Below are 72089 nucleotides of genomic sequence, written 5' to 3' on the forward strand. Positions count from 1 at the left end.
TGCCCGCTCTCCCATGCTCTCACATGCCTCCCATGCCCATGGATTAGGCTTCCCTGCTCTGAAGGGTTTATTAGTTCTGTTTTCAGTATGTTTCTCGTTTCCGGCAAGCCACTTTCTGGCATTTAATGGCTATCACAGATATGCCTGAATTAACAGCGTGATTAGCACTTAAAGCACGTGCTCGCGTTAGCGGGGAATTTCTTAAGAGGAAGGGGTGACCACATGCAGCGACGGCGACAAGCGACGTGGAAAAAAACGTGTTGTAGCTCAAAAGGTACAACAACGGAGTGTACTGGGGGACAGCCACGAGAAAAAAAAAAAACACTGCCGCCAATATTCCCTGTCGTCGTCGTCTCTCGTCGCTTCAGTTCACTGTATCGTCGCTGCCCCTCGCTTGGTGGCTGCTTCTGGCCGGCAAAAAGCGAGCGAGGGCCCAGAGGGCCTGTGTTTAAATTAATACCGCTTGCCACTGTCGGCCACACTATAGCCACTGAATTAGCTGCGCTAGCCCACATACCGTTTTCTGTACCAATTCAGTTACAGTTTTCGCTAAGCTCGTCGCCGTCGATGCGTGTACTTACACCTTGAAGCATGCACTGCCTTGGACAGGCCCATTGAAGCAACATACATAGTGACTCGACAAGCCAGTATTTATTTGCTATTTAAAGCATTCATGCAATTATAATGCTTTGCGCGCGTTCTTGAAGACTTACTTGGGGTAATAGGCTTTGCCTCTAGGTTTATTTTTGTCTGATTGAACAAAACAAATAAATAAAACGCGATTACATCGTTCTTGCATCTCTATGTTGCATCTGCTTCGCCTGCCAAAGTGCGTAGCATACCATGATATTACTGCATTGATAGGAAGCAAGAACACAGCTTAAGACAATATAAATAATTTTTTCCAGCTAAATATTACAGAAAATCAAAGAAAACCTCACCCAGTTTGGGGTATGTAATAACTGAAAAATATATCCGGGGCGGCCCGTTGTATCTGGCGGCGTGAGCCAAAGGCAGGGCGTCCCCTTTTTTCTCTCTTAGTAGGCCCCGAATTTGTTTTGCAACATATAAGCCCTCTAACACAGTATCTTAAAAAAGTAAAGTTTCTAAACGGTGGCACTTTTGGCAGAATTTTTTTTTAACTAAACGTCAATTTCCATAGCCACAAAGTCGTTGCCGGCCATGCCGCGCCGAACTTGCAGCCCAACCATATACACAGTATGCCGGCACCCATGGAGGAGTAGAGCGCTTTCGCCGAATAAAGTTGACGCTAGCGCCAGATCCCACTCTAGGTGAGCTATTGAGAAACTATGCCGTGCATATGCCGGATTCGCGACGCCGGCCTGTGACACACACCTGGCGCTTATACATACCGAATGTACCCCGCTAAGATCGGGTCAGAAACATTTACACTCTCGTCACTACACCACATCTGCAAACACAATGACTGCTCCACATAAGTATGTATTTCCAACGCATACAAACGGTAATCCTCAGTCGTGAACCTGCCGCAAAAGCAGCGGCGACATTGGGTAGGGGGCCGGGGACTTCCGCGGCTGCTTTCGAAGCGGGCCTCTAGGGGTATTTGAGTGGCGCCCCTACAGGCAGAGCTCGAGGCGTATAGGATACAGAGAATCTTCTAGAAAATGCCTGAACCGGTGAAAACATTCCGCTTTTGTTCGCCAATCATTTGTTAGGGCAGCGCGTTATGCCCGGGGTTCCTAGTACGGCGCAAAGTGGCTCTAAGGGATATTTCGCTCCAGGTCATCTTCCCCGATGACGCCGGCTTTTCAGCGACCCGGGGCCTGAGCGCTACGTGTTAAAAATTATTATAGTTCTTCTATGCTGTTGAACATAAAAAAATTAGGGCCGACATAGTATTTACCACCTGAGGAGTTCTGCTTGTGAGAAAGGATGGTATGACTACCCTGGCCTCGACAGATGCTTTTGCTTCGAGAACAAAATATCCAAGCAAACAGGCGTGGCGCCGGAGTTTCAAATCGGCCGAATAAGCAGGTGGCTCTGAATATGCTTTAGCCTCGTACAAGTGCATTCCTTAGTAACTGTTTTCTTTTTTGTCCGGTAATTTGGGTATGTATACTTTTAAGAGGAGATACTTTTCTTGCCTGAATAAACCCCCGATCAAATTTTCGTCACTGCGTGAATGCTTGCGCCCATGGACACTTAGATTCCACTTGAAGCGAAAATGACCTTCTCAGTTCCATAAATTAAAATCGAACACACGATGGAACTCGCCACAGTGGCTGAGTGGACCAAAAGTTGTGCTTCTGTGTCCAATGACATGGCTTTCATGCGTTCCCGCTGCGGCTGCTTCTAATCCAGGAAAGCCAGTGTGTACATATTTCGGCCCAGAGTAAACGTAGTCGAAAATATTTCTGGAGACCTCAACTACGTTGCAGCTCATATTTCCAGTGTACATTGAACTGCTGGAATACACAAATGAAATTTAAACCTTGTAAGCCTCCCTGGTGGCGTTCGATTGTTATGATTGATTGACTGTAGGGTTTAACACGCCGACGCAACGCAGGCGATGAGGGGCGCCGTAGTGGAGGGCTCCGGATTAATTTTGACCACCTGGGGATCTTTAACGTGCGCCGAAATCTCGGGCACACGGGCGTTTTTGCTTTTCGCCTCCATCGGAAAAGCGGCCGCCGCGGTCGGGAATCGAAACCGCGACCTCGTGATCAGCAGCGCAACGCCTCAGCCACTGAGCCACCGCGGCGGGTTGGTGGCGTTCGATGTCATGCCAAACACACTACGAAAATCGAACTTTCAGGTGCTTCGCGCAAAGCTACGAAGGATAAGCGAAGGCACCTCATGCGCCTCACAAACGAAACGCTTGCTATTTAAGCCCTCGTACATGGGAACGTCCCGTTATGAAGCCGAAGTCGTTCAGAATGCGCTATGGTCGAAGAAGATTGTATATTGGTGTTTGACTTTCACTCAGACTGAAAGGGAAAAAGCTACCCGTTTTAACCATTCTTCTCTTACAGAGAGGTTCTGATTTTAACAGGTCTGCTGTTTTAGCTGCTGTTGAGCCGGCAAACGTGCGGAGAAAAATCTCGCCGAGCAACGATATATTTGTGCGTGCCGCACCATTCGACCTTCGAGAATACTCTGCCCAGCGTTTGTGGTGTGATCTCTCGCCTGCTCTTCTTCTCGCTTGTTCCCTCCCGTGCGTTCGGGCCTCAAGTTGAAAGCACAGGATAGTTTGCGCTACAGACGTCGACTTAGTACACGTGCAAACGCACCTGCACTTTGGGAAAGCTGTGAAACCCTGCGGACAAAACAACGCGAGCCTGCCCGTCATTGAGAATCTTCCGTGGCAAGTTTGGATGATCGATGTGAAGTGCAGCAGCCTCGCCTCCGATGAGGGGAGGGATACGGCGACAGAAGACGAGGAAGGGTGGTGCGAAAACTGGCGCCCGCTTCACGAAATAAGATGCGACGACTTCAGTCCATTCGCGAATATCGCACCGGTGGAGTGGGAACGAAACGTCAGTGACGTGCAGAAGAACCGGAGTTACTGGCTCGTGGACATTGTGCATACTTTAATGAACGACTATTCATTGCTCTTCGGTGGGCTAACGACAGCAGCACGAAGAAAGGTTGGCCTAGTCTCGAGGCATAAACACGCAGAAACCTTTCCCGAGTCTCCAAGCATAACCACGCAAAAACAGCCAAACCAAAAACAAGGTGGATGGGACCACCAGCTTCGCTGTTAGGCCAGTCTTCGCACCACTAGTACAAACCTGCCCTGTTTTTAAAAATTAAAAAAGCCGTTTTTTTTGCAGGAATACAACAACTAGGAAAACCTGGAAGTTTCCCAAAACATTGGGGTTTACGACAATTAAGTGCAGACCACTTTAGGCGCTCACCTTGTCCTAGATCGCTCGCTCGACCTAAGTATATAGAACACCAAGGCGGCGTCCCGGGGTAACGCTGTTGTTCGCGGTGTACCCCAGAGGCTCCGGAAGCCAGATGGTTTATATAGTCATAAGCGTTCGAAACTAGGGAAAAGCTGGCGCTGGTCATACATCTTTCCGTTGTTTAGCGCAAAGAAACGTATAGGTACATTTGAAGAAAAATAAACGGAATTAACCGTCAGCGCCCGCGTTCCTTTAGTAAAGGACGCCCGTTGGGTTGGTTTTTACGATAGTACACGCAAAATGTGGCAGTGCAATGCGGGAAGAAAAGCACAAAGAGAACAGTACTCCCGCTGGCGCAGTTTCAGGCAGGGGGCACGCGAGCACTGCGAAGGCGGGAAATTTGAATTGCACGGGGTGGTATCAGTAAGCGGATAACGGCGGTACAGCCTATTATGACGAATTACTGCTCTGCACTTCCGACAGCTTTCAAATTGAGTGGAACAGCTTTACGCGTTTTTGACGCCCTTACTTGCCCTTTTTTTCTCCTCTGCGCATAGCTTTGGAAGAATAAATCGCCGTTTAGTTAGGCAACCTGTACATCACGTGCGCACACTTTTCTTACCTTGCCATAATTGTTGGGGTAATTGTATTGCGATCGTTTCAGTAACTGTTCATGCGACAGTTTGATCCACTCTTCCTCTCGATCCTTACTCCACTTCAAACTGAACAAAATATGCGCACCCTGGGTAGCATTCTATAGAAACATCCGAATGGAGATGGTGGTGGTCACACGCAATTGTTTTATTTCCAAAAGAGACCAAGACGTCATTAGACGTTTCAGCCATTTTTATGCTTAGTGAAGAAGGGGTAGATTATGGGGATTCTTAAAAATATTGAGATGAGTAGTGAAAGGGAAATGTTTTCCTTCTCTAGAAGACACCACAAGGCCATTGGATACTTTTCAACCCAACATAAAATGCACGAAAGCCCCTGCGTAATCGGCCGCGGCCCAGATTCAACTCTATGTCAGCGGAAACTATTTCCTCTCGCAATTCTCTCCAAAGACAGAAATAGCGACGCCACTTTTCGGATGGTACTTGTGTACGCTGCTGTCACCAACAAACGACATCGTTAGGGATCCTTATTCACTCCGTTAGCGCGACGCATCTTTGCAGTCATATAAAACCGGCCGAAATGCAACGCGCAATATTTTTAAGTGTGTGTTATTTTCCGCAGGTGCCGATCCGGAGACTACGAGCAGCCGAAATGTGCATGTGCGAGACAAAGAAGGAACTGTACATTCTGTCCGCTTGCTGCCTAGTAAGGGAACTCCATGTTTCTGCGTTTTTTAACAGCGAAGCTGTTGAACAAATGGTTTGTGTATGGTGTCTGCTGTTTAAAATTCAAAGAAAATGCCGCGCACTCGTGCACGCGTCCCTCGACCGCGTGTTCATCAAGCTAAGCATACCCACTCAAGAATATGGGTCAACAGTGGCAACAAAAGAAAACTCCAGCGTTCGCCAAGTCGTGGCTGGACTTGCTGGGAACGAGAAAGACACGTCACAGCGTACGCCCCTTGTTCCTTCGTCCTGGTGTAGTCATGCGCATGCGCTCTGTACCGTAGAAAAGCCGCTACTTGAATGTCGAAGCTGCTGTTTGTGACCATTGACTCCACATGGCCCGGCCGTGGATAGTTCACCCGGACGAGAAAGGGGCCACTCTTCGAGAAGCTCGGCATGAAAATCATCCGCTAGAAACGAAAAGTTGCGCTTGCAGATTGGCGTATGAAAATGTCGATCAGAACGACGAGCTCAACCTGGCCTTGCTCAATGTGCGGTTATCGGAACGCCATCGACGGGAACCACGACGCTACAACGATACTAAAACTCAACACAGTGTCCGTTAATAATCACCTACAACAGCTTCGCGATTCAAGTCTTCTTGAATGAGAGCAAGCTTCGCTGAATTTTTACGCCAAAATATTGCCATGATGTAACCTTTCGAACGCACGTAGCAATAGTCACCACTGCCGACGGAAATACCTTCACAAATATGTACCACTGGAGCACGTGTAAACCACGTTAGCTATTCATTCTTGTTACTTTCCAAACGACACTCTTGGATTATTCCAAACAAAATATTTCCTATTTCATGCTTGGTAAGAACGTTACCCTATTACTGTTGTTAGGAAACTTGCGGTACAACTCGCAATGTATTGATGTCGACGAAAATTAAGTAACGTTGGCCCCTTTCACCGGGGTTTTAAAAAGTAAAATAAAAAATCTAATGCCAAGTGGCATTTATGTTCAATTATTGAAAAAAGTAAACCCAGAAACAATAAAAACGCAAAATATGTCAACTCCCTCTGCATGTCATAATTCAAAAGCACAAAAGTCTTTATTTCGAGGTCCAATATGTTGTCACGCAGCCAAGGACGACGCACGTTTCCTCAGGGAACAAAACTTTGTTGGAGCGAACTTGTGCTCCGCTATGAGCTAAGAACTCAAAGGGCTGCACAGTGGCGATGAAGCAGTCAACAACGTGACGTACATAGGCGAGTGTCGGCGAATCAAATGCCGCGGCGTCTGCTCGGCGAGCATTTACCTTTCGGCGAAATTGTTTCTCAAACCGTCGAATTACATCGAGTACACTGGAGATCACAGAAGGTTATTCTAGTCGAATAACGACTGGGCAAAGCACTCTCCGTATCAATTGAGATAACCCGTGCGGCATAAAAAATAAAAGGACGGAACACGCGCTTCACGTGGAACTAAGACAACACAGCCGGGCGCAGCCGAGAGGTAAAACTAAGCAAAAAAGTAAATAAACTGAATGCATGGCTCGCGGCAATATGCTAGGCGAACCCTGCAATAATACAAAACAAATATTAAACGCCAGATGTTACAAGCACTTATATATCTTGACCTGTGTAGAGAAGGGAGAATTCTTAAGATAAACCCTTACTAAAGAAGGCGGCAGAAAAATCTCGTCCCAGTGTATTGTGTATTTTTCTAATACTTAAGATGCTTGTGACAGGTACGCTTCTTGCTTTGCTCACTTACCCGCCCGTTAACTCATCTATTTATTTATTTATTTATTTGTTTATTTGTTTATTTATTTATTTAGAAGTACTTCTGTCATGGGGCCGGAGATTGCAGGAGTTGGCACAAAAATAAAACGAAAGTAAAAAAGAACAAACCATTACACAATTTTCTGACCAGCACATAAAAATCCCCAGATCTCCAGCGTTTAATCCACTCTGTCCACCATCAAGTTCGTTCTGCAGTTTTAACGTGCATGGAAAAAAAAATTGAAGCAATGGAGCCGGGTCCTGAAGAGCACAATGTTTATAACTTCTGTTCTACACGTTTTACGCACTGGTATGTCAGCGAAAGATGCCACTTACTTCAATATATGATATTGCAATTACAACTCCGATTATCAGAACTATTTTCTGGTATTATTGGCAATTACCGTCAGGCTTCAGAGCAGCCTAGGGGTGTTCATTTGGTTTGTCTTCGTATTTGAACTCTTATAAACAGCTAATTTAACTAGAAACCCTTTAATAAAATCTTGCCGGCACTGTTTATTACCATTACAACGCCGAAGCTTTATCATTTTTGTTTAGTTTACAGAGGCCGATAAGGCTTGTCACAAACAAGTTGTGCCTAAGTAAAGAGTGATTATTTGTTAGATCATATTGCTTACGTAAACTATTTGTCTAAATTTGTAACGTTTAACATTGGGCAGCCAAGACTAGTAAAAATCTAATCCGTCATACCACTGCGTTCAGCTCTGGTACAACTGTGGTTAATAATTTTTATTGAAGACGTCACTGAAATTTCTGGTTTTTCACCTGTTGAAGGGAAGTTAAAAGCATATGACAGCGCTTTGTATTCCAATGTTAGAACTCTCTAGTATGGGGGATATCTGAATGACGTTCCATCTCATATTTTCACTGGTGAAGTACCCCTCAGGTATCAAATAATTTTAGTGAAATCGAAGCGTTGATTTTCACCAGCATAAGACAGCTTTCTTGTTTTGCATACGAATGCGCACAGAGGAGTAATACGTTTTTTGAAATATATTCAATTTCTATTATTGTAATTATCTTGGCAATCCCTCACTCCTATCCACAATTGCCCAAATGCTTTGACGAAATCTTTACTGAAAACCTCCGCACGCTTGCCTACTTAAAACTCTGAAAATAAGAACTTTGTTTTGCTAATCAACGAGTGCTTGGGCCTTCAACCGGAGTGGTCCCCCGCATGGTCGCATCGAACATTTTGTTCTCTTCTTTCAGGCTGGTCTTCCCCAAAAATAAACCTCAAAGCATTTAAGTCACTGTTATCTTGTGCTATTTCCATGCCCATATGCGTTGCTTCTAAGAACCGCTTTTGTCGTGTTCATGCGAAAGCGCTTGCTTTAGCGATGACATTAAGGAGAACCGAGGCCCAAACCACAAGGTATTAGCTATTGGCTGTCATTTACAATGAAACCGTGCATTTAGACGTGCGCGACAACAGCTTGCAGATATATATTATGGAAGTTAAAGAAGACCAGTTACCAATTGATTTCAAATAAAATGATGCAACATCTCGACTAACCGTACTTAAGGAACACGTAATATTGTTGAGAGCTTTCAAACTATCCGTCCAATCAGTCTCGTAACAGCTACAGTGCAAAACAAAGGTACTGCTCTCCGCTCACGGCTAGATGACTTCGAGGACCACTCCCGTTAGGAAAACCAAGTACCAAACGCCATCAACCCATAACCGGAGCATTACGTGCAATCAGTATTGACGATTTTCCGCGTAGGTAGGCTAAAACGTTAAGGTAAACTAGAGGTCATGCTCAATATAGGCCTAGCAACATGCCCACGGTAATGGTTCATTAAGTCCCATCAACATGCCCACATGGGTGATTAGGCCAGTGATGATAACAGCAGCTGTGCGAAGCTAACTGCGAGTCACCAACCCCGCCTTTGCTTGCATTTTGTCTATTGTGCTTTTTTCTGTATGTCCGCATTAGAACAGTAGGACGAAAACGTGCCTTCGTGCAATCAAGGTGTAGAGATGCTCGAACGTCCGACATGATCTCCCGACTTTAGACCAGTGTGGAATGTCTTTTGTGGAGGGGGGCATGAAACTTGCAGTGTAAACGGAGATGTTCGTTCTGGAATTTGGTATTACTACTATTAGCCGAGGCTTTCTCGTACATCCTATATACTACATTTTATTATTGAATAATTGCGATGAATAGGCAAGCCTGATTCGTATAGTTGATTTGCCGTGCCATATGGCGGCGGTAATTTAACCTTTCTGTATGTTGCCACTGTTTTTATTTTATTGATTTTGATCTTCTACTCTGTATTTTGTGGTTATTTTGCAGGTGTACCATATCGCGGCATGGTCCACCATCAGCTTTGCATTCGATATTCTTAATGCTCGCTGTGAGTATTTCGGACCTACTATATATATATATATATATATATATATATATATATATATATATATATATATATATATATATATATATATATATATATATATATATATATATTTATGTGTATATATACATACTTACATGACAAGGTAGTTTTTTTCTGTGCTTGGGGGTGATAGCCAGCGCAACTCTGACTGCTCGGGGTGGAGGGGACCTTCTTCTTAACACCCGGGACGTGACTCGAGTGTCTATGACATGTCCAGGGTGGTCGACCAGCGTTGAACCCTCTTAAGCCCCCTACGGCCCCAATACTGCCGGCACCGGTGAAAACGTTAGAATAAATATTGTTGTTTTTCAATGTGACTTGTCTATCGTACAGTTAACCTTGCAGCGAGGAACCTTTTCTCTCATATATATATATATATATATATATATATATATATATATATATATATATATATATATATATATATATATATATATATATATATATATATATACATACATACATACATACCGAAAAAAATGCCGGCAGTCTACAAAACCAAAGAAGACATACAGGACCGGTTAGGCAATTTTTAACGTTAGTTACGTTACGTTTTTTTATTATTATTGATTACGTGAGAAAGAAAGAAGGAAAAACACGCACACAGAGTGGGGACCGAACCCACGCCTTTCGATTAGATCTCTAATGCCTTACCAATTCGGCTATCTGGGCGACTGTGTTCTCCTTCACTTTCTGGGGTATTTATATTTACTACAACTGTATCTGACGCCTGAGGGTGGGAGCCAGCGCCACTCAGACTACACGGGGAGAAGGGGACCTTCTTTTCAACCCCCAGGGCGTGACGCGAACGTCTACAGCCTGTCAGAAGGGTAACTGGCGGGAAACCGTCTTATGCTACCTTGACATCAAGGCTGCCAGAACGGAGGCCCTCGCTAAGATTTCGCATGATAATAGGGTTTGGAAATGAGGGGCTCGTTAGGAACTACAGAAAGAAATGCCGGCAGTCTACAATGCCAAAGAAGGCATAGGGGAACGGTTAGGCTATTTTTTACCGTTAGTGAGTGTTATATCGCGGCGGAAGCCGCAGAAGAACGACGAAGCGACCACTGTCGTCCACGATCACCAACCAAAAACTGAACTTTTATTCTGAGGTATGCATATATATACAGAAGTCACCTGGTGGTAAGTAAAGACAACATAAACCGAATCGAAACCGAAACTGAAACACTACATATTCCCCTCCTTAAAAGAACAATGCTAGTAATTGTTAGTGGATTAGTATTATACGAAAATACATAATATTTACAAATATTTACAACCACACATGGCATGTGCGCTACACAATAATGTCTGATGTACAACTATGCAGCATACATTCGACGAGGGCTACATAACAAACCAATTCAGGAACAAAAAAAACACACTTGCAGAACCACTGAAACGTCTCCACCAAGTCCACATAGCACTCAGTTGTGTCACTGCACCAGTATACACACAAACACATCAGGTACACACGGTCCCCGTATTGATCCGGAGGTCTTCTGTTCCTCGGTGGCTGGACCCGACGTTGAGGTACTGGGTGCTTCGACGCAGCTGGCGCTGAAGCTTGTAGCGTGGACGTAGCTGGTGAAGCTTCTGACTGCGCTATTGAGGAGCGATCCTCGGGTCGCTCAGGCGCCAAAGGTGGGGTTGCAGGTTCTGAGGCAGCGTTATGATGCGGATTCCACGCGGCTGATGGCGCAGGTAGCTGAGATAACTTCGAAGCGTTCCAAGTTCGTCCATCGTCAAGCCGGAACGTTGATGGGCCTTGTTGGTGGACAACCTTCTGTGGGTGGCTAAACGCAAGGTCGCCCTTAGCAGATATTCCATTTGTCTTAATTCGCACAAAATCACCAACTGACACTGTTGTCTTCTTCGCGGCCCTGCGGCGGTCTGTGTACTGTTTGCTGTACCCTTGTTTGCTCTTCACGCGTTGGCGTAGACGACAGAGTTCGGAAGCAGGATCGCTGAAGAAGATTGGTGATGGGTGGCCCACAACGTCAAGACGTGTTCTAGGTAGCCACTCGTGTAGGAGAACGGATGGTGCAACACCCGTAGTGGCATGTGGCGTGCAGCGATATATAGCCAAATAGTCTGTTACCGCTTGACGAAGCCAAGGAGGTTGTAAGAACGTTTTATACAACCTCCTTGGACGAAGCGGACGCTGCTCTAACATTGGAACCTGCACGAAATCCTTGAGGACATGGTTGAAACGCTCTACAAGTCCGTTCGCTTGAGGGTAGTAAATGGAAGAGTGCACGAGACGGATGGCGCGATGATTGAGGAACTTTGTGAACTCCGCAGAGGAGAACTGGGGCCCATTATCGCATACTATCACGTCCAGGTAACCCTCACGGGAGAACACCGAAAGCAAAAAGTTTATGACGCTGCGGGAGGACACTTCACTGCAGAATTGAACTTCTGGCAATTTCGAAAAGTAGTCGATGAGTGTAATGGCGTATCTGCAGTCGTGCGGTGCTCTCTGCAGAGGACCGACGATGTTAACGGCCAGTTTCTCCCATGGGCGTTCCGGCAAGGGTACTGGCTGCAAAGGAGTAGCAGCAGTCTTCGCACTTTTGTCAGCCATCTGACATATTCTGCAGTTCTGGATGGAAAGTTCCACCGGTCTATCCATGCCTGGCCACCAGAACCTTTCTCTTAGTCGAGCTTTTGTCCGTACTATACCCGGGTGAGCTTCGTGGACAGCAGCGATTACTTGCGGCGTGAGGGACAAAGGAACGACGATTCGTTCTCCGCACAGGAGCAAGTTGTCAACGACCGAGAATTCTCCACGCACCAAGAAGAAAGGCTGAAGTTCATTTGAGAGCGTCTTATGTGCAGGCCAAGATGTGGCGACATAAGTCGCGACTTGCTCCAACATGCAGTCTTCACGAAGGGCCTGTTGAAACTGCTCCTTGGTGAGGCAAGGTAATTCAACAAAGGACACAACCTCCTCGAATGACGCATCTTCCTGCGGAGACGGAACTGGAAGGCGAGAAAGGGCATCCGCCACCTGGTTTTTGGACCCTTTCCGATACTCTACAGTGTAGTTGTAGCGAAGCAGCCGTTCCGACCAGCGTGCGATGCGAAGGGGGCGGCGGCCAGTGCCTTGCGAAGAGAGGAGAGAGACCAAGGCTTGGTGGTCTGTGCGCAACGGGAAATGCCGTTCCCACAAGTACGTATGCCAGTGCTCGCACCACATAACACACGCAAGCGCTTCACGCTCTCCCACTCCGTATTTCCTCTTCGCAGGTGAAAGCGTTCGCGAAGCAAAGGAAACAGTTCGCAACAGTTCGTGGCCATCGACCTGCTGGAGAACAGCACCCAGTCCGCAGTCGGACGCATCAGTGGACACTACGACCGGAAGGGACGCATCGAACATCTGCAGAACTTGGCTGGACGAGAGCAGAAACTTTATTTTGGCGAAACTGGCATCTACTGCATCAGTCCAAATGAATGCTTGGTTCTTTCGGAGAAGAGCTCGCATAGGTTCTACCACATCAGCAAGACTGGGAACAAACTTGGTGTAATACTCGACCAGACGAAGAAAAGAACGGAGACTAGTAGCATTAGTTGGCGCAGGAGTATTTATAATGGAAGAAGTTTTTCCGGCAGTGGAGAAATGCCTTGCGCTGTGATCTTGTGTCCCAAGAAGGAAAGTTCCTGTACGCGAAATACGCACTTGTCGTTTAACTTTAGCCCGGCTTCCTTAATGCGCCGTAGTACTGCGATAAGGTTGGTCAAGTGTTCCTTTTCATTTTTCCCAAACACAATGATGTCATCGATATAGAAGGGAACACCAGAGCATCCTTGAAGGATTTTGGACATCATTCGTTGAAATGCAGCGGGGGCGGACGCCAACCCGAAGCAGACGCGTTTAAAGTGAAAGAGACCATTGTGAGTAATGAAAGCGGTCAAATCACGGCTTTTAGGATCGAGCAAAACCTGGTGGTAGGCTGATGCGAGGTCAAGCTTCGAAAAATGAGTTGCCCCAACTAGACTGTGGAGGAGTTCTTCGGTGTGTGGAAGAGGAAAGCTATCCATCACTACGGCCTTATTAGGCTCCCGTAAGTCGACACAAACGCGAATGCCTCCATCCTTCTTTTGAACAGCAACAATCGGAGATACCCATTCTGACGCATTAATGCGCTCTATCACATCCAACTGCTCGAGCCGACGAAGTTATTGCGATACCGGAGTTCGGAGAGAAAGGGAAAGGCGGCGAAGTTTTGCTACAGTAGACCGAACTGAGAGCCGAACTTTGACACGATGCACAAAACCCTTGGCTAGGCCGAGGCTGGAGTCGAAAAGGCACGCAAACACATTGCACAACTCTGCTGGAAGGCATGCAGTTGAAACTGTTTCCTGGCCTGGAGCTTGTACGTTGGTAGCACTGGTAGTTGACGCGGTAGTCTTGACGCGTCGCCATTGTTATATCGCGGCGGAAGCCGCAGAAGAACAACGAAGCGACCACTGTCGTCCACGATCACCAACCAAAAATTGAACTTTTATTCAGAGGTATGCATATATGTACAGAAGTCATCTGGTGGCAAGTAAAGACATTATAAACCGAATCGAAACCGAAATTGAAACACTACAGTGAGGTTACATTTTTTATTATTATTGATTACGTGAGAAAGAAAGAAAAACACGCGCACAGAGTGGGGACCGAACCCACGCCTTTCGATTAGATCTCGAATGCCTTACCAATTCGGCTATCTGGGCGACTGTGTTCTCCTTCACTTTCTGGGGTATTTATATTTACTACAACTGTATCTGACACCTGAGGGTGGTAGCCAGCGCCACTCAGACTACACGGGGAGCAGGGGAACTTCTTTGCGACCCCCGGGGCGTGACGCGAACGTCTGCAGCCTGTCATAAGCGGGTAACTTGCGGGGAACCCTCTTATGCTACCTTGCCATCAAGGCTGCCAGAACCGAAGCCCTCTGTAAGCTTTCGCAAGATAATAGGGTTTCGAAATGAGGGGCTCGTTAGTAAATACCGAAAGAAATGCCGGCAGTCTACAACGCCGTCGTTCTCAGACCAGTAATTTTTAAATATAAATAAATGACTGGCCTCCCCTCGTAATATCTTGCGCGCAATACTGAGAAATGTATAACCCTAATACACTTCAATGAATAACGCACCGCTTTAAAATGACCTAAATGCTATCTGCGATTGGTGCAACACGTGGAAAATGTATCTCAACTTAAACAGATGCCAAAAAAAAATTTCCTTCAGCCAAAAACGCGTTAACTTTAACTTTTCGCATTTCCTGAAACATAATGTAATTACTCATGTTTTAAAAGATAAATACCCAGGCGTGCTCTTAACGGTAAGCCTTTTATGATCCACCCACATTAAAGTCATATCCGCCAAAGCTTCACGATAATTGGGTTACTTACGTCGTAATCTGCATGCTGCTCCGTCTAACATTCGTCAACTAGCCTATAAAGCTTCTGTATTACCACAGTACAGTTTACTTCTTCCGTTTGTGCCCCCCACCAAAATGATTTCACAAATTCGCAGGTCGAAATCACGCTTCCCGGCTTATATCGCAGTGGTATGATTTCGGGTCCAGAATTACAACAATAAAACACGCTTTGCTAGAGACATCGAATCTGCGCCGGAAAATCGCTCTCCTATGCCTTTCTCGCAAATAAATCCATAGCACCAGACATTCCCCATTACTCCGTTTCCACATCACGCAGAATATCCAACCAACCTTGCTTCGCACGCATCTACTGTACTACGAACGCATTTATTTCATGTAATTCATTTGCTCTGCCACGTGCTATTCGCATGTGTAACAATCCTTCTGATACCATCCCGTCGCTTACTAATCCGGAAATATTACGTCGTCACTTGCAGATCCATTTTTTTATGTAAACAGGAATGGTAACGTTCGCTTCTGTGTGCACGTTTTTTTTTAAATACTGACATGATGCCCCCACTTTTTCTCTGAGTTTTCGCATTGTTTTACTTGCTGTTCTTGTTTTTTCTATAAATTCTCTTCATTTCGCGATTACATTGTGGTGATTTTATTCTTTCCGAGCTCTGACTTGATTTTGTTGACGTAGTACTAACATATCACTAGTTATTGCATAACTTCTGTCCGTTATTTCGTTAGAATGTTCACTACAAGCCCCCCTTCGCAATGGCCGGCTGGGCCTGTAAGGGACTTTGAAATAATAAATAAATAAAAATAAATAAATAAATTTGGGGTTTGGGGGCAGCGTACACTTACTCAGACTGCAGAACACCTGCAAAACATGCTTCAGGAGTTACAATCCATAGGCATGGCTGTGGGGCTAAAAATAAATATAATAAATCTACAGTAATGAGAAATTAGCACGCGAAAAAAACCTGTTCAGCTTATAAAAAACTCTAGAAAAACAAGCGAATACAGCTACTTCGGACATGGTGCTCACACCAATCGCTAGATGGCATGCCCTGAATAGGTATGGCATGGGGAGTACTCTTGAAACACTCCCAAATAATGAAAAGCAAGCTTCCTCTATCGCTCAAAAGAAAGATATAGAAGCTGTGTATACTGCCGGCGATGACATGTGGAGCTCAGACTCGGCGCCTTACTAAACAACTGGAAAGCAAACTTCGGTCGGATCAACTGGCCATGCGACGAATAAAGATAGAAGTAACACTTAGGGATTGTAAACGCCCTTCCTGGCTCGGAGAACACACTCGAGTAGACGGTATCATAGCTCAAGAAAAAGGGGAAAAATTGGCCGCGTATCTGCTCCTTTCGTTGCAAATGTCGACAAAAGACGATAGTCTTTATCGTCTTTTGCCAAGTAAATGCCTCCCTTCGCTTTCCCGCTCACCTGTCATGTTGTTCCTCTTTCGTCGCGCTCCTCCCAAAACTAAAGACGCCAAAGGTTTGCTTAATCATTTTAAATTTACCGTGTTCCGCTGCTCCAAACCGGGTGTCTTGATGCCAGCGCTGCCGCACGGCGAAGACGCGCGTGAATCGAGGCGCCGTACTTCAACGTTTATAGAACCGCGTTTCCCTACTCCACGTGCGTTGCAAGCAGAACGTGGAACCTGTCTAGTGGAACCTTTCGTAACTGTTGCCAATTGATTTTAGATGCGACGCATCTCTAACTCACCTTGTCCCGCGTCGTTGTCGCGGCGTAGGCCGCATCCCTCCTCCATTCTCCTCGCCGCGGCAGCTGCGCGCCCCGCCGCTTTCACCGCAGCGCCATCTGTGCGTCAGCGCGCAGCTTGCGCTCGACTGCGCTCGCTCCCGTCGCCGTGCCAGCTGTGCGTTAGCACGCAGCTTGCGCTTGGTTAAAAATTTACACCATCTTCCCGCGAGGGGAACCATGGGGTAGATGTGACGCATCGGGGGTGAACATGCTGCGTAAATAGGATACACAACAACAGCAATCCACACGCTGACATCACTAACATAACGGAAACGCAACGGCAACCCCCGATTCGTTGCATCTACCCCATGGTTCCCCTCGCGGGAAGATGGTGTAAATTTTTTTAAAACGGCGCCAGAAGCTATAGTGGCGCGGGTGACAGCAGGCGACGGCGGAGTGATTTTTTTTCTGCAGTCGATGAAGTATTTATTTCGCAAAAATCAAGCATGTATGATTTTTTATGAAGGAACACTGCAAATATCACTTCTGTATTTATTTGTTGTCATATTTGCGTAATGTCTTGTTCTTGTTCAACAATGTTGACAAGTATGAACATTACACCGGTCTTAGACGGGCAGATTTAGCTGTGACTATATAAGACTATTGCGCAGGCATTGTTGTACTTTGGCCAGGTGGCTGAAACGAGTCACAGACAGACATGCAGACCAAAATTTCTGGGTTTAAGTAGCCCAAGAAAGACTATCGTCTTTAAAAAAATGGGCTTGGGCAGGCCATGCAGTGAGATGAACCGCCAACCGGTTGACAATTAGTGCCGCATAGCCTATACAAAGAGTTGGGAATAAAACAAAGGGAGGCCAATATCTTGATAAAACGATGAAATAGGAAAATTTGGGGCAAAAAATCCCGCCATCTCTACGAAGTGAATGATGATGAGAGGGGCGAAGCTAAAATGCTTATCGGTAAAACCATGAAACATTCGCCCACACATCATATAAAGACTCGACACGTCAAGCTTTCCACCGCTCCGTTGACAAGCCCGTCGACGACGTCGATGTTTGTGGTGATTATGTAGGGCTTGTTTGGGACGTTCAGAATCTCCATGGGTAAGTTGGCGAATTCCGTATGTGACATTTTAGCCACCTTGGCCGTCGCCTTCGGCAGAGCATCTTGTGTCGCGTACCCCCGGTACATGCCTTCAGCTCGCAGGCGACGAACGACAACCTCTTCTTCCTCTCCTCCTTGTTGGGTAGCAACGAACGCGTTGAACGTTTTGAGCTCTTCGGCCAATCTTTGGTTGGCCAATCCCTTGGGGGATCCTGCCACAATCATCATCAATGTGCCATGTACAATGTGCCGTGTACGGCCGGGACGGGCCCGAGCAAAAGCAGCTTCACTCCTAAAACAGTGACCCGCACAGCGCAGGACCAGAGTGGTTGGAGGTCATTGCGAGAGGTCTTTAGTGCACTTGTTCATGAATTGAAGTTTGTGAAATGTGGTTGTAGATTTGCTTTCCTCGTGTAGTTTTTCAAAGATGTAGCAGCAATTCTCTTGTGATCGTCATTAAATGTAGTAGTAAAAGATTGATTGCAATTTGGAAAGACAAAGAGATATCTACGCACACTTTTTACCTACCTATTACGACTGATTGTTTCTTTCATGTTTCAAAAAGTGATTCATTTTCTTATTTCCTTGATATCTGGTCAGCATTTATAGATAAATTAAGTGTGCATTGGTTTTCTTTTGTGTATAAATTTATCAGTTTTATTTTGCCGTCACACTAAAGAAACTGTCGCCCACAAATGGAAAAATAATTTTGTGGCATTTTTATGCAGACGAACTACCGGAATCTTACAAATGGGTGAATCACATGTTTGACATCTACTTTACGGTCTCCGCTATTAACTCGGTTGTGATGGCGATACTCCTGTACCAAGTATGTATGGCCTATTGCTCTTAACGTTTATTTTTTTCATTGTTTAACTAATAATTCATGTACAACAGCTCTCTGAAACACAGCGAAAATCGGAAAGATACAGTAGAACAAAATTATAAGCTCCTCCTACCAGCCAGAAGACACCCCATGAAGAATGCAATAGAAAGATGTGTACCAAGCGCCATGGTACTGAGCACTTTTTTCAGATTGTGAATGCGAAAGCGCGAAGCTCCAGTTGAACCCAGCAGACGCTCTGCATCACCAAGCGTTGCCAAAGGGCTTGGTAATCTAGAGCTTGATAGGTTTTGCGTTACAGGACGCCTGAACGCCTCCGATTGGCTTCTAAGAGTATATTTTGCGTTAAGACGCTGCTTTTCTCTGCTGTCGTGCAATGACGGGGCTGATGACATTGATGCAACTTGTTGCGTGTGTCGTCGCTCATATGGAATCATTTTCTGCTGCCTTTCTCTGCGCAGTATTGGCGAAGGCGGCCACCTATTGCTAAGTGGGCTCCTAAGTGGGCTCCATTAGCATGTGCTAGAACAAGCGGCTACCGGCTTCGCGAACTTGGCGTATGTAGCGCGAGCTGTTTGGTGGTGCACACTTCAAGCGAGGAGGCATGTGAACTGGCGAGGGGAGGAGCACGCGAGATATTAGACTACGAACACTCGGCATAGTGTTCCCCAATGTTAAGATGGGGGACGCCCGCCTCTTATAAAGAAGCGCGCGCTCACGTGCGCTCGGTATTTTAACAAGAAATGTTTCATTGTTTCATACCCGGGTACACCAACATATCAGTGACGTCATAACCGTCAAGGAAGTGACGTCACCAGAAAAAGTGCCATTGACGTGCAGGCGCCCGGAATGGAGCCCAGGAACTCTCTCTCCACAACGGGAGATACGGGGCGCTATGCCCACTGCGCTATGAACAGAGACGTGAGCAGCTCTACCAAAGTACCTTATGTCCTTCCCTGTGACTCGCCCAGACAATGCTGCCGTCTAGGAGGGACGAAGTGAAGTAGCGCATCATGACGCTAATTAGTGCCGACAGTTGGCACCTCGATGCCAGCGCCTTCGTGTACGGGGGACGCGCGTGACTTGAGGCACCCTCCGCTGTCGCTCTGTTCCCGTGACCATTATTTATTTAAAGCTGCTGTTTCTGTGCATGTCATTTTTTATTTTGTTTTCCCGGAATAAACAGGTTATTTTTTTGCGTGTCGGCGTCACTAGGACTGGCGGGGTCAGGCTCGCGAACCCTTCGCACACGAAGGAGGTTCATTTAACATTCAACTACATCTGTGAAGGGCCCTTTCACTTTCGTGTTTTACTGATTCCTATGAAAGAGAAATCAACCACAATTTTTCTACTTTTTTTCCGAACGGCACAGGAACAAGCTCAAGCTTCAACAGCTCTGCTGTTAAAAACGAAGTCAATTTTAGTGAAGACCTGGGACAGGGGCTGTATAAACACAGGCCGCTGCCTCGGCGCCGTCGATCCATGGTGGCTGATCACGCACAATAGTGCGGTTGCACGCCTGTGCTCCAGCTGCGATTGTTCGGTTAGAGATTCGAACGTAGGAGTTACGTAGAAAACGCCATACAAAGCAGGTTAGGCTTGGATCGTCTCCGAAGAGGTGCCACACTGGGGCTCGGTGATGGAGAAACAGAAGCGCGCACATGATAACTGTATCAAAAAATGTTTGAAATGGGCGCCACGGTGCGGAATTGTGTCCTTATAGCTAGGAATGTTGGAAATGCCCTTCAGCAGAGCTAGGCGTCTTCCCCGCACGGCACACCTGGTGTAATTTATGTAACGTACTGGTGGCCCCACGGACCCCGAGCCACCATACTCACGCTGTAACCTACCATGGTAATTAATTTTGAGGTGAAGAAGCCTTTAAAGGTGGCCGTTGGGAGTCCTGGCTAAGCTTCGGCCGAACGAATCCCTGTTGTGTGCAGCTCTCCGAGACCTCCCCAGCTATTAGGGTAAGACTGGAAGACACGAAACTCCGTCGCCTGCTTTATACAACAGCTGTTTGTATTCTCTAACCCAGCACCTCCCACCACCACCAAATAATTGGGCCCTTAAAAGGGCACGCACCGTAGTAACTTTACTGAACATTGACTTCAGAAGCAATGACAGCGTTCCTCGCTTCCTCATTGTACAATCTGCGGGCAAGGAAACACCTGTAACAGGAAAATCAGTTTTTCATGTTGCAAAGTTCATCGAGAGTGTTGCTTGAAAAAACTACAATAAAAAAAAACTCACTTCCGGCGATGTTTACATTAAGCCCAGGAACAAAAAAGGAACTAAGCTCCTGAACCAAACAAACATCCATGGAATAGAAATTCAGTTCAACCTCACAGAACCATAAATTCTTCTCAAGGTATCATATCAACTCCATCTGACCAAGGAAACCAAAACGGCCATTCTGGAAGGCATGCATGACCAAGGGTCACAGCAGACCAGCGCATCACAATATGGCGAGAGGAGAGGGTAAAGAAATAAAAATAAAGGACATCATACTAACCATCGATGGAACCCCACTTTTAGAATCTGTAACTGCAGGTTTTCTTCGCTCTCCCCCGCGACCGAACGCGTAAAACCAACGCCGCTGCTTTAAATGCCAGTGATATGGGCATGGTACCAACGCTTGTCGGGGTAGATGTACTTGAACAAAGTGTGCTCAATCTGTCCATCCTACAGAAAACTGTCACACTAACTACTTCACTTGCGCTAAGTCCTACTGACCGCACCCCATGTATTCAAAAGGTTTGCGTTCTTGGCGCGAAAGAGGTTTGCACTCTTGTCGTCCGGAAGTGCGCCAACGCTGCTCGCCAGGGTCGCAGAGGCGCCTAGTTTCGGCGGCGACGCAATGCAGCCCAGCTGCCGTGGTTTCGCCCCACCCCCCCTCACCTAGGCGGCCTGCGGCAGCCACACCCATCACCACTCCAGTTGCGGCACAGGCACTGGCAGAGGTGGCAACCCACACAGACGGTAGTAGAGTTGCTCCATCTGTTTCCGCCTAGAAACAAACCTCGAAAATTGCACCAAGTCGCAGACTGTTTGTCCCCTTGTCCCGTCGATTAGCCCGACATCATCTGCCATGACACCGACGCCTAATTTTTGCCATCTCGGATTTGCACCATTTTGTTGATGAACAACGCCGCGACGACTACTTACGGTCCCTAATCGACACTCTCTCCTCTTACCTCTCGAATCCATCGTGCCGCCTTAATCATCTCCAAGACGGTACTTTATTATCGACGAAATCTCTCCTGCGACGGACCTGAGCTGTTACCAGTCGTACCAAAACAACTTCGCCTAGCCATTCTTCTACAGCTCCAAGATCATCCCATAGCTGGACATGTTGGCGTAGATGGCACCTACGACCGTATCAAGCGTCGTTTTTTTGGCCGGTTTTATAGCGCAATGTGAAACGTTACGTTACCGCCTGCGAAACCTGCCAAAGCCGAAAAACAATAACTTATCTCCCCGCTGGGCCCCTCCAACCATTGGAAGCGCCGTCCGAACCATTTTTCCGAGTTGGCCTCGACCTTTTGGGGCCATTCTCTACATCGACCGCAAGTAACAAGTGGGTTGCGGTAGCCACTTATTCTGCAGCCTGGTATGCCATAACCCGTGCTCTTCCTACGAGCTGCGCCACCGACATCGCGGACTTTCTGCTAAACGACGTAATTCTCATCCATGGATCCCCTAAGCAGCTGCGCACTGATTGTGGCAGCTACTTCCATTCCAAAGTTATCGATGACATTCGCCGCTCGTGGTCGACAAAACATAGATTGGCAACGTCTTACCATACCCAGACAAATGGCTTGACGGAGCGACTCAATCAAACCCTGACCTACATGTTATCTATGTAAGCCTCCCCCGACCACCGTGATTGGGACGTCGCTCTGCCGTTTGTAACCTTCGCTTAGAATTTCTTTTGACACCACACTGCGCGGTATTCCCCGTTTTACCTACTCTACGGTCGACACCCCAATGTGCCATTGAACACTTTGGTTCCCCCTGCTGCAAGCCCCGTTGAATATGCCCGTGACGCCATCGCCTAGGCCGACGCCGCTGGTCAAATTGCACGCACACGTCTCACGACTGCCCGGGCCTCCTGCAAGCTTCGCTGCGATGAGCACTGTTCCGCAGCCAAATTTCATCCAGGTGCCCTATGCTTCTGTGGACACCTACGTTTCGTGTGGGCCTCTCAGCTGAACACTTTCCTCCCTACTTTGGCCCTTATCGAGTCGTGCGCCAAGTCACTGACGTGACTTACGAGATATCACCACTCCAGCGCTCTCCTGCACAGCCATCGACAGACAATGTGCATGTTGTCTGGCTCAAGTGATATGTTTGCCCCAGCCTAACAGCTCTGTAAAGTGCGCCGGGACGGCACCTCGTCCCTGGGGGCTATGTTACCTGTCGGTGTTTTGAGGCATGGCGACGAAGACGAGGGACGTTTTTTGTGCTCTTGAAGGAAGACGTGGATCATGTCACACTCCGGCCTGCGTTGCTCTCTACAGTAAATACTGAGAATAGCGTGAATACGTGGTGTTCCCTCTTCTTTTATCATCGTAACATAATGTCACAGGGACTAGAATTCAGTACTGACTTGTCGTCGCACCATGTCGTCGCAGCAAGTAGAAGAACGGCGCTTTGTGCCACGTGTCTGCGCAAGGCCCGCCGTACCCACTTTGTTCCTGTTTGCGCTTATTATGACCCCGACACCGCTACTACTGTTAGCGGACACCTCAATGTGAAAGGTGGTGTTTCAAGGTGTATGTTAACTTGTTTAAATAAGTGTATATATTCTAAGGCCCTCGTGACTTGGTAAAGTACGACGTTTATTATACGACGCAGCCGTATCCGAACACCGGTCCAGGAACCAACGATGATGACGATCGGTCCAGAAGTAGAGGAACTGCTCCTCGAAGTGTTGGATGATGGCTCATCACGTTGAATTGAAATAAATGAATTTCCACTCTTCGGAGCTTCGCGCTCACACTATTACGAGCTGTGACTCGCGAAAAAAATCAGGGAAGGGACGTTGATGACACCTCATATTCAGCAACTGCATTTCGTTTGGCGTCCTTGTTGAGGACCGCACTGCAACAGGTAGTTCTACCATGTGTCTAACAGAGGAGGGCAGACACATATGAAATATTCGGCAGTGGCATATGCAGTTGGACTGGGCAAAACGGGTACTTGTCGGTGGAAGGCGGACGGTAGTATGGAGGCTAGTTTTTCTTTCGCGCGGACAGAAAGCCAACAGAAGCGGCTTGACGGGGTCCGTGCACCCTAATGTATTTATAAAACAGATGTGTACACTTATGCAAGACAAAAATAAAAATACATAACTTAATATAGTAAAAATATTTCACATTCCTTTGCAGTAACATAAAAAATCCAACCTGAAACCAAACTTAATAGACACTGCAACAGGAAAATTGCACAGAGAATCAATAAAGTAAACCACACAATTATGAAAACCGATAATAAATACAATCACAACATTGTTCATTGATTAAATGAATTCAACAGACATGGTAACGTATAGCGCAATGATTGTTTTCCGTAATTGGTACGCCGGCAGGGCACATACCATGCTTCTGGATGACGTGTGTTTTAAATGTTATAATGTGGAGTCAGGTTCCAAAGTTTTCTAATAAAATTACAATTTGTTTATGTTTCACTATTGCAGCTCTAATAAGTTTTTCATCCTGTAGACCTTGAACGGGGTGAACTCCGAGGCTTTGGAAAATTGGTTGTGTGTGAGCATCATAAGCAGAATTATAGACGGCTTGTACGACTTTCTTTTGTAGTAGATGTAGTTTAGTAACATTAGTAGCGGTCGTACGTCCCCAAACTAAGAGGCAGTAGTTAATGTGAGAGAAAAAAAGAGAACGGTAAATTAACAATTTTATTTTCTGCGGTAGAAAGAACCGTAACTTTGTGAGGATACCAACGATGCGTGCAAGTTTGCTGGAAATATTATTGACGAAATATCGACGAAAAACTTGCTGGAAATATTATCGGCAGTGGGCGAAATGGCCGCACAAAGCAGGAATGCTAAGACTCCCTTCCATCGGGCAAGGTCGCGGGAGAAACTTTATTCTCATTGGGGAATGAGAGCACGCGTGGATCTTTGTAATAATTATTTCAGGTCGTGAAGTGACTGACGAGACTTTTAAGTGGCGAAGACATGGATTGGGCCTAAAAGGTGTGCCGATATTCGGAGCTGTTGAGGAGCCAGACACGGTCATTCGGAGCATACCTCATTCAATGAAAAAACTCTTGTATGGCAGACGTAAGGAAGTGAGTTCGGAAAACTGTGCGTAGGCCCCTTACTGCAACTGATTAACCTGTGTACATACAGAGGCCAGCCACAGTGTGAGGCAGGCGGGCATCCAAGAGAAGCGAATCGCGAATGGCAACACCACACCTATGGTTGAAATCTAGTAGTGAGATCTTTGAAGTAGCGATAACGGCAGCGTTAATTTTTGCGGTTATTCCAACTTCACGGTATAAGACATGAACACGCTTTCAAAGCCCTTGTGACGCAGGGGCCTCATTTGTTCTAGAATGAGTCCTTGAAAGGGATCCGTTCAAACTAAACTAATTAAATAGCCATGGAGTCATTTTAATGTATAGCATGGAAGGTGGGTTTTTGGAAAACCCGTATTATGACATAGTGCAGCTACCAGAGATATTAGGTGATACTTAAATATCAAGGCTTCTGTCTGCCCTCCTGGCAACCGAACGCCAGAAGATCATCATACGCAAGACCTACAAACAAGCCCTCGCACTTTTGTCTAGCACTTTACGGTTCGCCTGTTGGTTGCTGGGAGTGCATAACACCCCAGGCGAACTTACGGATGGAAACCTGAGCGCCAACAAAGCGAGACTACGTACTACACCACAGAACGCCAAGTGCTCAAGAACCTTGGGCACGTGTTTCCACCGCAAACAGATACTGCGGCAGACACTCTGGAATGTAAGATCCAAGATAAACGTTCCCCAACATATAAGAAACATGAGTACCCAACCCCATGAAGGCAGAAGAAAGGCGAGGGCGCTAACCATCGAAATACAATACGACGACTCGAGTACGACAGACTTCACGGACACGGCTGATTACGCGTGCGAAAACACCAAAACAGGGGTGATTGCCACCCCAACTTCTCTTATTGCAAGTATCACCCTCCGTATGTCCACCATTCTCGAAGCAGAAGAACGGGCGCTCGCACCAGCTATTATGCAGACCCAAGCCACGATCATCATTACGTATCCGCAAGCGGCGTGTCCAACGTACACGTACTTAAGAATTTCTAAGCTAGGCGCGCAAATTAGAAACCGAACCCGCCACTAAGAGAACAATAAAAAATATCTGGACGCCTGCCCACTCATCCCTCGCTTCAATGAAGCAGCGCACGCTTAAGCCCGAAAACTTCCTTGCTGGGCCCGAAAAACGATGATGACAGGACCCGTCCCCCACTGCAATGATCACATAAAACGACATCACCCAACACTATATACTCACACGACGCAACTCTTCGCCGCCGGCACATGAGCTAACAAAAGAACAATTCACTCTTTGACGGCTTCAAACACATTTCCACACCCCACGCGGCTACACGTCATCTACCCCACGTTATACTCGCCCCTGTTCAGGCACTCCGGCAGCGTAGCTACACTCTACCGTATGATTTGGGCATGCCAGTCAAACCTACACCTCGATTCTATCTCTAGTGCAACTCACGAGCAGTTGGAGAGAACCTGCCATCTTACACCTGAGCAAGCAGCTATGCTAACAGAAAGAGCGAAGACGGCAGACCACACCAACGTAGTTCTGGACTGAGGACCCCATCCACTAACCCACCCGACTTCACTGTTCATACGGTTTTGCTCCTCTCCCTCCTCCCTTGCATGATCAGATCAGCCCATCTTGTTGGTTAAGCTGAACTTCAGATTGGAGAACAGGCATTCTAGTGGTGCGTGGAAGCCCACCCGACTTCACTGTTCATACGGTTTTGCTCCTCTCCCTCCTCCCTTGCATGATCAGATCAGCCCATCTTGTTGGTTAAGCTGAACTTCAGATTGGAGAACAGGCATTCTAGTGGTGCGTGGAAGACAAGTATACGAGCCAATCGCTGAGCGGGTAATGTCCTTTAGGTGAATTCACTCTCGCTGAGCCCGGTGCCAGAGCTGGTAGCCCATACCTAACAGGAATGCAAGGGGATACGCATCAACCGACGAGCCATGATCGTTGCTGCCCCGCTGTCCTTCAGTCCTTCACAGCAATGAAACCAATAATCTGGCGCATGTAATCGGTCTTCAGCTTTATTGCCCGTAGGAGGGTATTTCAGTGCCGAGTCGATATATTCAGATGAAGGGTGAGTCACTGGAAAAAAGTACAGCACATACGGCAGCGTAACGAAAAAAACGCGACTAGGGGAAGCTGCAATGGCATGACGTCCTTAAGGATTAGTGGCATCAACAACGAAAGCCATTTCTGACAACCATTTAATACCAAGTGGTCCACTATGTATGTAATGTATTCCATGGTCCACCTGAATGCATTAACAGTGAATGTGAATGTATTAACAAATGGCCCACCGTTCCGGTTAATGCATTGAGGGTCTACCTGACTGCATTAACAGTGAATGTCAATGCATGTAGTGTTAATGCCCTCAGAAGAGGGGTAAACTAAGTTTCCATCCCTAGACTGCGCAGTTAGTTGGTTATAGAAACGATTAATTCCCCTCTGTATTGATTAATTGATTGATTGTAGGGTTTAACACCCCGACAACACTCAGGCGATGAGGCGCGCCGTAGTGGAGTGCTCTGGGTTAATTTTGACCACCCGGGGATCTTAAACGTGAGCCGAAATCTCGTACACACGGGTGGTTTTGCTTGCCGCCTCCATCAGAAAAGCCGCCGCCACAGCCGGGAATCGAACCCGCGCCCTCGTGCTCCCCTGTGTATTTCTTATTCTTTTTTCTCCCACAACGGCCTTTAAATCGGAGTGTGTCGGTTACTTCTGCAGTACCAAAATTTTTCATAGGCGAGTGTAATCAGTACACGCCTGGTTATCTAAAAACACGGAGCCTTACTCATATGACATGCATTCTTTGCCAGGTACTGCAGGAGGCTCAGACTTCTCGCTTGCAGCAAAAAAGCTCCGCCAAGGTGACGGAGCTTGGAACACCATCAAGTCCACAATACGCGGGTGTAGCCACTGCTAGGTAAAATTTCTAAGGATCAGGCGGGGACTAGAATCTGGATGAGTAATTTCGGAAGTAATTTTTGGACTCGGCTTGAGGAAAATGATTTTCGGCTGGTATCCACGACAGGGCCTGACTGGAAGCCTTGTCAGCAGGAGAAGCGTTTGTTCCATCTAATTGAACGTGCGGCCTATGGATGCAGTGGATGTTTAAGCCGAGTGAGGCACACTTATCCATCCTGCGCTATATATGAAGGCAGCGTTCATGTATACGTGCCGCAACGGTGACTCTATGGATTTGGCAATGGCTAACGCTGAGCTCGGTTCACACACACAAATATGGTCAGTTTAGAGTCCGATGATCCTACGCACGGACAATCGGGAAATCAGTATTCCTGAAGTTCTGCACTTCTCAAGAAGATCTTGTTGCAGTCGCTACAACATGGGCTGGCTAATGAAAGATGTTGGTACGTACGTGGTGACTACCGGTTGAATTGCGGTGCAAACACCTCATTCAACTTGAAAACAAAAGATAATTTATTGGCCTTCAATGAAAAATAGTGTAATGCGGATTAGGTGGTTACCACTGGCCCAGGCATACAGTTCCCCCTCTCACTGGGGTGCATAGAGACCTTGCTAGCAGGTTAGATAAGGTGAATAAAATTGCAGACTGTATCTCACTGCAAGTCCTGTGGTTAGTTACTAATTGGGTGCCCCGTAATATATTGCCTCTTTGGTTCTAGAAGGAGTAATCCCACATGGTATGCCATACATTTATGTCGCTAAGTCCATCAAACACTGAAGCGTACATGGACAAATACGACAATCTAGTTGGGGCGTGGACCCCGCACGGGGCACCTTGAGTAATCTTGGTGATGGTGAGTGGCGACACCGCGTACCCCGAGCCCCCCATACTGTAGCTGTTACCTACTGTGGGTAGAAGTTGAAAGGTGAAGGGTTAGAAGCCGTGAACAGTGGCCGACGGAGCCTTGGTCAAGCTCCGGCCGATGGGCTCCCTGCCTGTCTACCAGGCAGGGAGCTCCGGGACCTCTTTGACTACCTGGGTAAGGTCAAAGGAGAAAGTACCCCCGTCTCCCTGCTTTCCAATGTATCATATGGCATTTTCAAAACCCCCCAGACGTGATCGGCCCCCGAAAAGGGGCCGCACCGTAGTTTCTTTTCCACCACTTCCTGACTTGAGTCCTCCGAAACCAAACAACTATCCTCGCTTCATCGTGATGGAATCTGTAGACCAATCAAAACCTCTTGCTTCACAGTCGGTATTTCTCATTTCGAAGTTTCTTGACGGTATTGTAGGATTGTCGTATAAGGCCAAAAAACAACGAACCGGTGAAATTCTTGTCGAGGTCAGTAGCCAGGATCAGGCCAATAAACTCCTTGCTCAAACCAGCATCGCCGATCTGCCAATTCGAGTCACGCCCCACCGCAGCCTCAACAGCTCCCAGGGCGTGATTTCCGAGTATGACCTACTAAATGAATCTGAAGCTGACCTGCTGGAGGGCCTTCGTAGTCAGTACGTAACAGCGGTCAGGCGCATAACCATCCGCAGAGACGATAAACAAATACCGACAAAGCACCTCATCCTAACCTTTGACAAGTCCACCCTTCCAGAATTCATCAACGCAGGTTACATTCGATGTTCAGTCCGGCCATACATCCCGAACCCGCGGGGCTGTTTCAAGTGCCAACGGTTTGGGCACGGCAGAAACTCCTGTCGCGGCCGACTTACCTGCGCAAAATGCGCCCAGCACGACCACCCGTCCGACAACTGTAACGTTCAACAATTTCTTTGCGTAAACTGCCAGGGTCCACATGCGGCCTACTCCAGAAAATGTGAAAAGTTTCAATTAGAAAAGAAAATAACATCAAAGTCACTGAAAACATCACCTTCCCAGAGGCGCGAAAGAGGTTCGCCTCTTTCCCTCTGGGGAGGTACGGCGACGCAGCTCGCCAGGGGCGGAGCGGCGTCTGGTTTCGGCGGAGACCCAGTACTGCGAGTCAGACTTGGTGCCGCCCCCGCCCCCCCCCCTGGGTTGCCCCTGGCAGCCCCACCCGCCTCCGCACCGCTTGCTCACCCAGCAGCGGCTGTGGTGGCAACAACGTCTGTTGGGGATGCCGCTGCATCCACTGCTTCCTCTCCACCGGCCCAAAGCACACTCAAGGGCACGGAGATGGAGACGGAGGCAGTCGCAGCGACCCCCTCCCTCGCTTCGCTGCCTGTGCCATCTGTAGTGCTCCCCACGCCTTCGGCACTGGCAGCACAGGCAAAGAACACCCGGAAGGGTACCACGTCAAGGGGGCCCAGTCCGCTGTGTACCCCCTTGCCTTCAGATGACGACATGGACGTCGAGCCCTTCTGGCTTTCATCGCAGCGGAAGGAACGGGCTGCGACGTCCAGGTCAGTACAGAGGGCCAGAAAGCCCCTCCCAAGAGTCCAAGCCCCGAAAGACCCTTCACTCCAGTAGCTCTAACACACCATAATGGGAAGAGAAAACATAGTTCAATGGAACTGCAGAGGCCTTCTGAATAATCTTGACGACGTGCATGAGATTCTGCATGCCAACCAGCCAAGTTTAATGTGTGTCCAGGAAACATATCTGAATTCTAAACACACAAATTTCTTGAATAGTTACCTGGTATACAGGAAAGACAGGGATGGCTGCACACACTCTTCTGGCGGTGTGGCCATAATCGCCCGCAAATCCTTAGCATGCCACCCTGTCACCTTGAACACCGTCCTTGAGGCTGTAGCCGACCGCACAATAATTTTTTAATAGGTTGATAACGGTATGCTCCATCTACATCTCTCCTGATCTTGCACTTCTGAGCTCTGACTTTGAGGCGCTGGTCGACCAGCTTCCTGAACCGTACATCTTAACAGGCGACTTCAATGCACACAATTCTCTTTGGGGCTCTTCTCGCACGGATGCCCGAGGTCACCTGAAGCTTTTAACATCCTCAGGAGCATGCCTTTTCAACAAGACACAGCCTACATACCATAACATAGGACACAATACATACTCAAATCTTGACTTGGCTATTGGTTCGGCAATTCTGTTTCCATGTCTTGAGTGGGGTGTGGGCACTGACCCATATGGCAGTGACCACTTCCCCACCTCACTAACATATATAGGTAAAGGCCCATGCAGTCCATTTTCCCATAAAAGGTTTAATGAAGCAAGAGCTAACTGGAATACGTTTACAGAGACATCCAAACTACACCACTCATCCATAGGACACCTACACGTTGAAGAAGCTACCTAACTTCTCACGGCGCATATCCTCGACGCCGCCGAAAAGTCCATTCCCCACGCCTCTGGTGCCCCGCGCAACCAGAGGAGGCCGTGGTGGAATGAGGACTGTAGGCGGGCGCGAGAGGCCCAGAACAAGGCGTGGGGTATCCTTCGTCGGTACCCCACGTCGGGTAACCTTATTTTGTTCAAACGGGCCAAGGCGTTTGGAAAACGTGTGCGCCGTGAGGCAAAACGAGAGAGTTGGCACACCTTCTTGACATCCAGTAATTCATACACAGACACACACATAGTCTGGACACGTATACGCAAGCTCAAAGGACAACAGACACACAGCCTGCCCCTGGTTAGCACAACAGGGGACACACTGGAAGACCAGGCTAACACACTTGCACAACACTTCGAACACGTGTCTAGTTCCGCACACTACACAAACACTTTCATGAAAGACAAAACATCTGCAGAAAAAAAGCCCTTACACGACAAAGACAAATCAAAAACTTCTTACACTCTGAATTCACTCTCTATGAGTTGAGGGCTGCCCTGAGCGCGTGCAAACCTTCAGCTCCAGGCGCAGATAAGATTACATACACCATGATACAGCACCTACACTCAGACACTCTTGAAACACTCTTACACCTATGTAATAAAATATGGCTTTCGGGGCACATTCCACGCTCTTGGAGGGAGGCCATAGTAGTGGCTTTCCTAAAGGAAGAGAAGGACCCTTCCTCTCCCGCCAGTTATCGTCCTATTGCCCTGATAAGCTGCCTGTGTAAGCTCTTCGAAAAGATGATAAACAGAAGACCCGTGTACTTCTTAGAGTACAACGGTCTTCTCGAGAGCTGCCAGGCGGGATTTAGGGCGGGGCGATCTACAAACGATCAATTCGTTGTGCTAGAGTCATATATTAAAGATGCTTTCCTTCATAAGCAGTACTGTATGACAGTATTCTTTGATATTGAAAAGGCGTACGACACTGCTTGGCGGTACGGCATCCTCCGCGATTTGAAGTCCTTTGGCATGTCGGGTAACATGATGAACACGCTTGTTGGTTACCTGTCTGAAAGGACGTTTCGCGTGCGAGTTGGAGCTGCACTCTCTAGGGTTCATGTGCAGGAAAACGGCGTGCCGCAAGGTGGTGTTTTGAGTTGCACTTTGTTTATTGTAAAAATGAATTCTCTTCAGAAGGCACTGCCACCATCGATCTCCTGTTCAGTCTATGTAGACGGCGTTCAAGTCTCCTTCAAATCGTGTAACTTGTCTATCTGCGAGCGCCAAGTGCAGCTTGGTGTGAACAAGCTAGCCGGCTGGGCAGATAGCAACGGTTTTAAATTTAATCCAGGAAAGTGCACTTGTGTTCTGTTTTCCAAGAGGCGTGGCATTCGGCCGGATCCAGACATTCGACTCCACGGTGTCTCTATTCCTATAAAAAAGGAACACAAGTTTTTAGGTATAATCTTTGACGAAAAGCTCACATTCATCCCACACATAAAACAACTGAAACATAAATGTTTAAAAACAATGAATATCCTGAAGGTTCTGTCGCACATCTCTTTTGGTGCTGAGAAACAACTTCTTTTACGTGTTTTTACCAGCCTAATAGGTTCACGACTGGACTATGGTAGCATTGTCTATGGGTCAGCCACTAAAACATCCCTCAGATTGCTGGACCCTGTGCTTCATCTAGGGCTCCGCTTGTCGCGTGGTGCCTTCCGAACTAGTCCGGTCGAAAGCCTGTATGTTGAGTGCAACAAATGAAACCTACAACGTCAGCGAGCATACACAGACCTCATTTATGCTTTTAAAATTTCATCCATGCCTCACCATCCTTTTAAATCAGTTTTTCATGATACCTCCATGACTGAACTCCTTTTAAATCGACCATCGTTCTCTGCGCCCTTCTCTTACAGAGTTTGAGAGGAAGCGTCAGAGCTTGCTGTCTCCTTTTTAGATACCATCCAAAGTTCTGTAACAGATTTCATAGCACCATGGCATCTCCGCCCTGTGTCATGCGACACATCATTCACACATGTAGATAAAAACCGAGCTCCTACATGTGCAATTCTGCAGAACTTCTTGTATTTGCAGCAGAAGTACCAATGTTCTGAATTTTATACGGACGCCTCTAAGACTTCCACCTCGGTGTCCTGCGCGGCGCATGGGCCCGGCCTTAATGTCACCAGAACTCTGAATAATCATACTAGTATCTTTACGGCAGAGGCTTATGGTGTACTTCTTGTTGTTAATCATATACTCCAAAGCCACACGCCACAATCCATTATCTATACAGATTCCCTCAGTGTTGTGCGGGCATTGTCATCAACAAAGTCTTCAAAAAATCACGTTGTAAATCTTATCATCAAAGGTATTATGTCGGTGTATGTCCACAAATTTGAACTCGTGCTTTGCTGGGTCCCTGGCCACTGTAGTATAGCTGGTAATGAAGCGGCGGATCGAATGGCTGCTGCTGCTACACTGTTGAATACAGTAGACATAACGACATTACCCTACACCGACGTGAAACCACACATCAGACAACAATTTCGCAAAACATGGCAAACACACTGGTGCGAACAGGCAACAAGTTACACGTAATAAAACCACTCTTAGGACCATACACCACCGACACACATAATAGATACACTGAAGTCGCCTTGGCTCGATTACGAATAGGGCACACACATGCAACGCACTCGCACCTGCTCACTGGATCTCCAAGACCTCTGTGCAGCAGGTGCGGAGAGGCCCTATCCGTGATCCACATCCTCATGCAATGTAAGGCACTCGACATTACACGACGCAAACACTTCCCACAGCTACACACACGACATATTCCACCACACCCGTCATACTTCTTAGGAGATGATGCCATGTTCTCTGTTCAGAGCACGTTTAAGTTCCTATCTGACGTTCATTTCTTACAACTCATCTCATATCACCCATAGTTTTACCCCTGGTCCTATACACCAGCCACCTTATTTATCTTTTAACCACTCACGTTCTTCACCCTGCCCTTTACAGCAGCTGTGCTCATAGTCATTAACTGACTTTATTCGATTTCCCTCCTCATCAAATAACTTTGTATTTGGCGCTCTTTGCCCATGTCGGCCTTGCGCCCTTAAACTTAAACCATCATCATCAGTTGGGGCGTGGAGCCCAGCCTGTTAAGGGTCGTGCGTAACCTCAAACAAGGTTGAGACATCTGTGTCGCAGTTAGACTTACACCACAACCTCTTGCCAATGATTGCACCATGAATTCACGGGTACAGCAGCGTGAGGGCAGCGGGTAACGACGACAATTTCTGCTTTCCCATGTGTTGTATTCTGCGAATATGAACGACCATATGGAATCGAAGGTGATAAATATGCTGAAAAACATGAAATGAGCTGGAATCAGTCCATATCATTTAGTAAGAGTGCTTATTGTGCCCAACCTAAGGAGGCTGTGTAAGCTCATTAGCCCTTGGCAATCTCGTTCAGTTTTGGGAGAAGCCAAACTTAAGCATAGATGCAGACACATGTAAAGCAAGTTTACAGCATGGAGTCGGGAAGCTGCAGTTGTTCCACAGCATCAGCTAAAAAACCTAGCACACTGTCCGTAGGGACTGATCGCTAAGGCACTCCCTTGCAGAAAATGGACGGGTGCCCGATGAGGTACTTGGTAATTGTTTGGCCTGAGACTTTCACTTAAACATTAACTTGAAGTCTGGCAGGTATATGGGCATGGCAAGCTTAAAACCAATTGATCTGTGCACGCAGGAGGCGGAGGTACTAGTTAAAGGTGTCATGATCAGGGGTTGCAACCTACTCAGCCAGTTTTTAAGAAATGAAGAGGAACTCTGCGCACTTCCCTTAGAAACACGGTGCATAAAAATGTCTGAAGAAATGTCATCAAAAAGACTCCGAAAGACAGTTGGAACGAATCAGAGAATACTATGCACCGTTGTTTCTAAGGGGTGTGCGCATGTAGCCACATGTAGCCACTGATCGTGCCAACATTACCTTGTGCCTCCGCCTCCTGCATGTTACAGATCAATGGGTTTTAATGTTGCCATCCGTTAAGGTTGCCACAACGTCAAGTACTCTGAATAAATGCCATCAAAAATACTCTGAAAGACAGTTGGAAAGAATCGGCGTATTTGACGTTGTTGTTGTGTTTATTCATTACGCAGGCAAATGTAACATTTATGGAGATGGCAGGCTTGCGATTGGATTCCTTGAGAGCGTAACGCTGTTGGCAAGGAGCAGCTTGCTTGGTGGAGCTTAACCATATGTGACAGACGCATCACTTGATCATAACGCAGATGCGCTTAGTCTGTAGAATTTGGGTGAAAGTTTACGTTATATTTGTTGCACGCTGAATTAAGATGACCTGGTTTTAGTATACTTGGGCAGGAAATATCGCAAGATTTGCTCACAAATTTAAACTCGGAACAGTACTGGCATATAAACATGGGCGCATCCGTAGCCTTCGTCGAGGAAATTCAGGAAGCAAGTGATGTGACCGCTGTCGCTGATTTTCAATGCTAATTTGATGAGGAATCCAAGCTTCTGTATTCATTCAAAAAGTAACCCGGTGTTACCAAAAAAAAACGGGAGTTTGTTGGGTTGCTACGTCGCGCGAAGTAGAGGTTTTTGTTCAACTGATAGCATGTCAAAAACCAAAGAAAAGCGCCAAATTACAACATGGCAAGACAACCGGCCTGCACGAGAGTCCACTTCCCTATTCCCTTCACAGGAGCGAGACAGTGTAGGGCCCACCGTTTTGGGTCTGCATGCCCACGGGAGGGCTTCAGGCTGCCATGGACCCTCTGCTATACAGTCACATATCTGTCTCATAAACGTCGGCGGAGATCTGGTGTCCGCAAGGAATGTTCGGGAACACGTTTTAAGATTACAGCTCGCGATCAAGGCCACCCGAACGTGAGGGATAGTGCTGAACACTGAATATTCTCGCCTTGAGAATGAGGCTCAGAAGTTTTTCGTCCATTTCATTGACGCCCAGAAAGCTCTTCCTGACGTGAAGGAAACAAAGTGTACTGTTGGGCGAGTTGGTAGTTAATTGTAAAAGATGCTACAACGCGAAATAAAACACGGACACAGAAATACGACAGGACGAGCGCTCGTCCCGTCGTTTTTGTGTGTCAATGTTTTATTTCGCGTTGTAGCATCTTTTACAGTGACGAAAACGTTCGCCATTCGAAGCTTGATGAGGTTGAAAGACAACCAAGGCGGGCGACAATTGCTTTCTTGTGAGAACCGTACTATCAGCGCATCGTCAAAAACATTGCACACATAGGAGAGACACTCGGGGACTTTACAAAAAAGACAACCCCTTTCAGCTCGAAAACGACTCAACAGTAAGCACTCCCTAAGCTTGGACAACGCCTGTAAAGTCCGCCTGCGCTCACTAGTTTTCACAAAAGCGCAGCTACAGGAATGCACGCAGACGCCAGTGTTAGATTACCGCGGGGTGTATCGCCTTAAACTAAAGCGCACGAAAAAAATTCGTGACCTATGCTGGCCACTGTACGTCCTACATAAAAAAAACTGCTCAACCAAGGAGAAGCGTGCCCGGATATTGTATGCGCCTTATTTAAATTTCTACATGTATATTCCAGAATGTTTAATATTATAAGAGGCCATCACGCGCTGTGTTAGCAGGCAAAGTTGAATCCCAATGTGGCCGCATAAGGAGATGAAGCCTGCTCCTCCAATAACTCAACGTTACTATCGTCTACAAATTGATCAGGAAACGCTTCGGCGCCCACTGCTTGTCGCTAGAACCCGTAGAACCACAGAAAAAAGGGGCTGGTGAATACGGCACGTTTTTTCGTAATATTGATGATGAGCTACATAAACGACAAGCAGCACCGCGACACCAAGTAGCACGTGAGAACATAGTACCACGAACGAGAGAACGTCGCTGTGCCAAGGCCTTGGTTGCAAAACGTACCTGCATTTTCCCCTTAAACACAAGCCCTCATCAAAAAAATACTTGCATCCGAGAAAGAGAAAGCATGATCCCCTTACCATGCTTCCAGACCTTTGCGACAAAATTCTTGAGGGATTCTACGGCAGACATGTTGTTGTAAAAATTACGCGAATTGCAAATGTCATCATCCAAAATATGTCTTTCTCTATTTCCACAACTGCCATGACCGCCAACTACGGAACCGCCCCATACGAGCACTGCCGGTAGTTTACACCCAGTCGCTGCACCATCGAGGTCCTTATGAACACACCTTCAATACACTTTTCCCCCGTCGCGTGACATCAATTTTCGTAGCAAGAGACTGCTGTAGCCTAGCCGGAGACTACATGCAAGTTCCCCTTTACCAGGGCATTGCCGAAGAAGACACCACATTGTTGATAATCGGAATTGGGGTGCTACAGGCAGCCCAGCAATGCCTAATTATGCACTGTGGAACGACCTTCTCAACATAATAATGCAAGAAATCATGCGCTACACAACCACAGACCACTGAAGAACTGCAGTGCACCAAACCTAAATGTATAGACTATCCGAAGACCTCAACGAGAAGATCGTAGTTACAGTATGCAGGGTGCGGTGGGCGAAGATTTTCACGATGTTTGCATCAAAAAACAGCAATGCTAAAAACTACGCAGTTGACTCCGTTCAGAGTTCTTTATGTAAGACCGGCAAATACCATACTTCAAGCACTGCTGCCGCACCTGGAAGACGACACCTTGAACACCGACGTGCAAAGTTCCTACAACATGCGGAGGGGGCCTGCCAGCCGGAGTTGACACAGCTAACAAGGAGTTCATAGACGCCTTAAGATATACTCTTGTATGAAAAACAGTGTTATTTTGCTTTGGTTCTGTTCACCTTGAAGGAAGAGTAAAGGTGTGAACTGTTCCCTTTGTCTTTCTTGGGTCCGGTTGTCATCGCTCGACTGCGCCAAGCTATCTCGTGTTTAAGGGAAGTGAGCGCTTCCCACTTTTTCTACACCGCACTGGCAATGTTGTTTGTGATGCAGAGGGTGTGCTTTGGGGTTCCTTGCTAGACTGTTCATCTTTATGTCGAAATTTTCTGAACCTACATAAACGTTTCTTGAAAAAAAAGTAACCTTGATAAGTGGTGCAGAGCAAACCACGCGGCTTACTATTTTTCCCGATGATTGTCTGTGCACATCACGTTTTTGGGGGCTCCTAAGACGTTTGGGTTATCATGAGGTCCATTTCCTGGCAGGAGCCAGCTGAAATAAAGCTTACTTAATCAAGAGTACTGCTTGCCGTTGGCTGCATGGCAGCATGCACATTTAGCGGAATCTTGCACTTCTTCCCCATCCTTCTAACAATTTTGAAGAGAGGGCATGGCTATTACTACGACATGCGTACGCCAGTAATATGAGGGATCGATGTATCATGTCAGTGTTGCGTAAAGGCGGGGTATTTTAGGGCGAGAGTATTCCTTTTGAAAATAACTCTTGAGCTGGGTATCGAAAGTCACAACTTATATAATGACCTCGGTGTGAAGGAGTTAGTACACGCGGCGGCCACGAGATATCAAAGGATGTGCGAAAAGTGAAATCATGTATACTCACAGAAAAAAGCCCAAGCTGCACGACTACGAAGAAAAGTACACTCAAGAAAGCGCGCCGTCCGGTGTGTGCTTTTCATGCGTAGACATCGAGTCGGCACTTTTAAGGCTCGCGCTGTCGGTGTCTCCTGTCGTCGTCGTCAGCATCTCATGTAGTTACAGTTATAATAAATGTAGTTACGCTTTCCAACGCCACGCTCTACAAAGAAATCCGTTATTCAAGTGTATCATGAAAAAAATCGGTTAAAATCACACTAACAGGATTTAAAAATTTGTGGAACACTCCTTGTCCGCTTCAGCAATCATGAAGTGCAAGCACAACCTGTTTGTAGACGGGATGTAATTTTTGTTACGCTGAAATACCCACCGGATTTTGACGCTAGACCTGATCGGGTTGGGTGGTTGGTCTAGGCAAGAAAGGGCGTACCTACCAGGTGCCAGTGCCCCGTTAACCACCGAGGACGAGGTCCCAGAATGAACCCCCACTGCGCTCATGTTGACCCCTGACACTATCCCAAAATGGGGTATGCATATGGGGCAGATGGGGCATGCAAATTGCTTAAATCCGGTTCAACGCAAGAGATATCGCACTGCCTCAACAAGGAGGAGGAGGAGGAAAAACTTTATTGCGAACCTGGTGATGTGGGAGTGGCTCCTCAGTCCAGGAGACCATGGGACGACCTTCCTGTCTCAGCCCTGGACACCAGGAGTTGCTGTGCATCCAAGCCGGCGCTGGTCGTCAGGTTCTCCCACAGCTCAGGAAGGGGAAGGGAAGTGGGTAAAGGAGGGAGGGCTGGGTTTTGTGCGCACCCCAAGATCATGTGTATGAGGCTACGTGGGTCAGGGCAGAATTTACATGTGGCAGGGTATTGGGTGGGGTACATCCGATGTAGCCAAGTTGGGTGAGGAAAGGTTTGATTAATTGATTGTAGGGTTTAACGCGCCGATGCAGCGCAGGCGATGAGGCGCGCCGTAGTGGAGGGCTCCGGATTAATTTCGACCACCTGGGGATCTTTAACGTGCGCCGAAATCTCGTACACACGGGCGTTTTTGCTTTTCGCCTCCATCAGAAAAGCGGCCGCCGCGGCCGGGAATCGAACCCGCGACCTCGTGCTCAGGGGTGAGGAAAGGTGTTTGTTTGAAGCCTCCGGAGTATTACGTCTTCTGTGTTAGTAAGATGCGGGTGAGGAGGGGGGAAATGTTGTCTTGATGTGCGTTAATGTTGGGTGATGGCTTGAAATGTGAGCAGGGGAACGAGACTTGGTGGTTCCTCAGAGGCCTGGGAGGAGAGTTCGCAGGCTTGTTTATGGGCAAAATTATTGCCCGTTAGTGAGGAGTGTCCCGGGGTCCACACAATGTCGATCTTCCTGTTGCGGGCGTGTTGAGCCAGGAGGTTCCACGTAGTTGAGGCCACGTAACCTGATTAAAAGCTGCGGTAGACGGCTTCACAGTTCGTAATTAGAATTTTGCGGGTGTTTGAGTGAAGGCGAGGGCCACAGCAAATTCTTCCGCGGCCCAGGTAGATGTGGTCTTGATTGAGGCGCAGGTGATGATCTTGTCTTTAGTTGTTGCTAAGGCTAAGTAATGGGACGGATTGGAGTAAGGGCTGGCATCTGTGTACAAAACGTTAAGATTTTTTCCGTAGATTTGTTATTGGGCTTGGCTACGGGCGTGTCGACGACCGGAATGCGAAGTGGGATGCATATTTTTGGGAAGACGGCGAACACGAATGGATTGACGCCAATTATGGGGAAGAGGTTTTCTGTCCGTGGTTTGAGGAATTGACATTTTGAGCTCCTGTAAAAGTGCCAGTCCTGTTGGTGTTTGAGTTAGACGGAGACGTTTACTGGAAAGATGACCTTCGATGAGTTCCGTGACCGAGTTGTGAATGCCTAATTGGAGCAGTTTAGTTGTCGCGGTGGACATAGGAAGGTTAAGAGCTTTCTTTATAGCTTTGCGGATGAGGCGATCAATGGCTTCCGTGTCACTTTTGCTGAGAGTGAGGTAGGGGGCGATGTAGATGACCCGTGATATGAGGAAGACGCGGATAAGGCGGAGAAGGTCTTCCTCCTTCATGCCGCGATGACGATTGGAGATACGACGAAGCATGTGGGTAACTTGATTGAATACTGTGGTGAGCTTGAATAATGTCTGATCGTTCCGTGTATTGGCCTGGATTGTAACACCAAGTATCTTGAGTGAAGGTCTGGGACGTATAAGCTGACCATCGAGAGTAATTTGAACTGATTCTTTGTTGGATGCAGGTGGACTTTTCCGTACAATGATGAAGTGAGATTTTTGAGGGGAACACCGAAGGCCAATTGATGAGGCATATTGTTTTACTGTGTTAAGTGGCTTTTTGAAGGGTATCTTGGATTTCACCTAAAGAACCTGTGTCAGTCCAAATGGTAATATCATCCGCATACAGTGTGTGATGAACACGGGGGATGGCTTTAAGCTGAAGAGGGAGGTCTAGGAGAGCGATATTAAAAAGCAAAGGTGAAAGAACTGAACCTTGAGGATTGCCTAGATCTCCTAGAGTGATGGGATCAGATTTCACATCGCCTGCTTTGAGGATCGCCTGTCGGTGGGTGAGAAAATCAGCAATGTAGGAGTAGGTACGCTAGCCGCAGCCTGTTTCGTCGAGACGGAAGAGGATGGCAGAATGAGAGACGTTATCGAACGCTCCCTTTAAGTCCAATGCAAGAATTGCACGAGGTAAATTTCGGGAGGCTGGTATAAGAATTTCTTCCTTTATGCGAAGCAGGATGTCGTGAGTGCACAGATGGCACGGGTCTGCTCCTCTCACCGGCGCTTCTCTGGCGCCAAATCAGCCAGCGCCATGTGGAAAAAGAGACTTAGAATCCTTGAATAAACTTATACACTGCATGCTTCACTTCTCCACAGGTTTTTGGGTAGTGTAGATGGCCCAGGATTTTTTTTCCTTGATGTATCACCAACTCGACCAATTCGCAATCATGTATACTCGAGCGACCATTTGCTACGAGCTATACCCTGCAGAAGTGGCTGTGTAAAAGATCGCAGCGGCGCTGAGCCCCATTCTGCCCAGATGCAGGAACTGATTTCAGCTTTGATGTAGAACCAGCCCTATCCATGCATCCAAGATGTGCTAAAAGAGGGGACTACTGGAAGAACAATAATAGTTGTTTAAACGGTTCCGGTGCGACAGCCCATCCCCACATCCCATCATCCAGAGTAGGACTTGAAGCACCAGTCAAGGCGAGATTTACCCTGGAGGGAGGAAACCTGGTCCGGTTCATGGGACGGGCAGTTCAGAAATACGATCACAGAAAAAGGTTAAGTAGGGAGTGAAAGAATATCTCGGAAGAGTTTCACATGGTATTTCTACCATGGGTGCCTTGGATCATGGTAGAATCCTAGCCGGACGTGGTGTTTGCAGCGCTCCGACCACCCAGGTTGGTAAGCGTGGTGGGGTTCTTAAAGAGTATAGCGGATACGTTGTGGAAAGACGTGTAGGTACTCACTGTCGGCGATAATCGTATATAGCCCCAGACCCGAGGCAAAGCAGTCTCGTCGCCTTCAGTAAGGACGGGCCGGCGTCAAGCATGCGCTTTTTCAAAATGTTTTCCAGCCGTCACTTACGTTCTGCGGCGACTATAGACGCTGAGGACCAGGCGGCGTGAGGCAGGAAACCCTGCTCGGGTAAGGAGTAATAAATGAGGGTGTGCTACGGTATGGCAGCCAAGAATAGGTTCTTTAGCGCGAAGTGTTATTGGAGTGAGGTTACGCCAGCAATGGGGCAGTGGGCGGTGATAGAATCTAGATACGTGTTGTACACATGGGATGGTGAGTTCAATTAGTACTGCATTAGCAGCAGAATGTTGGCTAAGAGAGGGAAATGGAGCAATATTGCACCTTTGCGCGGTAAGCTGTCACAGGGTTCCAAGTCGAATTTTCTTTTTAAATCAGTTGGCAGGGAACCACTGAAAATAACGGAAAAACTTATTTTTCACTGGCTTGATGGATATGAATACTTATTGATCTATGTACCCCTACCCATGATGAAATCTAGCTTCGGGTACTTCGACATTCTACCTTAGTGATCACGTGCCCATTTTTTGTTTGGTTCCCACAGCTAAACAGAGAAGTACATATACATAAGTGCACCCAGCTACCCGCCTAATTATCAGCAAAAACACCTTGAACAATTTTACAGCGTTCATCGAATTCCAAAGAGAATACGACGTTTAAACTAAACAAATCCAAGTATTTCATAATTACCTTTCTACACAAGGTTCAGCGTAGCTATGAGAGAGCATTCGCTTTTAACGAAGTAAAGAAATATAAAAGTAAGAAGACGCTGGGTCACCCGATATTTATATAAGAAACTGAATTCACAATAAATTTTCCGAACATTTATTCGATCTTGGGGCAAAAAAACAACGAAAACGATCGTAATTTTTTGAAAAGAAAGTTGGAGTCTACAGCCAATCGTCAGAGTGCTATATGGAATACAATAAAAATTAGGTGGCGCACCAAAGAATTCTATCCCAGACACTAGTAATAAACAACATAGAATGTAGTCATGAGTGTGCACCCGAAAAATTCGTTATTTTCTAGACGTGGACGCAGCACCCTCATCCTACAAGCCGTGGCTCGATTTTATAAAATACGTCCCGTCTGACACTTCGACCTCTTTATTATTAACGCCTACAACTGAAGTGGAAATAAATATCTTTCTTAGATTGTTAGAAAAATATTGCAGCCGGGTTCGGTGGTATAATAGCCAAACCGACTATATCCCTTAAAGGTATTATAGGCACACCTGTTTTAAGCACACCCATTACCTCCTGAGTTCTCCCCTGCCGTATATATGCAATGCTGCGGTTTAAGCCAATTTTCGTATAGAATGAAAAGGCAAGAGTAGTCATCATTCATAAAGGGATAATATCAGTCACTAACACCCCATTTCCGTTCTTCCTTTATTTTCAGAAGTACTTGAGAACCGTTTTTTTAAATATGCCAAAATTATTTTATGAACTTTCCTTATAGTGAATGATCAATATCGTTTCTCCAAAGGTAGATCTATTGAGATGGCGCTCCTGAACATAACGACGAATGAATCAGTACTTTTCAAGCAGAAAAGGTCACTCTAGATTTATTTCGTGATTTTTAAAAGGACATTTTATTCGATTAAACATGACATCTTGTATCAAAATTTCCTTCTTATAGCATTAGGAGTCTTTCTTTGAAAGTGCTTATAACATTTAATGGTCGCACAGAATACACTTTTATTAATAGATAACGGTCTTCGTTTCAACAAATCACATACGGTGTTTTCCAGGATTCTATTCTTGGGCAATTGTTGTTCATTTTAATACATTAACGACAGTGCACACACGCCAGGAACAACAGACATCATCTTGTATGCCGACGATACTAGTGTATTTTAATCTGGGAAGCAATTAGGCAGTGGTTATAGGGCTTTTACAACTTCGTTACTTCACTTGACAACATGGCTGCGAGTGAATGAATTACAGCGAAACGTTGGAAAAGTAAATACGCATTGTTCAATCTAGACATAAAGTAAATGACTATAAAATCTAAACGCAGTTTCAAAATTCTGGGATTGAACGTGATTGTTTACACGAATTCCTTGGAGTTGTTTTCAGAGAAATCCTAACATGCGCACCAGATATAAATAAAATGAATGCAAACATGTCAACATCCATAGGAATCGAACATAAACTTAGACAACTGGTTCCGAAAGCCTTAATACGTCACTAATGTTACGCACTGGAGCAATATCATTTGACAACATCCATGGGAATGTTATATTAACTTAGACAACTGGTTCCTAAAGTCTACTACATGATTACTACTCCACTAATGCATATATTTATTATTTGTTTTTCTGGCAGAACTTTCCCCTCTTCTCTGCAGATAGCGAAGGTTGTCGTTATTTATTAAAAAGGTGACAAGAACAATCTTGGCAATTATAGACCTGTTTCAATTTTGCCCATCTTTTCTAAGGTATTAGAAAAACTTCTGCATTCTAGACTTACCTCTTTTACAGATAGGCAGCAGTCACTAACAAATTCCCAGTATGGATTTCGAAAAAACTGTTCTACCGAACTTGCACTTCTGGACAAAAATTAATTCATTCTTGAAGCTATTGAAGACAAAAAATTTGTTCTTGGAATTTTTGTAGACTTCTCCAAGGCATTTGATTCCCTTAAAAGGAAAGTATTGTTGCGAAAATGGGAAACTTACGGTATACGTGGCATAGCGTAGAAAGTATGTGCCACATTGGGAACAATAAACTTTCGTTCTGGCGTGTTCAAAGCGTGTATTTTTTTTCAGGAAAGATTCAGTGCTCAGAGGTGGGCGTATTATTTGATGGCAAAAGTTATCGTTAACATTATAATACACACCGTCTACCTCATTAACGTAAGTATTGCATTCTCCAGGTTTTCGATTGTATAAGCAGACATATATACAAGTTCTATGGCATTGTTGGCAGCCCATTTGTACACACGAAGTCAGGCGCCACGCCAATTATTCTGATTTAGGACACCGACGTAAACTTATTAAACATGTTTAGGCCATGGGCGCTGTCAAATAAAGGAGTACTCAAAACTGTAGGGGCTACATACGTACACCCCAACAAGCAGGAAAATTCACAAATAAAGTAAGGGAAGGAAGGAAAGAAAACAAGTGCAAAGCTAAGCAGTGAATGAATGACCCTCCTAAGGTGGCTTGCGTTACAGGAGGACTGGACCAGGTATGGTCGTCCCCTAATCTTTTTAGGAGATATCGCAAGTCTCTGCGGGCATCGTCCACGCGCAGGTGTCAAAATACGTACACGCTAAATCCTAAGTACGCAAACAATCCAAGAAACGGAAAGTAAGGATACCAATAAAGGGAACAGCACCTATAGTTGGAGCAGTGCAAATTACGATGTCCAAATGGGGAGAAAAAAGAAAGAAGAAAGGGAAGAGAGAAAGAAGCTTCGTGCTTGTTTTAGCGAGCCCATTAATAAACGGAGTTCACGATGCTTCTTTTAAAGTAGGCCGCAGCGGCGAGATTTCTTCTTGCTGTGTAAGCCTCCTATTCCTGTTTGCAAGTACGCTCCTCCTATTCTATTGCTACGATAGTTTCTTGATGACCTCCCTCATAGAACGAGAGTCACACATCTCATTTCCATCAGCCTGCGCGCAACGAGTTCTTGTTGGGAGGAGGGTCGGCATTCGGTGCTACCCCAAAAAGAAACCGTCTAAAGTTGTGCTGATGTCAGCGGCTACGTCGGGTGCGCAAGCTGCATCCAACAGGCGCTACCGCCGCTGCCACCTCTGTCTGTCACACATGCAACAGCAGGGCCCCCATAGTCCTTCCAAACAGCGCAGCGGCTTCTGCATGCCTGACGGATAATTTTCCTTAGCGATGCGATTTTAGAACAAAACATGGCGATTGTTTGGGCAACTCTAATCCCCACAGAAAGCCAGATATTATGTTGATTTATTACTTCTCACAATATCAGGCTCATGCAGCAGGAATTACATGGTGCAATGGTTTTCGCATTAGAATCATATAAACACTCGCTTCAAGGAAGAAAACACAGACAATATAAAGACATATAGATGCGTTACTGGACAGCCGCGATCAAAAGTTTACGGACCGAGAAAATGACAATTTTATGTTTTTTCTCTTCCGGTAGCAGGCCGACAAACTGCCGTGTGCTTGAGAGATGTCGCATAATTAGTGAAGTAACGAAAAATACCGCTCATAGTACCCCGGGCTGTCGTGCGGCAGAGAAATAACCCCAAATTGCTGCTTTCGTGGTCCATGAACTTATGCTCTTCGGTTTTAGTAGTAGTGAAGCTGAGATGGCGGGGAAAGTATGCAAGCACTACAATCGCAAGATTTTCAGACACTCGTACAAATAATAGTTGACCAATGGTTCAAACGAAGCATCTTACAGAAGCTTGGTGGTTGGCATGCGCGGGTATTTGATAAACAATGCAATTGCTGATCGAAACAGAGAGCTTACGTGCATTAGGTTTGGTATAATATCATGCTGGATAGTTTCATCGGGATTTGTTTCCAGAGAAGTTCGTAAAATTAACATGGCCATAGTAAGCTGCAGTTTTTTTTATAATTGTAGATGCAGCAAAAGATGCATAACCCTTTCTCTGTAAAAGGTTCTGCAGGGCGCAAGAGCTTGAGGTTCCCTGGTGGAGGCGTAGATCTGGAAAACTGCAAAACAGAAGTGCCAGGAATACCTTTTTTTCGGGTGCTCCAATTGTTTTTGAATATTTTACGTCTTCTGAGACAGATAGTTGTAAGCGCTTTGTTTTACCCAGGAGCGACCCAAACGGACACAGCAGCCAGTGTCGCTGAGCAGTTGCCGTTGCTCGCTATCCGATCAGCCGAACAGGGTCCTCTATGCATAGACGTTCACTCTTTCTCGTTAGAAAATTTAGCTTAACTATATTTGCAACAGACGTTATCAATTTGTTTGGGCCCTATGGATTTTTGAATAAAGTAGCACCGACATATTTCACGAGGAGAATCGTGGCAACGTCGATGATTTCTATTTTATAATAAATATTTAGAGTATTTTTAGCAGTTGGAGCTGCCGCTAGAAGTTGGTTTCATTCATTCTGATGCCCAGACTGCTGCACCTAGTGCAAATTTAAAGCACAACAAATTTAGACAAAAGTGGAATGACACAAGGACAAGCGCATTCGTGTTTTGTCTAAATTTGTGGCGCTTTAAATTTGCACTATGGAGTACCAACTAGCTCGAACCCTCACGTTGCTGCACCTAGGCTGAATAAAAGTTCAGGATTGCAAACGTTTTTTTTGTTCTTAAGTTTAAAACTGCTCTATACAGGACAGAATCGTCCTCGAAGAGTCTGTTTTGTATAGATGTGTAAACGGAGCAATGTGTGCTGTTGATTACACAAATATGACGCGATAATACATTGCGGTACTCCGAGAAGCACATTGAAAAGCTGCCAGAAGTGTCCATTTAAAGTTGCATACTGTTCTCTATATTTTAAATAGCGTGCGTCTCATGAGAACTCTTTCAAGGCCACTTACACAAAGTTCGGTTAAGAGGTGGGGTAGGTAATTACGTCGTGTGCACGTTATAAAAATATTGCTGGTATACGTACACTTCTATAAGGGTATCTGCCAATCGGAGCGCCGGGATGCGGCATTATCAAAGCACCCAATTCAACTCGGCCATGGTCGCTGTACCGCATTACACAGTAGTAGGGTTCACTCCGTGCCAAAGAATTCGGAACGTTTCTTGCAGATTGATCACAGGTGCGGGACTGTGGATTCGTCTCATTCTCAATGACCTCCTTAACTGTGCTCGACGCAGCGTGATTCTTTTTGGGCCTGGTGTCTCTTGAGGGTCCTGTTTCGTTCATGATGGCGCCTACCACTTGAATGACGTAGAATAGAGCTATGCACACATTACACCGTCTCGCCCATGCATCGACCTTTAATGCATGCGGCCAGCAGCCCAAATTCCGCAGATCTCTCTCCCGTCAAAGAGCGTAAAACCCTGACATGGGTGAGAGTAAAAAAAACAAAAAACCGGAAGACGAGGAGGGATAAACATCTTTGTTGTTAGCAACTTTTCGATAGAATCATCAGGAATTCGAGTCCTCAGTATAGGACCTCACATGTATCTTGCCGCCATCCACGGCCCCCTCATCCATTTGAAGCTGCTCGGACAGGCATGAGCTGGACAGGGTGCACCTCTAGCGCTGACGGCAGTTGAAAGGATTTGGTGTGGGGAGAGGGTGGTAGGTGCGCCCGCCAACAATGTGGCACAGGGTGCCGTTCCCTCCACAGGGGCGGGACCACAGGGATTCTATTTATGACCAGTAGTGGCAAGCCCTATTTGGGAGCCTCAGGAAGTCCTCGTAGCGTCGAATAATAATAAGAAAGCGGAAAAAATGAAGCGTGCGCAAGGGACAGAGCCATACGCCAGGAAAAACAGGACCATGAAGAGACCCGTAGGCCCAACGTTCAGAGCGCCGTTTTTCGCAGGGCCTACGGCGTAAGGGAGAACATGATGGTTCCGTGATGGAGCATCAATAGGAAACCTGGGACATTGTGTCACTTCCTTTTTCCACACAGAGCACATCAGTGCTGCTCCCGTGTCCGTTCTGTATAGCGACATAGTCACTACCCTCGCGTTGCCAAGAGTGGAGTCACGCCCCGGAGCCTTCGCGGTTCACAAAGGCCAGATCGAGCCGGTTTGATCGTTCATTGCTTACACATTAAACGAGATAACTGCCATATCAGGTGCACAAACGGCAAAGCTATCTTCACCCCTCGGAGGTGGTCGACAAATAGCAACGCCCTTCGGTCTCCCGCATGTCAAAATCTATGCCCGGCCTCCGCAACGGTCCACTCGCAAAGCCAGTTTCCCTGAAAGCCAAACTAGAGAGAATGAACTATTCCTTGCTAGCGGAGCTGCTATGAGTTGTTTTTTTGTTCCTATGAGACTTACTAATTCATAATCCGCAAGCTTAAAACCGATACCAAAGTTTCTACAACTTCATCGAAATGTTTCTAGCGGCCTAGTTTGCCTTTGAGGACTATATTACTTCTTTACTGAGATAAAGTGTGAACAAGTCACGCATTCTTGTTTATACAGTTTTCACTAGATGGCACTAGCTGTCAAGCAAGCAAAAGATTGATTTTTTATTTCAGTCCAATAGTCCAAAATAAGCAAGATAGGTCACTGTGAACATTGGCATGGATTTGTGAGGTCTTCTTATTGGTACACGATGGTTTTTAATTGGGTGGGTGGCGAAGTAGTATAAGTCTCATAGGAATGCTGACAGGTGAATCCCCTCTAACCTTGGATAGTTCACGGTGGCACTTCCCGATCACTCACTTGTATTTGATTATGCTCATTACCTTGTGATTGTGCTATGCCAGGGGAACTTTCTTATACAGAAAAGTCGGTGCATGCGACCCTCTTATTCCAATTACTGGTATGAGAATTGTTCCGTTTGCAAGCTCGCATCAGAGACCATGTGTTAAGATTCACAAGCAATTAAGCCATCTAATGTGATATTACATCTTTTCCAGAGGCAAACAGCCATCGTTACTTTAAAGCCTACAGAAAAGGTAAGATTTTTGCCCTTTGTATGATAAAAATGTCAGTGAATGTCGATCCGATATCTCAAAAGCTTCGATTTTAGCACTGCAAAATGTGCGAGGAGGGGGATTCAGCTCATTCAATTATCAGGGGGGATGGGAAGCGTTATCTCTTGCAAGCGATGTCTAAAAGCGACATTCACTCTTCAAAAGACAAATTACTTGCAAGTTACGATGGCCATATCTTTCGACGTGGAGTCATAATTCTAGTTTATATCAGTTGCACAATACAGCCTAATGTACCGTGGACACGCGAACTCAACCTACGACGCCAAGTCTATATTTCCAACAGAGTGAAACAGAATAAAACGTTATTAAGCAATCACACCCTCAGTTTGCTATCAAAAACAGGCCAAATTTTGGCGTGGCTTTCTGAATAATAGTGTTTTTTTACGGAATCGCTGGTAGCTTCTCGAGCAAGTATTGGACAACCCAATGTAAAGAACACCTACCCATGGTGACGTGCTAGGGAACATGAACGCTGTATTCAGTGAAAATATACTGGAGAATTCGATCTTTCTCTTATGCACTGAAAGTGCACAGTTCCAATACTTGCTAAATTATGTCGCTTAGGTCAGGGTTATTCGGCGTATGAAACAGGCAAAAACTGAATCGCTAATTGATCGGAGTTCACTGCCACAAAAAATGTGGGAAACCCAGCATTAAGAGGTTTACAGCGAACCCTTAAAGGGGGCTTCACCACGCTATCAGAGCATATTGCGGAGAAGAGCTCATTTTGGGATCAATATATAGAGTCATAAAGAGGAGGGTTTGTGGATCTCAAAGTAGGCAAAATATAGTGATATGTTCGTTCTTCGCATTTTGATGACCGCTTGTTACCGTTCTGCATTGTTATTGGCTACATTGCCTCAACGAGGACACCCCTCTCTACTTCTCCCACCAAGGAGGTTGTATAGAACTTCTGGAGTGGAGATGGTGCTCGAAAACTGACGCCGACGGCCGCCATCTTGCCGTGGGTAGAAAACTCGTTCCGCGGTAGCAGACGCATTGCATTCGTCGCATAATGTACTTGTTTTTGCGGCGGGTTACGTTATATTTTTGCTTCCGTTCTTTTTTTGTTTTGTTTTGTTTTGTTTTGCAAGTTGATTCTCTCATGCGGCTACCTTCAAGCGCACCGAGCTTTTCTTGCGCGCGTTCATTTCGCCGCATGTGGTTTCGGTTATGCTACCCTCTCCGTGTTTCTAGTTAAGCGCTTCGCAAGTCGCCCTTGCGTGCGCCGGGGGCGCACACATCTGGTAATTATTTACATTCTTGGGCGCTAACAACTAAAATAAACAGTAGAGACAATGAGATTTTTTTCTGCCCCATGTGTCGTTCTTCCGAGTTCTCTCTTGCCAAAGAGCAGAACTCGTGTTCGTTCGATCCTCGTTCGCGGATGGATGCTCCAAAGGTGTAGAAAGCAGAAATGGTCTGCTCGTGCGTCGTGTTCGGCTGCGCTAATCGCGCGAAGAAGGCGTCGGGGATCACCTTTCATCTGTAAGTAGTGAGGGTATCTGTTTTTTTTGGGTTTCGAGGGCATTACTAGTATTATAACGTTATGAGTGCACATTTGCCCGCCGTTTGTGCGTGATGTAAAGGGAAAATTTGCCGTAGCACTTGCCGTCCGCTTACTGAGCATACCGTACGCGCTTGTTTACGCAGATATGCGAATGTTTTCGCTCGTAGTTGTGGTGGTCCTGTAGTCGCTTGGCTGCGCGAAATCATATGTTTGTAACTATGTGGGGCGCAAATTGTTTTTCCGCACTAATTTACATGCAGAGTATTGCTAAGGCAGTTACCTTCAAAAATCAAGGCACTCTTGTTTAATACATTTCCTTTACATCCGGCCATACGTGAATTCCCTGACGTTTCTCGTTAGCGCTGTTTCGTAGAAGTCTTTGATGCACCGCAATGCTCTCCCGCGTTCTTCGTCCGCGTGATTTTGTTATCAATAGCACGCTGCTCGCGTCCGAACTTGCGCGGTCAACGAGGTTGTGAATGTGATTGAGTAACCTCCTGCGAGTAGTTTTCTTATCAATAGCACGCTACTATCGTGCCAACGTGCGCGGTTAATGTAGTCGTGCATCCAATTAAGTAACCATCTGGATTTGAAAAATAAAGTCAATGGGAGTCCCATGCCTTCTGTAAAGTGCACGCGGAATAAAAAAAACCTGCGTTAATGTGCTTCAGTTTGTGCCAAATCCATTTCCCAAAATACGATTGAAAAGCTGGAAATAGACCCGCCGCGTTGGCTCAGTGGCTAATGCACTGTGCTGCTAATCCCTAGAACGTGGGTTCGATTCCCTGCCGCGGCAGCCGCTTTTCTGGTGAAGGCGAAAAGCGAAAACTACTGTGTGAACGAGATTTCGGTGCACGTTAAAGATTCCCCAGGTGGTCAAAATTAATCCGGAGCCCTCCACTACGGCGCGCCTCATCGCCTGCGTTGCGTTAGCGCGTTAAACGCCACAATGAATCAATCAATCAACCAATCAATCAATCAAAAGCTCGTGCTTAATTTGGTCTTCGGCAAGGGCAAAACTGGGCATGTTGTTTAAACCAGAGAACGTGCATTTGCACTACATATAAATATTGCAATATCCTGATGGATATGATTCTTGCAGTACTGCTTAAAAACCATTCGAATCGCTACTGCATTATTATTTATTAATCATTAATGAATAAGCATTCATTAATCCTAGCCACGCCGCTAAAAGAAACAAGCGTCAAATAATCGCGCTTTCGCGTGTCCCGCACTTCCAACGTGAAATCACGGCTAATAGTAACCTTATAACGCGGAATCTCTTGCCATGGCGCGCAACACGAGGTAATTTTAATGTTAAGGGGGCGGTCTATCGCCTTAGCTATACCGAATAAACGTTTATTGAAATAAAATCAGGGGTGGTGCCTTTAGCATAGCGTGCGCGTTTTCCCGCATCGACAGCTCTGTTGACCACCGTAAGATACACACAGGCGAACTCGCTGCTTGAACCATATCTTACGTCAAAACCTTACGCGTAAGGCAAAATTCAGTCTGCCCTCAAATATCGTAATCGATATACTAGCTTACCATCGTTTTCTCCCTTGTAAAGCCAAAAAAACGCGACCGCACTTCAGCGTCCCTGCCGGCGCAGCGCCTTTTATACCCACGGCAATATGGCCGCCGACCGGTTCGCCCGGCTTCACCTCCCCGCGTTGCCCGCTATGGGCGGCCTCCACTCCAGAAGTTTTATACAACCTCCTTGTCTCCCACACGCTTGATATTTCCAAATGTCGCCGCACAAAAAAATTCTTTTATAACAGGGCCTACGGCATTCAAGAAGAATAAATTACCTCCCACATTCTTCCTATTCGTTTCTTTGGCTTTCTTCACAGTCTACTCTTATTTTTGCATTCATTCAACGAGACCCTGATTTCCTAGTCTGACTCCCCACGTGCATAAGAAAAGCCTCTGTTGTGGCAGGCTTGATGCCACAGGCTGTTTGGGAGGGTTCAACGGCGGTCGAGCGCTCTCTACATGTCGTAGGTGCTCTAATCACGTCCCGGGGGTAAAAAGATAGTCCCCTTCACCCGGAGTAGTCGGAGTGACACTGTGTGCCCCCCCAATCGCAGGAAACAATTTCCTAAATATAAATACAAGACAAAGTGGAGGGAAGCACAGCCCAGCCACCGGCGTAGTGGCTATCGCGCTAGACGCGTATTCTGAAGGTATTAGGTTCGGATCACACCCGGCGGCAATTTTTTCTCCACTTGCTTTTTATTATACAAAAACTATCTGTTTCAAGAATAATAAATGACATGCATTTTTCATTTATTTAACTTAGCTTTCATGACTGCCTACCGGTACTTGTGCCCTAGGGCATTGATGTTTTTGAATAAGACTGGTTCCCTTAAATCAGAAAGCATTACCATTTAACAAGACAGTGCATAAAGCAGTGTAGCCGACTTAGTGTCGTTCCATAGCGCTCTAGGGCTATACATGGGGCCTTATAAAAGTGTTTATGCAGATGGTTGGCCTTTGATGCCTTGATACCAAGCGCCCTTATCGTACCTAAAAAGTTCTTTCTAGCATTGCGTTTGCGTACAGTAGTAAAGCCGAAACGTGTGTAGCGCTTAATCGGGGTGGATGGGTCTTATTGAGGTGCTTTCATAATTCCTAAAAACTGCCTAATTTGATATGAGACGGCCTAATATGCCCGTTCAAAGATTCTTTGAAACTCCGCAGTAACAGTCCGCTTCAACGCATTGATATAAAATTTGCTGCGGGTTTGTCAACACACCCACGTTTACCTTTACCATTTATTTTACCTAACAGTGGTCGTTTGAAGTTTTTCTTATTAAAATAATTTTATACATAGGTAGGTCATTGTTACCTAATAACGTTGAAAGGGATATACCACAAGTAGAAACGGAGAAATTTATTACTGCCTTGTGTGATATGGTATGCGTTTGTAGTTTTAAATTGGCTCAGCTGGCGTCACGTAACTTCTGAAAATCTTGAGTGCCCATTCCTGTCCCAATTTAAAATGTCTGGTACTTCCAGCACGTAGAGTTGCCTTGCACCTCACCTAAACCGCCCTAAAGTAAACTAATCACTTCTAGTTACAAAATCAATTCGTAGAATTATCCAAGAAATTTTATTCCGATCAAACACTTCAAACCCTTACAATAACAGCCATGATTTCTGGTGTGCGCCGAGGCGGTCAGGGTGCAAACCATCCAATTTACGTCTAGGCATCTGTTCATTTGTTGTGTGGTCTTTACGGCAGCTGGTAAAAAAACAACAGGCGGAGCGTTAAACGCATAAACTGCTTGGAGCGTTTTCTTTGTTTTTTTTTGCTAGCGTAAACGCACCGCGCACGCCACGGGCGCGCTGACGTTACGGCGGAAACCCCCCACACGGTATCTCCGTGCGGCTGCCGGCAGCAACATTGCGGCAGCGCCGACCTGGAAGTAGTGCGGGTAGCTCCAGCGACCACTTGCAACCGCTCTTTGAAATGCCACTTAAGGCACAAACGAAGTTGCTTGTGCAGGAGAAGAGCTCATAATGTTGTAGACAACTGCACAATAAAGCCGTACCCCGCAGCTAGGGAAAGCGCCCCTCAAATATCCCTTGCCGTGGTAAGCCTAAACATATCCAGCGGGGCCACCCGGCTGTCCCGGTCGCTTCGAATGTGTCGCCAAGAGACGGCGCCTCCCCGTGGCGCAAGTCGTCAAGGTCCTCCCACTGCAGAGCTGCGTCGCGCATCATTTTCTGACCGAGGCTGAAGCCACCACGGACGCGAAATCATCGACGCGGGCGAAGGACAACGCGCGAGCAACACCGACGCGCACGAATCGCGTTCGAAAACGCGCCATATGGATCACGCTTAACACCTAAGTAACAAAGAAGTCTCGGCGAGTCGGTAAGGGTGCATGGCGAAGCGAAGCGCGAAAGAAATGACATCAGGGAGAACAAATGCAGCAGGACAGAGCTATACTATCGAGTAGATGTTCATTGAAAAATACGAATATATAGGAATGCAGAAAAGAGATAACACGCAAAATAAGATACGGCATGACCGAAGCCAGACACGAGCACAACCATTTTTAAAGCAAAGCTTTAGCTTTTTCCCTCCAAGGGTTCTTTCACGACTTTTGGTGTCAACAGAAAACTCCCGCGAACAAATAAAAAAAATTTACTGGCACCGCCAGGAATCGAACCTGGAACTAAGAGAGTAACAAAGCCAGAGCCCCTTGTCTTACCGATTTAGCTACGAGCTTTTTTCTGTATTTATTAAAATTTACCTAGGAGCCCACGCGGAGACGGGCAAGACAACTGCTGCACTCACCAAGTACATTACAGCTTTAACCCCTGAATTCTCGATGAATGTCACGCAATAGCGATCAAAGGAAGCTCACACCAACCCATGGGATCTCACTTCTAGTACGCCAATGTGCTAAAGCCTGTGGCTTCCAGTGTTCACGTAAAAATCTCAGCTCATTGCCATCCACCCTCACGCCAAATGACACCTCAATGAACACATTCAAATACTGTGATGGGCCGGCCATCACTTCAATACCCAGCATAAAGATCCTGGGCCTACATCTTCAGGCCAACACCAAGAGTGACGTATCGTTGCAGCGCCTCAAACACAGCATCAATAAGATCATTCACATGGTCAGGCGAGTTGCCACCAAGAAATGAGGTCTCAAGGAATCCGATACCTTTCGATTAGTTCAAGCTTTTGTCCTCTATAGAATCCTTACGTCAACGCCCTGTCTTCTCGGCAAAGAGGACATAAAGATGCGTTATATAATGATTAGAAAGGTGGTTGAGCAAGCCATTGGTCTTCTCATGAGTGCGTCCACAGACAGGCAGCTTAGCGCGGGGCCCTACAACACGGTGGAAGAGCTGATAGAGGGCCATCTTTCTACCCAGAAGCTCCGAATGAGCAGAACTGCAGCGGGTCGCCGCATCCTTCACCCGATTGGCTGGGCAGCACAGAATGTCACTCGGATTGATGTACTCCTGTGCTTTGGAAAGATGCCCCCTTTGCTTAGAAATATGAACCCCTCACACGACGAGGGCCGTCGGCAAGCATGGGCTCAATCGCTCAACATCATCCTCGGTGGGGATCATGCAGTTATCTACACACACGCCTCCCAACATCGAGGGCAGCAGCACACCATCATGGTGTCTACCTCCAGAACCAACCTCCTTGCTTGTGCCTTACTCAAAACCGAAGACATGACGGCAGCAGAAGAGGCAGCCATCGCATTGGCTCTCACTCAACCAGGGGTTCGTAAGGTAGTCACCGATTCCCAACAAGCCTACCGGAATTACCAGTCGGGTTTGTTGACCCGACCTGCACTGCGTGTGCTAAAAAACCACTTCCCAAATGGTTTCATTCAGCTCATCCGGACACCCGCTCACGCTTCCATGGAGGGCAACGAATACACCCACCACGCCTGCACTTATACCCCCCCCCCCCCCGTGCTATGGAGCTGCACGAGGAGTCACTCGCTTGTCTCGGTCTGGGACATAACCCAGCATTATCTCCTTCTGCGGCAGACCCTACCTTCGCCTTACCCTCACCTTTCCATACAACAACAAACTACCCTACGACCCATACAATCTGGCTCCTTCCCACACCTTACGCGGCTTCACTTAATGCACCCGAATCACTACGACGCTGAATGTAAATTTTCCTGAGAAGTAGGAACACTTTGGCACATATTCGGGGTGTGCGACTTTAGCCCTGAGCACTATCCTCTCTTTCCGTCAACTACCGAACAAGAGCAATGGGAGATGCTGCTGTCCAGCCCCTCTCAGCTCACCCAGCTTCACATGGTGGACAAAGCACAGGCGGCGCGGACTGAATATGGGCTGCAGTGAAGAAGGAACCACTCCCCTGGGCCGCACTCTGAGCAGTTCAGAAATCTGAATAGAAGTATTTCCTCCTCCTCCGTCTCTGCCGCCGATCACGTCACCTGCGTCTGCGACAGCAGAGACGTAGAAGTGAGGTTCTATAACAACGGGTTTAAGTTTTGATTTTCTAAAAAAAAAGTGACCTCATGGGCTACACCATTGTCAATACAATACACCATTCATGCGTCATGGATTAATTTAACCTTACCAAGAATATCTCTTTGAAGTAATAGAGGGTGTTAAAGTGCATTTCACTTGTCTCTGGTTTCAGTATTTGTAGAGCGACGTGAGTGAATTTAAGTGACGTCCCATGGGTAATCGTTGTGATTGCCGTTTACAGCTTTGTTTTGCAACCACATTCACAGAGTGGATTGGAGCTAACTTTTTAGTTAACGTGCAGACAATCAATTTTAAAGTCGGACAACGATACAGAGGGTCTACTGACGCACTTGTGACCAATTTTCGCGATATGAGCTGCCTGCACAATTCCGCGTGTCTGTGTTACGGTGTCTAAATAAATTTGAAGTTTTTTTCTTTTAGCAGGGGATGACTTCCACACGACAGGCAATGCGCAGATATGTGTAAAAGCTTATCCGGATGATGATGGTTGCATTTTAATGGCGCAAGGCCCGCTGGGGCAAAGAGCGCCAAAAACAGATGGTTAGCTACTACAGTATAAATGTGTATATTAAAATTGAATAACAACAGAGGTAAAAACAAAGACAATGGAGATGGCTGGTGTAGAGGGCCAGGTTGTGATTATGCATGATATGATATGAGTTTCAGAAATTGAACTTCTGATAAATACTTAAAAACACGTTTGACTGTAAACATTGGTTCATCGCCTAAGAAGTACGATGGGTGGAGTGGGATTTGTTGTCTGTAGATTTCTGGAAAGTGTTTGCGTCGTGTGGCGTGGAGTGCCTTGCATGTGATTAATATGTGAAGTACGAATAGGCCTTCTCCACACCTGCTGCACACGGGTCTCTGAGACCCAGTGAGCAAGTGTGCATGTGTTACATAAGTGTGGCCTATCCGTAGCCTGGCTAAGGCTACTTCCGTGTGTCTGTCTTGTTTGTCTGTTATGTATCTACCTAGGTGTGGCTCTATAGTGTAGAGTTTGTTGTCTGTTTGTGTGTCCCATGTTTCCTGCCAAGATTTGCGGAAGGCTGTCCGTACCAGTGGCTTCAGGTCGAGGTAGGGAACACACGGTACATCTATGCTACTGCGGAGAGCAGCCACAGCGGCACCCTGGTCAGCAATTTCGTTCCCCCGAACGCCACTGTGACCTGGAACCCAGCAAAAAATTATTTTTAGTTTTGCGTGATCAGCAAATGTTAGAGCTTTAATTAGATGCTGGAGCACAATGTTTTTCGTAGGTCTGAAGCAATGCAAGGCTGTTACCACACTTAGAGAGTCTGTAAAGATAATGGAGGGTTCTGTTCTGGTTTGTGTAATGTGTTGTACTGCTAATAGGATACCATGCGCTTCTGCCGTAAAAATGCTGCTATTTCTGTGTAATGTCTTCGTACTGGTAAAGTTGGGGCCATATGCAGCACATGCGACGGCCGAAGAAGACTTTGAAGCATCGGTGTAGAAGGCGGTGTGCGGGTATTTGTGTTGTAACTGTAGGAAGTGCTGTAGTATTTCTCTGGGCGCATTTCGTTTGTCGATGTGTTTGAAAGAAATATCACACAAAATTGCTGACCTCTCCCAAGGCGAAACGAGGTCAGCAATGGAAGACTTTATGCTCTCCTCAAATGAAATCCCTAGTTCCTCAGCGAGGGCTCTCACTCGTATAGAGAAAGGAACGGGTATCGACGGCCGTGCTGCAAACAACGGATCGGATGAAATGTTGTTTATGATAAAGCTACATGGGTGATTTTTTACAGAAGTCGCCTTAATAGCATACAGCAAGGAAGTGTAACAACGCTGGTGTTCAAGGCTCCACCTATCACACTCTGCATACAGGCTTTCAATGGGACTCGTCCGGAACGCTCCAGATGCAAGACGGAGACCCAAGTGCAGGACTGGGTCCAACATTTTCAGAGCAGTTTTACAGGCGGACCCATAGACGACACTCCCGTAGTCCAACCGTGAGCCAATAAGGCTGGTAAAAACGCGGAGGAGTATTTGTTTGTCCGCTCCGTAGGAGCAATGCGAGAGGACCTTCAGGATATTCATGGTTTTCAGGCAATTCTGTTTCAGCTGTTTTATATGCGGAATGAATGTCAGTTTTTCATCAAGTACCACGCCTAAAAATTTGTGTTTCTTTTTGAGAGGGAGTGAGACACCTTTAAGCTTAATATCAGGATCAGCATGAATCCCTCGCCTCCTTGAAAATAGAAGAGAAGTACACTTTTCTGGATTCAGCTTAAATCCATTCCTGTCTGCCCAGTTAGCGACTTTGTTGACCCCAAGCTGGACTTGCCTCTCGCAAACCGACAGATTACAGGGTTTGAAGGAGATTTGAACATCATCTACATAGAGAGAGTAAGAAATGGTTGGTGGCAAGCCGTTCCCAAGAGAGTTCATTTTTATAATAAACAGCGTGCAGCTCAAAACACCCCCTTGAGGCACACCATTTTCCTGAACGTGAGCTCGAGAATATGTATTGCCCACTCTCACACGAAAAGTTCTTTCTGACATGTAACTTGCAAGCGTATTTAACATGTTGCCTGACACACCAAAAGACTTAAGGTCGCTAAGAATTCCATAGCGCCATGCAGTATCATACGCTTTTTCAATATCGAAAAATACTGTCATACAATACTGTTTATGAATAAATGCATCTTTGATGTAGGATTATAAGGCAACGAGTTGATCATTTGTAGATCGACCTGCCCTGAAGCCTGCCTGGCAGCTCTCGAGAAGTCCGTTGTACTCCAAAAAGTACACAAGCCTTCTGTTAATCATCTTCTCGAGAAGCTTACACAGGCAGCTTGTCAGGGCGATAGGGCGATAACTGGCGGGGGAGGATGGGTCCTTCCCCTCCTTCAGAAAAGCAATAACTATAGCCTCCCTCCAAGACCTCGGGATGTGCCCCGAGAGCCATATTTTGTTGTATAGGTGAAGGAGTGTAACAAGAGTGTCTGTGTGCAGGTGTTGTATCATTGTATATGTTATGTTGTCTGGGCCCGGAGCTGAAGGCTTACAGCCGCTCAGAGCAGCCCTTAGTTCATGAAGCGAGAACTCGGAGTTATATGAAGTGGCTGATCTGTTGTTATCACATAATGGCTTCTTTTCAGCGGCCGTTTTATGTTTCAGGAAAGTGTTTGTGTAATGTGCGGAACTGGACACGTGTTGGAAATGTTGTGCGAGTGTGTTAGCCTGGTCTTCGAGCGTGTCTCCTGTTGGGCTAACCAGGGGCAGGCTGTGTGTCTGTTGCGCTTTAAGTTTCCGTATTCTTGTCCAGACTTTGTGGGTGTCAGTGTACGAGTTTATGGATGTGAGGAAGGCACACCAACTCTCCCTCTTAGCCTCACGGCGCACGCGCTTCCCCCGGGCCTTCGCTCGTTTGAAAGATATCAGGTTATCTGAAGTAGGGTATCGACGAAGGATACCCCACGCCTTGTTCTGGGCCTCTCGTGCCTGCCTACAGTCCTGGTTCCACCAGGGCCTCCTTTGGTTGCGTGGGGCACTGGAGACCTGGGGAATGGACTTTTCAGCGGCGTCAAGAATGTGCGCCGTGACCAGTTGGGTTGCTTCCTCTATGTGTAGGTGTGTTATGGATGTGTGGTGTAGTTTAGATGTTTCTGTGAATGTGTTCCAATTAGCTCTCACTTCATTGAATTTCTTGTGGGAAGCGGAACTGTTTCGGCCTATATATGACAGGGAGGTAGGGAAGTGGTCACTACCGTACGGGTTGGTGTCCACCTCCCATTCTAGAGAAGGGAAGAGAACTGCTGAGCCGATAGCTAAGTCTAGGTGTGAATAAGTGTTGTGTGCTATGTTATGGTATGTAGGCTGTTTCTTGTTAAATAGGCATGCTCCTGATGATGTTAAGAACCTTTCAATGAGGCGCCCCCGCGCATCTGTTCGAGAAGAGCCCCAGAGTGAGTTGTGTGCATTCAGGTCACCTAATAGTAGATAAGGTTTAGGTAACTGATCTATCAGAGTTTCGAAATCAGAACTTGTTCGCCGATGATCAGGAGGGATGTATATGGAGCATATTGTTACTAGCCTGTGAAAGATTATCGTTCGGATGGCAACAGCCTCGAGGTTAGTGCTCAGAATGACCGGATGACATGCTAAGGATTTTTGTGCGATTATAGCCACACCACCAGAAGAGGTTGGGCACCCATCTCTGTCCTTTCTGAAAACCAGATAATTGTTGAGGAAGTTGGCATGTTTTCTGTTTAAATGTGTTTCTTGTATGCACATGACACTTGTTTGGTTAGCATGCAGTAACTCGTATACATCATCAAGTTTTTTAAGAAGGCCTCTACAGTTCCATTGGATGATATTTTGTCTTTCCATTATAGCTATTTAAGAGCAACTGGAGTTGTGTATGAGTGTGTATTCATGTGTTATCTCTCGGGGCTTGTACTCTTGGGAGGGGCTTTTTGGGCCTGTCTGTTGGCTTGGACGTCGAAGGCCGTTCTTTGCGCTGCGATGCAGGCAGATACGGCCCGACGTCCATCCCATCTCCAGATGTCCTGGGTGTGCCCGACAGACTGGGCTCCCTGGACCTGGATGTAGCACCCTTTAGGGCGGTTTTCTCTTCAACCACCACTGCCAAGGGCGTAGTGGGCGCCACGCGCGGGACAGGTGGTGGGGCGAGATTTGGAGAGGGTGTGGTTTCCTCCGTGTCCATTTCCACAGGGCTCTCGGGTGTGCTCGAGACCTGTGAGGCAGGAACAGGAGCGACTACGCTCCCATCAGCATGAGTGGCCACCTCAACCACTGCCGGTCCAGCAAGTGGCGTGGTGACCGGGGCGGCTGCCACAGGCAGCCTCGTGGGGGGCGGAGGCGGGAGCAAGTCAGCTGAGCTGTATTGCGTGGCCGCCGAAACCAGGCGCCGCTCCGCCCCCCGTCGAGCAGCGTCGGCGTACCTTCCGGAGCTGAAGAGTGCAAACCTCTTCCGGGCCTCCGGAAAGCTGATGTTTTCATTGACCTTCAATGTGATGATTTGTTTTTCTTGTTTGAATGTTTCACACGATCGTGAATATGCTGCGTGAGGTCCATGGCAGTTAGGGCAGGTGAAGTTGCTTGCGTCGCAGTTGTCTGTGAGATGGTCAGGTTGACCACACTTTGCACATTTTGGTCTCCCCCGGCAAGAGTTCGTACCGTGCCCATACCGCTGGCATTTGTAGCAGCGGCGTGGGTTTGGCACATACGGGCGCGTGGGACATCGCAAGTAACCTGCCGTCACGAATTCTGGTAGTGGGGTTCTGTCAAAGGTCAAAATTACGTGCTTTGTTTTAATCTCTTTGCTATCTCGTCGTATTGTGATGCGCCGGACTGCTGTGACCCCTTGGTCACGCAGTCCTTCAAGGATGTCGGTTTCGGTTTCGTTGATTAGATCGAGTTCGGAGATGAAGACTTGAGAAGAGTTTAAGGTTCTGTGAGGTGTGATCGTAATTTCTAGACCATCGATGTTAGTTTGTTGAAGGAGCTTATTGGCCTGCTCTTTGTGGCTGACTTCAATGAGCACATCACCAGAAGTAAGTTTTTTCGCCTTGTAGTTTTTTCCAGCAACACTTTCAAGAAACTTTGCAACAAGGAAGATTGATTTTCCACTTACAGGGGTTTCTTTGTCAAGAGATTGCATAATGAGGAAGCCAGGAAAGATGTCATTGCTTCGGAGGTCAATGTTCAGAAGAGGTTTGGGAGTTACTTCGGTGCGGGCCCTTTTGAGGACCCGATCATTTGGTTTGGGAGGTTTAGATAATACCATAAGCTATAGTATAAAAGCAGGGGACGGGGGTACTTTCTTCGCTCGGGTTACCCTGATACCGAGAGAGGTCCCGGAGCTCCCTGCGTGGTAAACAGACAGGGAGCCCATCCGCCGGAGCTTGACCTGGGCTCCGACGGCCACCGTTTGAGGCTTCTACCCTTCACCTTTAAACACATCACCAAGGTAGGTTACAGTTTATGTTGGGGGCTCGGGGTCCGCGGTATCGCCAGTACCGTCACCAAGCTTACTCAAGGTGCCCCGTGCGGGGAAAAGCTTATCCGGGCTCAGATCCCCTTCCTGCTATAGCAGACAAATATTCAAGCAGCGCCCTGTTTGATCGATATTTTCACGAAGCCAAGGACGATGCAGGTTTTCTTTAGGGAACAAAGGCCAAGGACGATGCAGGTTTTCTTTCGGGAACAAAACTTTATTGGAGCAAACTTGAGCCCCCCAAAAATTTAGTGAAAATACCAGCGGCGTAAAAGCAGTCAATGAACTGACGTCTGCAGACTGGAGTCAGCGAATCGAATACCTTGGCGGCGGCCCTGGCATTATTTATCCTTCGGCTGTTTCTCAAACCATCGAATTTCAACGAGTGCACTGAAGATCAAGGATTATTCTAGCGGCGGACGTTAAATGTCCCCAGGTGGTCAAAATTATGCCAGAGCCCTTTACTACGGCGTGCCTCATTGCCTGCGCTGGGTTGGCGCGTTAAACCTAAAAACATTTACACCATCTTCCCGCGAGGGGAACCATGGGGTATATGCGACGCAGGGGGGGGGGGGGGGGGGTTCCGTTGCGTTTCCGTTATGTTAGCGTGTCCATTTTTGTTGTGTGCCCATATTTTACGCAGCATGTTCACCCCCATGCGTCGCATCTACCCCATGGTTCCCCTCACGGGAAGATGGTGTAAATTTTTTACGGTTGCACCGACCATCCCGCTTGCGGGAAAAGCCAAGCAGACGATGGTGGCACTGGCGGGATCGTCCTGCGCATGCGGTGTGCTCTTGCTCGTTTGCCGCTTTCTACCGTGAAAAGGCGCTGACCCACGCGTCAGTCGATGCCCCCGTGATATGACTGAAACATTTGCCGGCTGTACACAAACAGATGGTTCGCGGTATTACCCCCTCCCCCCTTCCCCACCCCTAAGACTTAATCGACCCGATGCTAAAAGGAAGAGAAAAGCCAAAAAAATACACCATCTTCCCCCGTGGGAACCCTGAGGGGATGCAAAGCCATGGAGTAGTAGCGTGTTAATTGGTTGTTAGAGTAAAGACACGTGTAGTAGCGTATGAAATGTCTTCTTTATTTATCGAGTAGTGGGGAACGTTTTGTGGCTTCCCGTTCTCGAAGCGATGAATCTGCTGTTCGACGCTGGCGTTTAGAAGCGTTGTCACGTTTCCTAACGCCATCTGGATCATCTACTCACCACTGGCGTTTCAAAGCGGCTTCTCGTTCTCGAAGCCAGGAATCCGCTGCTCGACGCTGCCGTTTACCTTCGGTGTCGCGAGCTCTCCTCTGTGCAGCCTTGTCTTCGGAGGCACGAGACGAGCTGAGCGGCGAGGAGGAGCGGCGAGGAGGAGAGCGGCGTTATCACAGCTGGTTAGGGCTCCTAGAGAGACAGTGCTGCCGCTGTCTTCCTGAGGCGGCAAGAGACGAGCCGAGCGGCATGGAGGAGAGCGGCGTTATCACATCTGGCGTGGAGAGGTGGATATGGGGGAGAGGTGCGGACGCCGGAAGCCGAGGGACGACGGAGGGTCGACTAAGAGATGCTTTGCATCTAAAAACAAATTATTTCATCTTGCGAAAGAATGGTTGAAGCGGACCACGTGGATGACTTCCGGTCTTGTGCATCGTCGTGATGTGCCAGAATCACTGTCGGGGACAACCTCGTAGAACGTGTTGGCCAACTTATCTACGAAATACTGTAGGGCCGAAAATGCAGCTGCAGGAGCGTCTCACTTAGTCCGTGTCATGGAATGGGAATCGAAACTCACACATGATCACCTGGGTGATACTGGCCGTCTCGGTGTCGCAGGTTGTAGCATCTGGCATCCACCAGCAACGGACGTTGTGGGTGACGTCGGATGTAAGGCGAGGCCAGTAATATTTCATCGTGATGTTCCTTCGGGCGCGTCCAGTCACGAAGACGATGCAGGTTTTCTGCAGGGAGCAAAACTTTATTGAATCGTGAATGTGCTCCCCAAAAATTCAACGAAAGTGCAAGCGGCGTAAAAGCAGTGAATGAGCTGATGTGCGCATACTGGCTTCGGCGGATCAAAAACCCCGGCGGTTACCCCGCGAGTATTTATCTTCATCGCAACTGTTTCTCGAAACGCCGAATTACAACAAGAACACTGGATTACAACAAGAAAATGAGCCCGTGCGCCACTCAAAAAAAGGAAAAGTTCCTTGCACTTTGCTTAAAGCTCTGGCACCACAGCCGGGTGCCGGCAAACGGTAAAACCGAAACTCAGATGCAAACAAACAGATGGTTTGCAACAATATACACACATTACCATTGCAACGGTATCCTGCAGACCACCGCCATGCGGCAGGCCACATACTTTTCAATGTGTGTAATGCACCAAAGGCCGGACGCTGAGCCCGCAATAGCCTTTCTTTCGACAGCCGTGCACACACGAGAAATCTTACCCGGGGGCTCCCAGCTAGAGCGACTATCTACGACCGAGGCAGGCAGGAAAATACTGCGAGACCTGGGGTACGAGGCGGCCGCGGGAACGCGAGCAGCAGAGCTCTCCCATCCCCGATGAGACTCGGTGCCGGATCAGGGTGGACCCACTACCAAGGAACGTCAATCCGCAGTACAACAGGGGCAGACAAGCGGTGAGGGCCAAGGGCCTCATCGATCTACACGCAAGTGACGGCCACGCGAGGTACGTGGACGCGGACGAGTATCAAGGAGATCGAGAAGCGTTCGCGGTGGTTGTCGTCGAGGCATCGACTGGTGCTACGAGGGCGGCGGCGATCGTTCCAGTAAAGGAGGCGTCCGAAGCGGAGGAGGTGGCCATCGCCCTGGCCATTGCCGACGTCGGGTGCTAGACCGTGCTGAGTGACTCGAAGAATGCGGTGCGAAATTTCGCCAGGGGCCGAGTATGCAAGGAAGCCTAGCGCGTACTGCGGACGGTGAGGTTACAAAAGGAAAACAGGAGCATACGTCTCAAGTGGTTTCCGGCGCACGCAGGCGAAGACGCGTCGGCAATCAACGAAAACCACAACGAGACGGCCCACGCGACGGCGCGAGCGCTAACTATAACCGCACCGCCGCAACCGACTGTCCATTGTGGTGTGGAGTCAAGGACCGCATGACAGACTATAACGAGGTCACAAAGTTCCACCGCCTGGCTCGAAGTACTCTCCCGCCCCCTCACCCGGGGCTGAGCCGTGCAGAGGCAGTGTTGTTACGACAGCTGCGGACAGGGTCGCTACCCACCCCGGTCCTGATGAAGCACATATATCCAGAAGTCTATCCTACCGACACGTGCCAGGTATGCCAGCGGGAGAGGGCGAACTTCATGCACGTGTTGTGGGGCTGCGCCAAGTTTTCAGAGCGAGCGTCAACAACAAGAGGAAGGCCGCCGGCGAGGCTACAAGCAGCGATGGCGAGCTACGACGAAGAAGAACAATCATGGGCCGTCCAGCAGGTCCTGGAGGCTCTCGAAAGGCAGAAGCCGAGCGAAACCGATGGGGAGGCGCCTTCACGGGCGACGAACCGCGGGAGTAGCAGAAGCCGACGCCGAGTAGAGGACCCCACCAGGATAACGTAGAGGCCCGCTTCGCGGCGCTCTAGGGCGTCGATCTGCAGGCTATCAAGAAAGTTGCCTCCATCCATCCATACCCGGGGGCAACGTCGACGCCAACGTCAACGCCAAAACGTTTCACCACTTTTTTCAAACGTTACTAAAAGATGGTTTCAGTCGTGTCTGGCTGAAGGAGGGACTGCACTCGAAGTTTCGCCAACGTAAAAATATGGTCAGGAATAAGTACATATAAAAAAAGTTTGAAACGCAAAATACTGCACTTAAAACATGTCCACGGGCGACACAAGGGGCTGGGGAAAAATGGCGTTTTCGGAACCTAAACTGAAAGAACATTCGGCCATTGCGGATAGCCGGACGTGACGTACGCTGAAGGAAGGGAAGTGAACGCGCCGGTACCGGCGGCCGCTCGCTGCAGCCACCAAATGCCGGTGGTAGCGTCGCATTTGGGAGTGTTGTTTACACAGCATGGAGTTAAGTGCAATTCCGAGAACGCGTTGCTATAAATGGAGATGAAGTAGACCAGTCGACATTAATTTCGCAACCCAATAACTGCCCGAGTAGAACTCCTTGACGTTGGAGTTATAAAACCGCGTTCAGCTTTAGAAAGCTACTTGCTCTTGCGATGTAGGAAAACAACTTTGGGTTGACCGACGCCTCGGCTATCATATCACTCTTTTCGAAAGGAACAAACAGCTCACTGGCGGAGATCAATCACCCTTTTTGCCACGGGACAACGTTCAAACAGTCTGGCAAATGTCGGCCCAGTATTTTTCACCCCGCTGCACATACAGGCCCTAATGGGAGAATATGCTGAAGCTGTATGTTATCTTGCACAGCTACATGACGCACCAAGACACGAAAAAGTTACTCTTCTACCGTAGTTTTCTAATTTGAACCGAAACGTGGAGTTGGTAACCTTTTAATTGAAGTAAATTAGGTCTGACACTCTACAAAGAGCAAATGTTTTATTTAGTGATAGAAAAAAATAGTTTATGGTTTAGGAGATGAACAGTTCATTAGCTTTTGCTCTTCGCGAAGACGACAGCTGATCTTTGTGCGTGTGCATTTGACCACCAGCAAGGCTGATTTTTCTACACTGAGCGAATTAGGCTAAAGTCGTAGTAATGTTTATACCCGCGCGTCCAACTCTAATTATGTCTTTGAAGAGGTCTAAGAGGTAGAGGTGGCATTGGGACAGCCCAAATATGGCAAATATTGGCCGCAGAAGTGCAAGTGTTCAAGTGTTAGTAGAAAATGCCTGTTTTGTGACAAATGCAATAGGAACGATACATGTACATTCAAGTGCGTGTTTTTCGGTGAGAAACTATTTTCGAGTAGTAAAAGGTCTTGCGGAATACAGAGCCATAATGAGCGCGCGTATGGTCTTTATTATTTGTTTTAGTGCAATAAAAACGCGAATATGCTACCAGTGAGGTTTTTAAACATGTGGGGCCTACGGCGGTACAGCGCGGCGGAGTAGCATAGAAACCCCCGTGCCCGCGTCTCTGCATCCGGTAGATCACCGTACAAATCGCTGGAGAAGCGTGAGCGTCTCGGGACAGGTTCCATACAAAGCCGCTCGAAACTTGTATCAGCGACTCTCCAGCAGATGCAAACATCGCGTGCTCAAAGCTTCTTTGAACGACGGTACCGTACCTAGTGCACGCTGTATTACGAGGCTTAGGATATTCGCTGCGGTGATTTCAAGAGCACAAGCTACTTATTTGGATCAAATGTAGGCAAAGAAAGTTTCAGTACAGTTGGGCTATTTATTTTATTTGCCGTATTTTATTTTGTAATAAATTGCCGTATTTTATTTGTTAGTTATCTCTTATCTTGAATATGATTTCGTGTTTATTCAGTATAAAACTGTTGATAGTAACGCTTTGTCCTGCTGTGTTTGTTCCTTCATCAGAAATGTTGAGTAAAAGATGGTGCGGGGTGAACACGAGGAGATCAGTGCTTGTTCCCCTTTGGAAACGCAAATTTGCAATGTTGGGAGAAGGCTCATTCGCATTTCTGAAATACACTGCACATCTCTCTGTGAGAATGACTGTTCTCTAATAGTTTGTGTACAGGAGAACTGGTTAGGGAGGCACTCAGGGTTCATAGAAGTTGCTGAAACATGCCTTAAACGACAATATCTAGAACATCATCTCACCTTAGAACAAAAATTCCAGTTTTGTTAATCATTCATCTGGTATTTGTCGCCACCTTCCAAAAGCGGTACTTCATTGTTTCAGCCTGCCGCTTCTGCCGGATTCCTCGGTGCCGAGGTAAGAAATAATTAGCAGGATCGCACCATGCATGTTTTTCACAGAAGACCATAACGCACCGATTTCCAGTGTAAAAGATTTTTGAGTGAACATACCATATTTACTCGATCGCAAAGCAACTTTTTTCTAATAATAACTAACTCTAGTCTACTCTCGTGTTAGACTCGAATACCAAAATTCAAGTAAGCTGTAAAGTTCAATGATGCACCCAATTCTCTTCGATGGCTACAACTTTGGTCATTTCGTGATCTATGTTGGCAACAATTGCCAGAGGCAATTTGTTCAACTACAAGCCAACAACAGATCTGCTCGTTGTCTTGTTTTTCTTGTTTTTTTTTACGGTGGTAATGATGGTGTGCGCATCGCTTTGCCTTTGTTCTCGCGTCGTAGTTTTGGAGGCCCCGGTGGTTCGCATTGCCCAGACATTTTTCGCCCTTTGCTGCTCGCCTTGCGACGGCAACGTGTGGCGCTCAGTACAATGTCCGCTTCAACAGGTGCGCTCGTTTGATTGCTGAAGAAATCGGCAGTTCAGCTGCTTCCCCACGCTTTCGCGTGAATGTATCCACCCTCTGTGAATGGCAAGTCCAGTATGAGCACCTTTTCTCAGTGAACATGGCCAAAACAGTACCGTGGGCCTGGCCGCAGCCGCCATGACGCATTAGGGAAACGTGTTGCTCATTTTGTCACTGAACAACGCAACAGCGTCATGACGTTCGGTATTGCACTGATGCAGCTAAAAAAAAAAAACGATATCGCTCGGCAGGTGAGCATCCTGCCGACGAAGTTCAGAGCGTTAAAGGTAAGCGTTTAGTCACAATGTTTGCAAAATAAATGTGCTTTTCCGTTATTTTGGAGGTCTCGTGTGAGTACATTGGGGGGGTATTCTTTTCTTTTTTTTGGCTTGAATCGACCAAGTAAACCATCGCGTTACTTTTGCGGTTTTTTTCTGGGTGTTAAAAAGTCACCCTCGCGTTATATTCATGGTCGCGTTACAACCGATTAAATGCGGTAATATTTACAATTTAGAACCCGTAAACTTTGAGTTTTTCCTTCAGTGGCAACAATTTGTATTATTGTGTTATTTTCGGTGCGATTTTTGAGGTCCTCTTTTCAACTCTGGTAGCAAATAATGGCGTGCTGATGACGATACGTTTTACACGAATTAACTGACCTCAGTAAAAGTACTCAGGGACTGAGGCAGTGTTTTACCATGGGCTTTGGGATACCGTCTTTGAAAATGAGGGTTGTCGCTCGCTGTCTCACACATAGTGCTAGAAGCGAATGCGGCAAACCGTGTGAGGTTCTGAAATCCTTAAAAACTACAGTTCTTTACATGGACGCTCGAAAAGATTTTTATCTCAAAGCAAAAATATAAAAACGGCATACGGTGACAAGAGGGCAGCTTTCTCCACAGAAACCATGGATGCTGATAGGTATGCGTCCTAAGCCAGTCTGTGCCCATACAGCCACGCAATATCAATATATGTATCAGGCAATATCAATCTCTGGCGTATTCCCCTCTTTGATGAGGGAGAGGAAGAGAGACTCCCTCGCATGCAGTGTGCATAAGGATTCGGTGTTCATTGTGGGATTGTCCCTGAGAAAGGAAGTTCCACTTCCGAAACTGTCGGACTAATTTATAATAAACAAGTTAACCGCAAAGTTGTTCTTATCTTTTACCTGACCGTTTCTTCTGGCCCGTTGCAAAACTCATCGAAATCTTGTATATATATATATATATATATATATATATATATATTGTAACATGAAAGACTAGCCACTAACGGCGTAATGCTACCAGCGCAGCTACACAGCGGGGTGAAGTTGGAAGAACAGCCAGCGAAGCGTATTACCTCATGCGACCTGCATCATCATCATCATGGCACGACTCAAGATCATCATCACCAGTGTGTTGGCACGAGAGCTGAGCGCGCACCAAGAAGGTTAAAAAAATTGCTGGAGTGCAGGTCACCTATACCAGCCAATGGGCTCAGCTGAAGCCGCCGGCGGCCATCTTGCTCGGGGAAAGAAACCCGATGCTGATTGCTTTGCTGCAGTATGTGCCGACTTTCCCAGCGGTTTTAAATTACGTAACGGATTCTTATGCTCTAATTCAACACTGCGGGTGATGTCCAACGTCGCCGTATTGATTTCTATCACAGAAATTTCGTTAAAAGTCAGATCTCCGAGTACAGGAACATTGTTTTTTTCACCTTATGGCTCAAATATGCAGCTGCCACACACAAAAAAAGACATAAGAACTTGTTTATCTTCTTTATTCTAAACTGTTCAAATGCAGAAATTGATCGTGAAAGTTCTAAGAACAAAAAAAAAACAAAAAGCAATAGAGTTACAACTGTAATGTGAAAAACAGCAGTCATGACCAGAAAATGCAGCATTTTCCGAAAAACAACAGGAAACACACAGAATTATTGCAATAATAGACATAATGGAGTGACAAAAAACCCATACAGAAAGATTTCATGAGTGTATGATAGAAACCAATGCTATTACGTTCATTGCATTGCTGCCCAACCTAACACACAAATAAACTGCAAAAAAAGAACCAGCAATGTTTCTGGTAAATCACACCATGAGGTTACATTGCCAGTGACATGAACTACCGAAAAAAGATGAACCAATTTGTATTTTTGGAAACAAAGTGCTTATTTTTTGAAAGAAGACAGACTTATGATGCCAGACGTCAATTAAAATGCCAAAAAATACTATCGAATGGCAAACAAAAGACACTGACAAAGGTCAGCGACTCAACATCTTTCGGAAGCCTAGCAGCAAAGAAATTAAACATTGAAGGCGCATAATACGCGACACAATGCAACGAGCTGACCGCAGTTTGGAATCAACTTGCACGCGTGCAAGTTACGGGCGCAATGCGACTCCCGGGGCCGGGTTCACGTGTTTGTACAACCGTAAGCCACACACGAACCAACCATACTTGTTTTGATCTTGTTACATGGCGCGCACACGAATCAACAACACTTTTTTGTGCACGCAAGGAACGCGCGCTGCAA

The sequence above is a fragment of the Haemaphysalis longicornis genome, unplaced genomic scaffold (assembly GCF_048455015.1).
Source record: "Haemaphysalis longicornis isolate Haplotype H1 unplaced genomic scaffold, Haemaphysalis longicornis Haplotype H1 scaffold_3, whole genome shotgun sequence".
NCBI classification, from domain to species: domain Eukaryota; kingdom Metazoa; phylum Arthropoda; class Arachnida; order Ixodida; family Ixodidae; genus Haemaphysalis; species Haemaphysalis longicornis.